We start from the raw sequence: 72,089 nt of genomic DNA on the forward strand, positions 1-72,089 counted from the left end.
CCCGAGAGATTCTGGCAGAGTGCAAAAACCAGGGTAAAGTCAAATTATAAACATTCATGAACATTTTCGCTTTCTATTTACTATCAAAACATTCACCAGTATAACATGCAAGTGGTGTCTAATCGAGGCTCTTTCTTCCCTCTTTCACACAGGAAATACGGTCCTGATCGTGGCCCATGCTTCCTCCCTGGAGGCCTGCACTCGTCAGATACAAGGTCTAAGCCCCCAAAACTCCAAAGACTTTGTCCAAGTTGTTCGGAAGGTCTGTTCGCTTCTTTACTTACGGCGCTCCAAATCCTCCCTTCCTCTTTATCCTCTTTCCACTGTTTCTAGTTTTCAGTTCTTTAACAACATGCACATCTGTCTCCTCTTTGTCTCTGTGCAGATTCCTTACTTGGGTTTTTGCGCTTGTGAAGAAATGGGAGAGACTGGGGTGTGGCAGCTGGTCGACCCCCCCCATTCTGCCTCTTACACATGGGCCTAATCACAGTTTCAACTGGAGGGAAATGCTAATGCAAGACTGAAGACTGATATATTGTTCGGCTCTCTAGCTTTTGGTAGCTCTGAACTGCTTAAAAACATATTTATTTTTAACACACACTGCTAGAGACCAATCCCAGCTACCAAAAAACAAAACAAGTCTAGCTTCCATCAAAGACTCTGCAACTGAGGCTAATGTATTTAGACGCTCTGCTCAGGAATGAAAAAGTACAGCATGTGTGGAGGTCGTAGCAAAGATGAGCTCCAGACTTGGCACCCTGGATACCCTCTGTGTTCAAGTTCTTGACCTAATATGTGGTGGTGCTTCAAGAAATCTGGGTAGTTCTTGATAGTTGCTGATAATAAATGAAGTTTTATGAAGAAGGTTTGATTTAAATTCTGCCATAGCCTCCTCTTGTGGCAGGTGGAGGTCAAGAAGACTTCTCCTGCCTACTCACACACTGTGACATGAAGAAGATGAAAGACTCATAACACAGAAATATTTTTTCATGTGTTTGGAATTAATATTTGACTTGTAGCCACAGCCCTCCTGGGAAACAGCACAAAAGAAATTTTGACAATCAGACAGAGAACTGATGTTCATTGTTTCTGGTGCTGAGGTGGGTAGTTTGTTCCTGTTATTTTCCTATTAAGGTCATATCATTATAATTAAGTGATTCCTCTTTGTTAACATTTGGTCTATGGGCCCACGTAAGTTGTTGAAATTACCAGTAAGGGTAGGTGGAAATGCAGTTTTGGCAAAAAAAAAAAAAAAAAAAGAAAGAAAGAAAGACCAAGAACAACGATCAGTGAAACACAAACTGCTCTTTGGTTGTCATTTTTGTCCAGATGCATTGTTTGAAATGTTTTATGTAGGTTTCTCACATGCTGTAAGCCTGATAACCACACTGCTTTTTGGATACTGGATGCATTTTATTTTTGGTTATGTCAGATGGTTTAAGTGCGTATTCACACTTATTGTTGTATGACAGAAAATATGAGTAATACTGTCAAAAATGAATAAAGCAAAGATGTGGAGGTAATGTAGACCTATACATATCAGCTTGTGCTATCTATTCTGTAAACAGTTGATACTAAAGAAGGTTCTTTATTTTATTAACCATTGGAAAGGTTGCTTTCTAATCTGCTTTGGCAGGAAATAAACAGGAGGGGGTGCTGCATTGCACAGCAAAATGGAAAAAAGGACGTCATGCTTTTTCTCTGTCTCAATACTCTTCTGTTGGACTTTAAATCTCCTTGTTACTTTTAAGTTACGCTAATGAGAGAAATGTTTATTCACTTTATAAAATGTACAATTTCATTTAAAATTTTACTTGCTATATGATTAATTTTGAGTTGTATTATTCTTTACATTTTAAACCACAACTTTTTCTGAGTCGCCCCCTTTATTTGTAATAATAATAATAATAATAATAATAATAATAATAATAATAATAATAATAATAATTATTATTATTATTATAAATCACAAATGAAATTGTGCCACCTTTTTGAAAACAATTACTACTAGCTGTAAAGGAACAATTTGTCCTTTATTACAAACGAAAGCTTTCATGGAATGTTGGGGAGGTTTAAAATATTTTAGGATTTATCTCTATATATGAACACACATGGTCTACAGTGGTTGTAATTTGGTGACACCAGTTTACATTGTTAATGCTAATGCTAACGCTAGTAGTCACTTATCTAAACTAGAAGCACTCGGAGAGTGCAGACCTCCGTCCACCCCTTTATTTGCAAACACAGGTATGTATATTTTTTGTTTAGCAATTAAGTAGTTTTTTAGTAGTCTGAAAGCACTTCCTATTATCAATTTTATGTTTAATTTTGAGACGTCATGTTAGCTTGCAAACTTTATGCTAGCATTAGCATTTTTAGCCCTGATGGCGTTAGTTTGCATTAAAGCCTCATGGTATGCGGATCAGACACGTAAACATGCCAATTCTGTTAATGCACTTTGTCATTTATGTCATTGTAGGTGAATATTGTGTAGCTTGAGCTTAAATAATTGACTAAATCAGACAATTTATTATGCAAATATTAATTATCATATTTATACGTATTCCTGTAGCTCTTATTGACTAAAACAAATGACACCACTAAAAGTCAACCAAACAACATTTTTAATGCTTTTGATTCAGTGATATGCTATGAGGAGTGTATGAAGTCTATTTATGTCAATATAGGCTAGCAGTCTTAATTTAATGCAGGAAATATGATGAATTCATAAGGATATGTGATTGATTGATTGATTGATTGATTGATTGATTGATGTCACCCACTGCTTTCAACATGAAGTTAAAGCTGGCTCAATCACTTGTTAAGTTCATACATATTTATTCTTTACACTGGATGAAATACAAGCTTATGATGAAAGCGCAAAAATGTAATATGGTGGAAATAGGGTGGGGCTATGGGAGGTATTTGCTGGACTCTGCCCAGCAGGGTGTTCAGTTTGATCAAAAAGAGAAAAAAAAATCCCAATAGAAATAAAAAACAAACAAACTGCTGCTTAATATTTTATTACGCAAGGTGTTAGGTTATTTTAAACCATTTCAGTAAAATATATTGTACTATAAGCTATGTAGTGTATTTCAAATTACTACTTCAGGAAAAGAAATAAAAATTGTAATAATCCCTCTGAAAAATGATAATGGCACACATGAAAATGAAAGTGTGCCTCTAGGGTTTTAACATGTAAATACATACAGTTCTCACAAATGTCTAAGTGAGGTACTAACACTAGATGGCGCTAAATGATGACAATACCATAAGGACCCCACCATAGTTGACCTCACTGGTTTCTACTCCAAGCCAACTATGAACTTTTTCATTTCTATGTACATCCATGTATATCTTCATTAGATACATTACGTAAATATCCTTTTGTTACAAGTTTGAATAATACATCTGTTATACTAACTTGTTTCTTGACTTCATATTGAATTAATCACTCATTAATTAATTGTTCATTTTTGAACGATTCAACATTTAAACCATGAAAACAAAATGCTTTTTTAATCAGCCATTAATACTATACTATACTTAACATACTTTGAAACACATTAGTAGCATGTTCAGTGGAGTGAGGTTTCATCATTTTTTGTGTTTTGTACTTTTATATGATCGGCATTACTATAAAATGTCATGTTTAATGCTGACTGGTTAAGTTGGCTTACTTTTTCTTTTCGCATCCAGCTGTAGAGGCCTGAGATCACAAACAACAAAAACCAAACCAAAGACCACCTCCCTGGCCTTCAGGTAAATGCAAATATATTTAGTAATTTATTCAAAGACATGATCATGGCCTTGTGATATCTGCTGCAGTATTCTTATTTTAAATGGCCTCACCAAAAGACATACTTACATATCTTTCATTAAATTCCTTCCCAAGTAGACACCTACAAACACATAACATAAATTCTACTTGTACATACAGACTTAATTTTTTCTGGAAATTATGTGCCCTCTTTGTTGTAGTTAAAGTAAAACATCCAACTGGTAGAAGAGTAGCTGGAGCTTTAAATACCATCACCTCCATGTAATTTCTTTTTTACTATCTGAATCTGCAGCTGTATGTTAAATATTTCAGTGTCAGAAACATGGCACCATCAGTATTGCACCGTGATTCAGATACAGTAATCACTTGTTCCTCAGCACATGTCCAAGCAGGAAACCAAGCAAACACCTTGACTTTAATTTACTGAAAGATTTAAGTGTTGTCTTGAATAGTCAGTTGGTTTTTCAAGTTAATTAACTAATTCAATGTTTAGTGTTTTCTTGCCTACCTTACCCTAATATACCCTGTTGTTTTAGTTGAAGGTTTCTTTAACTCTGGTGAGAGGTAAAATATGTCTGTGATCCTCTATAGAAAGTTTTATCACTGATGAACTCAGTGACTTGTGGCGTGGTTCATAAAATAGCAGTAGTTGCTTCAAATACCATCTTCCGCAAAGAAGAGGTTTGTTAAGTGGATGTCGTGCAAGTCTGGTGGGTTTCCTGTTGGTAATCAGGAACAAAGGTAATGTCTGCTCTTACTCAAAACCACAAAAGTGTTTCTTTGTGACCTGATAAATATTCAAATAACAAAGCGCATCGTAAATATTTTTTTGTGGTTTGGAATACGTGTGCAAGTGTTACCTGTTCATGGATGCTTTTTTTTTTTTAGCATTGCACCTATCTGTGATGTGCAGCTTTTTATTTAACTTCAGGCTGATAACTATGGTGAGCACAAAAGGGAACTGAAATCTTGGTTTCCTCCAAGACAGTACAAACAGAGTCTTAGATCTGACCTTTTCCTGCTTAGTGCTATGGCCAGTTACTAGCAAAAATAAAATTACACTGGAAACCCACATAGTAGAGGCTATGAAGAAGCAGTCATACAAGGGTTAACACAGTTCGTTGCAGTACTATTAAGCAATGGTAGAGGATGTATTGGTTGTCTTCCGCTCAATCAATGAGATATGAGATTGATGTACAGATTCTATCAATCTTCCTCCAAAATTTGTTTCATGATTATTCTCTAAATTGTAAATATTAATTATCTGTGAGTGGAGATACAATTTTACACATCTTGTTTGTGTGTAGTTTTTAGCTTTGCTGTTTGCAGCTTTAATGCATACCACTGTAACTTTGCGGTGTTTATTTAAGTGTCTGCACACATGTATGTAAACTTTAACCTAAGAGATGCTAGTGATGTTTCATATGAGTCATTTGTACTTCTTATGTAAATCTGCTGCTTATTGGAAAGGAGAGAACAAAGTGTGGAAGAAGAGACGTGTTTATCCTATGTTAAGGTGTAAATATGCAGCATGTAGAAAATGTTTGAATCCTATTTTCTGTGTTTATCTGATTAGTTAATATTGTAATGACAAAACTTTCATGCGTAAGTTCCATTTGCTTTTACGGTTTAGCGTTTTGCTGTTGAACAACAGAGCTAGTCATCCCGACCTCTAATAGGCTTTGACACAGCTGTCATGAGTTAGTGAGGCCACTTCATATTCACAAGATGGGCTAAACTAGTTTCAGAGTGCAAGAACAAGTCAAAGTGAATAATCAAATTTTTAAATTCAATTCAGTAGACTTTCTTAGCCTGAAAACCAGGTGAACAGTTTTGTCAGGTGTCAAGTATAGGGTTATTAATAAATGTGGATGCTCTATGTATATGAACTGCCTTTATTACAGCCAGAGCAGAAATATAAGGGGTTGTATCCCCTTTTATAGTGAAGTGGTGTGTAATTAGTAAACCTTCACTATACATGACATTTCAATTCAAAAGATTAAACTATAAAGTCTTCACAAAATGCACATTGTTTTAATATTTTAAAGGATTTTAGTTCTTCTTTGGCAGCAGTACGCACTAGTCTTTCTAAAATGAGGCAAGTGAGAGCTAGCAAGAGCTGTTTGAGGCCAGCTTTTGCCCAAGGGAGACATTGAGTGATGTCTCAGAGAGCCTGCCTGAGCCCTCCCCCTTACCTCTTTTTATAAAACTGAAATTTCAACACAGTCCTGTAAGGCATTCTTGCCTGCTTTGCCTGGCCTCACATAATACTAATGCACTGTATGTTTGAGTTTTGAAATGTAACATCTGAGGTATATTTTACTGTTGTTTATGATAAGCTCCTTTTTATTAGAGCGATAAGTCAAAGATATGGCATTGCCATTTTCAGTCATCTTTGCCAAGTGCACTATTTGCATTTCTACAACAGCATTGTGTAGATTTGACTATAGATTACTCAAGCACAGCTTTGACCGCATGCTTTGCTAACTTGGAACAGATAAACATGGTTTTCTGTTATGGAAGCAACACTGAGTCATTATTCTTTTGTTGTAAAACTTACAACACAGACATGTAAAACATCTGTGCTGGGTTCTCATAAGTCTTCCTTCAAGACATCGGTTAGGAATAACTGAAGGTCTGGTTGTAGTTATGGACTGCTTATCTCTAGAGCAGTTGAGAATATTAACTCAGACTGTAAAAATACTTGTGTTGTCCCGAAATGTCTGCAGCATGTCATGAAATTGGTTTCATGTTGTGGATAAAACATTTCTTTGTGTTGATTTACAGCAGGTTTCTTGTACAAAAATTGTTTGATGAAATCAGAAAAGGTTTTTGTATTGTACCTACAACGGTTCACAGAGGAAAGCTCAGCAAACAACAACTTCTGAGTTGTCTTGGTTCTCTTTTCTGTCTTGGAGCTGTTTGGGAGAGGGAGGGGAGGTGAAGGGATGAGGGGGAGGGAGTTGGAGTAAGGTTGGAGCCACTGGAAAAGGAGCTGTTTCATACTGTGCTGTCTATGCCTCTCTCTGTTTTTATTCGCCGGGAGTCAGCATGCACCTGTGTGTGTGTGTGTGTGTGTGTGTGTGTGTGTGTGAGCACTCGCTGGTCTCTCTCATTCCAACTGGTTGTTTATCATTGCTGTCATGTTAGCAGCTCAAGCAGCAGTCAGCAGGAGAGACGCAGAGCTGGACCTGTGGACTTGAAATTACAAAAACTCAGAGCAAAGGAGTTGTGTTTGGAGAGTTTTCTGCCTCCATCTTGAGACGAAAGAAATCTGGGGAACAAAGTTGCCTGGCTGGGCTGAAGAACTGACAACAAACAGCGTTGTGTGAAAAGGGGTAAGTTCCACCCAAACAGCTGACGTCTGTTTGATTTCAGCAGAAATCAGAATAAAAGTTTTCATGTTGTGCAGCCGCTGTGATATACCTCAGTAGATGATACTGTACAATACTGCAGTACTCTCTTCTGTAAGTGAACTGTTTATCTTTGTGTACATTTTCGCACATTGAAGTGTAGGGCGTGTGTTGTGTTTGTTTAATTTTATGATGCAGTGACTGGTCTGTGGTTCATTTTTGGACTAGACTCAGCTGCTCTCGTTCTCTCAGGGTATGTCTGTTTTCTTGTGTTTATTTGTTGAGACATCTCACATGTCCAGAAATAAACATACGTGTGCACGCGCACACACACACACACACACACACACACACACACACACACACACACACACACACCTTCACTCAGAGGAAGCAACAACACTGTATGGGGAATGTGCGGTGGATTATTTTTCATTCCACAGAGTTAAACAATGTTTTACTTTTAACATATATTTAAATAGCATCTCTATTTAATAAATACTAGGTTTTGTATTGTATTTGCTGGCAGACTTGCCACATTAGTCGTAGTGTCTTTGTCTTTATACTGTTTTCCACTGCTTGTGGACACTGCCGCCATTCCCGCGAAAATTCAAAAACTGGAATCATGAGCCCACAAGACATGAGAGCGGCATATCATCCGATATTTAATGATGAATGCATTAGAAAGGCTTCCATAAGTTATTGGTAGGTCTTAGTCTGCTAACTGGCAACTGACAGCAGAAGACTAAATCTTTACCGGCAAATGGACGCGATAGAACAGGGCCAAAACATGTAAATCTAATGGTCATAAAAAGAGAAGAAAGAAGAGTTGTGTGTACATCATCAAATAGGAATTTGAGATGGCCACAATCTCTCTTTTCAGTAAAATCGTTGAGCTCATTTTCTTTTATGTTATTGTACTCGTAACTTCAAACTTAATGTGAAAACTAATAGCATTTAATAAGGATAGATCTTCAGCACTGGCACCCGTCCATTGGTGTTGTACGGGTTTAAGGCCCAGTATGTATGATTTGGAGGATTTAGGAGGATCTCACTGCAGAAATGGATCATAATATTCATAAACATGTTATCAATAATCATGCAAAAATGACAATTATTTTGTTCTTCTTAGCTTAGGGAGCATGTCATTGTTCACAATGTCAGCATTGTTTCTACAGTAGCTCTAAACAGACTTCCCTTAAATATTTTTTCTGTTTTTATACTGGGTTGCATCTAGCATGAAGATGCATTACCATCACTAACTACGTTTGAGTCGTTTGTTTTTATTTTTTGTTTTGTTCTGGTTAGCTATTTCAGTGTTTCCTTCATGTTAAAATAAGTTGTATGGTTAAATGTGTAGGCATTAAAAGCTGTAACTTCAGCATATAGCTTTTTGTGGATGTTAATGTTGTGTAACAACAATTTGTTTGGTATGTTATTTTCTTGGTTAATTGATTACCTATTATAGATCTTCTTTAATATATGTCTGTAAAGTGTCTTTTTAACATTTCTGAAAATATAAATTTCTGATTCCTAGTTCCTTAACTAAAAAGCCTAGAGCGAACACACACACACTGGCTATAATGAAGGACTAGCATATTTTTGGCAGCCACCATAGGTGTGGGTGAGGTGGTGGGGTATAACTATATGTCACTAAATATTACACAGTGAAGCTTTAATATATAGCTTAAATTGCTGTCTCTTCAGTCTCTAATGTGATCTTCATGTCATCAATGCATCCTGAGGTAGCAGCATGGTTAGCAGTGGATGAATACAAGCTCATAAAACTAAAACAGTTGTTTATTAGTGAAGTGTTTGAGAGTCTGATAAAGATATGACCAATATAGCAAATGTAGTAAAGATATGACTCATGTGGTCACTTTGGAAATGTGTACATGCATCTCTATAAAGTTTATCCATTGGTCTGTTCCCCATGATGTTGAAAACATGATATCTCAGGATAGTTTGACAGAAGGTCAAACAATGTGGCGAAAATCTTCAAGGAATTGACAAAAACTGGTAGCCACAGGTCAAAGGTAAGGGTAAAAACAAAAATCTAACAAGATTTAAACTTGACTAAACTTTCACCAATTGTTTGTTTCTAATAACTAATAGAATTGAACAGATTATGATTATGTGGTACTGTACAAAGCAGTAGAGGATGTGGATTTTATGCCCATGTAGACCTCCGATGACATTCCATGCTGCAAATTTTTTTTTCCTAATCCTTTCTCCCCACATTTGACAGACTACTGCTAAACAGCTTTCTGTTGAGGTGTTAGATTTTCACAGGCGAACACTTGGATGTCATCACCTTTTGATGAACTACACCTGAATTTTTTTGTTCTTTTATTGTTATGACATCATTTCAAGCTTGAATGTGGATCTTCAAGCACTTAAAACAAGTCTCTACTGGATTATGCAAACTCCAGATATTGTATTTTCCCATGGAGGAAAAAAGTGTCAGAAGGTCTTTCTGGTTCTCCCAGGCTGAACTACACAAATGAAGTACTTGTAATATATAGTATTTTTGCAGGTGTTGTATAATTTTCAGATATCTTTGACTTTTAAATATGATGCTGTTGGGGTGCTGAGTTTCAGTCACATAAGACTGAGTAGGCAGTCCTTCAGTCCGTCCCACGTTCTCCTGATTTCTAGGACAATGGAGACATGTGTCCCAGACCACCTCCAAAAGCATCCTGAGTGAAGGGATGTAATCGTGTCCTTAGTGAGTCCTAAAGTGTATGCACACCTGGAATTAAAGCTGTCTGCATGTGATGAGATTTACCAGGATGAATGTTAATGCCAGCTCTGAGCAGGGCCACAGATGTTTGATGGGCAACGTTTTGGAGGATTATGTGGGACACAGGACTTTCTGGTACAAAGACTTAATAGAAGAAAGGTTTTTCAATGTGTTGTTGTGAAAGGGTCTAATTTAACCCAAGCTCAGATCTTTTTCTAAACAGTCCTGTGTAACATCCAATCATCTCCAACAAACTGTTCCATGTGAGGACTTCACACTTGATACTGCTTCCCCTGGTCCAACGCTCAGGTGCCAGCAAGTCCTGAAGGCTAACTAAGCTTGGTAATGTATAGAGGCCAAGCCAGGACAGGGGTGTTTTCAACAGGGCTGTGTAGATCTTCACTACATGGAAGTTTGTATTACCATGCTGTAACTTTAGTGTCTGATGGTGAATAAACAGGATAACAGCGGGCAATGGTTTCATTATAGTGACACTTAAAATGCCTGAGTGGTGAAAAATAATCAACACAAAAATACAAAATGCTCATGAATATTTTGCTTGAAAAGTAATCATACCGCTGCCTATGTGAGTTTGCAACAGTTATGACATTTGAATATATTATAATAGCATAGATCTGCATTACTGTTCTACAATAGAATCAACATCACCAGGAGCCTCATCTGAAGCTTGTGTCTCCAGTCTGTCTGACCCAGTGTCTTCTTTTCTTTGGGTGTATGTACAGTGTCTATGTAAAAAGAAGCACATACTTTGTGAGTAGGGTCATATAAACAGAGATTCAAAAAATAGGTTGAAAAAAAGAGCAGTCCCAGATTAAAAAGACCTTAATAAACAACATTATCATCCATAAACTGCAAAGAGGTCCTCTTGTCACTGCAATAATCCTTTATTATTATTAAACATTATTTATTAGATCTGCACATCTAGATCAATATATATATATATATATATATATATATATATATATATATATATATATATATATATATATATATATATATACATAGTGTGTGTGTGTGTGTGTGTGTCATTGACAATTTACTATTGTACTCAGTTTTTTGTCAGTGTTCAAAAACAGTTTTTTTTAGAACTATATGGTGCCTTTGTGCAGTATCAACAAGCAATAAAACAAAAGCAGAACTTGCCATATTGTCAATGTGCATTGTTGTTAAAAATAGCAGTAATGTTAATCCCTGTTTTCTACCATTTTACAGTAGTTTACAGAGAACGTTGCATAGTGTCCATGACTGGGAAGTCCCTGTTTCTGTAGGAGAAACTTGACACGCTTGTTAAGTTGTTTTTTGTTCTGTTCTGTCATCCTGTGCTTTATGACAGGGTTCAGCATCACCGTCAGTCAGTCAGTGTTTATGTTGCTCTAATGAACAATTCACTGTTTGTGATCACTTACTCTTTTACTTTAACGATGTAGATTATCAGAGCTTTTGTTTTAGCAAAGATACAATGTGAAAATGATGATGACTCACTGTTCACAACAAAACCTCTGTCTGAAAGAGACTCAAGTTGAGGATAAGTCACCTCTAAACACAATATTCTCAGTTCATTATGAGACTCAGCATATTCCTCGGTTCTCTCTGTGGGACACTCTGAGGGCAGCAGCTGACCACTGTAGAGTCAGCATATGCCACTACACACCGGAGTGGCTGATGAGGAGCGACTTTTAGATCTTATTGTTTCTCGAATGTTCGAAAGAAAAGCAATAGATATCTTTCTAAACTTTAGAGTTCATATTCTACCTCCAAACCCACATTTTTCTTTTAAATACGTACAGCCTCGCCTCATTGAGCCTAGATACAGACTGGTATTGTTAACATAAGGACACAGATCAGGATCCTGCTTTGACTGAATACAATAATAACTTAGAAACAAGCTCAGTATAGGTCTTGGCTAAGGTCTCAAGAAAAGTGTCAAATAAACTTGTCAAATGCTCTACAATAACAAGTATAGAAAAGGAGTTCTGGTATAAAGTCTGTGAAAATACTTTGTAATCTGTAACATTTAACTGACCTTTTGTATTGCTATTGAGACTAATGTCAGTCACTAAAAACTGATTCTGCTGAAACACATTCTACTTCCTACAAATTACTGAGCATTTTTATTTTGGGAATAGTGATCGAGTGACTGTTTTCGTGCTAAACATTTTAGATTTAAAGCACATGTGTAAAAGCATTTGTCAGAAAACTGTTTTGTGACTCATCATTCACAAAACAAAGCTGTAGAGCAGCTTTTATTACACCAGTGCTTTTTCTGCTATAACATATCAGTACACCTGCTATAAAAAGGCAGGATATCATCAATTTAGTGATTTAACAAAACTTTAGGACACAGTTGAAACCTTTCATAAATCAGACAAGAAGCACCTACACACTAATGAGTCTTAAATTCATCATCATCATCATTATGTTGTGGTAACCTGTGACTTGCATTAAAAACAAAAAAAACAACAACTCTGTTTACCTTAGATTTCCTGCACCAAAATGCCCACTTACAGGCTGAACTCAATTTAGAAGTAAATAATTCAAATAATTGTCTAGTACTACGATCCATTGAAGTGTGCAGGGTTATGTTTCACAAACTATTTCCACAGATTCCACCCAAAAACTCCTTTAAATAAATCAAATATCCTCAAGTACTTTATTATGCAGCTGCTTCATAGAGTACTTAAAATACTTAGAAGTATCATTGCTGGATGATTGCAGGAGGGTTGTTCCTTAAAGCAGCAATCAGTTCAACATCAGTTTTTGTTTTGTGAAATGTCTCTAACATTCCAATAGTGATGACAACAAACACTTAAACAGACAGCATAAAAAAAAAGCAAAAATCCACAGTATGGAACAAACCTAGCCAATTTGTTGATCTAGTTTGTGTTAAATAACACCTGACCTTCTGTACATGCCTTCCAGCCCACACCGTGCCCGTGTACTCATTATGCAGACATATACGTTACCTGGTGCATATACATGCATATCCTATGTTGCTCCTCTTCCAAACCTTCTTTCTGTTGACTCTGGTGCAAACAGTGTGAGCACATGTTTTCTGGAGGGAGGGATGTTGGGGAGATGCCTGAGGAGAGGAGAAGGATTTTTCATTTACTTTCAAAACAGATAGTAATTGTCTCTTGTTAGCATTTCCAAACATAGTCTACTGATACTCTAAGTACTTCAACACAGCACAGGATCATAAATGTTGCCACCGTGTAGACACAATGGTTTTATAGTTTATTGGTTTCTTCTTTTATTGCTTACATATGGCCTTACCCTGCATCATTATATCACAAACTATACAATACTTTGGAAAAGTCCTAGTTACTTTATTAATAGTAATTAAATAGGCAAATTTATGCAACTATTTTAATCTTGTTAATTTGTACTTTATTATTATGATTGTAACGTTATTGTAGTTATTATTTTTAAAGAATATGTCTTAAACTGAGCAATAACACATACATGTCGTAAATACATGCATCAGGGTTCCTGTGGGGTCTTAAAAAGTCTTAAAAGTCTTGAATTTACAAATCTGCATGTAATACCTTAAAAAAGTCTTTAAAAAAGTATTAAATTCAATATAGTAGGTCTTAAGTTATGTTGCCATAAGCTTGTTTGCTGTATTGTGTTTAAATGTGTCTAGGAAATGTCCAAATTGCAAAGACAGTAACGTTAGTCTCCTCAATTCCACCTGTTCCAACCCCACAATTTATATTGAAATTAGGAACCAATTATCACTAACTTTGCAGCCCCCGGTGATTAATGACTCAAGGCACTGGAGTAAATGAAGACATTTTCCTAAATTATTGGAGTCACGAATGTTTGCCACTATGGCTCTGAAGTAGGCATTAAATTTTGTTCCAAGTAGTCTTAAAAAGGTCTTAAAAAGTCTTTAACTTGTAGAAACCTATAGGACCTTAATGCATATAAACCTGCAGTCTACTGTAATGTGAGAGGTGTTGTTTGATTTCAGAGGACATTTCTTGTATAGAAAGGACAGAATAGAATGAACTCAGGTGTACAGTAACCCCTTTGCAATCATCAATATTTTTTATAACAGTAACTATAAGTTAATTACAATTTTTCAATTACAGAAACTCTGTTTAATTGTAACTGGTTACTCCCCAATACTGATATTGTACTGTGCTATTGTGTACAGTCCTTCCCGTTTTTTAGGATACATTATACTCATGACAAATGATAAACTTAATAAATGCGGTGCTGGTTGTCTTGTAGCGACTACAGAGTCATTCTATTTTATATTCTGTACCAGTGCATACCTAAAGAGTCAATGACAATCAGTTTGCTTTTCATAAACATATAATTTTAATTGTGTAATTGCTGCATGTTGTGTAAATTCTGTCAGTAATGTGATTTTCTTACAGTTTATATAGGCAGGTTAATCACACATTTGTAGGTAGCTGGTGTGAGTTTGGCAGTTTGAAAATGTACATGCTGTCCAATGATATCCTGCAGGGAAACAGATTAAAATAGCTCTCCTATTTTTTCACAGGTCTCTCCACTGATTAGGGCTGTTGGAAATACTAACGTCATTATGGTACCATATTCAGTGATCCTTCTCACAGTGCAGAGCTACGAAGATGGAAAAGTAAAAAGTATGGAACAGGCGCAGCAGAAGACATGGTCTTGAGGGATGATGGATTAACGGTAGAATATGCTTGAATCTGTACATTAAGCTGAAACAGAAACAGAGATTCATATCCTGTAGAGGTGTACCAGTAACTGTATTTATGAAAAGGTGGTGGGGGTTGTTGGGAACAGAAAGACGTGTTTCTAGCTCTGCATGCTTTACATTCTTAGCTGCTGACCTCTATGGAAAATAACAACAGCCGGGCTTGAAGGTCACACTGCCGAGGCCGGTGGCTGAGATTGACTGTTTACTGGCAAACCGTCATCCTTCTGCCTGATTCTTCAAATAACTGATGTTTCATAGCCAAGTGCTGAACTGTTCTGTAATCAAAATGTCTCTGAGGATAGATATTGGACATAATGATGCAAGTATGACAGCAGGCAATGAATGAATGATGTGGATGTCATCGTCATTTTTTCCACTTTCCAAACCTTCAGCTGTTAAAGCGAGGTGTGTTTAGGATATAGGTGTGTTTGTAGCTCCTACAGATGTTATGCATTACATTACATAAGGTAGAAAGGTACATGAAGACTGAATTGTTTTGTGTTTTTTTTCCTGTTTATTATAATTATAATTTTTTTTTCTTTCTGTATGTCTTGTGGTAATCTGTCACGTTTGTGGCAAAACATAGCAGTCAGGTCAAATCCATTTCATTCGGAAAATTAGAGACTGAGATTACTGTCACAGGCTAAAGTGAAGCTAAGGCAGCAGTTGAAAGGATGTGAGTAAGTGACATGTGGATTAGGGATGAAAAGACAGAATCATCGCAATAATCACACACCATTTCACTAAATGGTTTAGAGTAATCCCTAAACAAACCACAGGCCAAGGCATCACTGACAGTGAGAGCCTCTCCTTAGTTCACAGTGTGATAGAAGATGTATCATTTAATATGAAAACCCTGTTTTTCTCTGAGCAGTTTAGTGTTGAAGCTACTGTCATGATGAGGTACATGAGGCATTCATGCATGCCTGGTATTAAATTAGTTGTTGACTGCAATTTCATTCAGGTTATTAGTTTCAGATATACTATATTTATTTCAAATCCCATTCCTTTGTCTTCTGGTATAATCTTTTGCTTTGGTTTTTTATAGGGTTGTTTAATTGAAAATGATTACTTTTTTTTTCTTACACAAAACTGTGTTGGAGGAAACATAATACCTTTGAAGACCACTCAGAAATTGGATAAAGATGATAAATGTACCTTTATAGTATGAAATGTCTGATCTGAACAAGTGTTTACTTTATGTATCTCACAAAGTGAACCATAGATTGTCCTTAAGAGGAACAATATGTACACATGCAGTTATTTATGTGCTCTACAGATTATGATAGCTGCAATTAATGCTAAAAAATTAATCAAAATATTACTGAAATCATGGTATTGCTAAGTAAAATATTCATATTACAAAAGGTGCCATTTTTGATCAAGGTAAAATATATTATAACAGTAATAACTGAAGCCTTGTGGTGCCCCAAAACGCTTCACTCTGTGAACCTCTTACCCACAAAATCATATTCAAATCATATCATGTGCAAAAATCACATTATAATTGTTTTTTTTTTTTTTTTTATATTGAAAGTGAAATACAAAATGAATAGATTTTTTGCACATCATTTTGCCATCTTCTGTTTGAAGTGGTAGATTAATTAACAGTAATGACACATTCCAGCTAATTTCTCTTTAATTATGTAAAATCAAAAATCTGATATTTGGTCGTCTGGCAGACTTTCATTACTGTCTCTTTTTTCAGGATTAAAAGATATTGATGCATATCAAACACTCGGTGAATCGGTTGTTAGATATGATCCTACAGTCTTTTATGGCACCCTGTACTTGTGTCAGGACTGAGGGTAGAAGTGACTGGTCTGAACCTGCTCTTTTTTCCCCTCAGTTCAAGCAGCCCCTTGTAAAAGAAACGACTCCAATAAACGAACTCTCGGTGCGCCTGCCAGACCACACGCTTGCTGTCGGCTGTAAAATACGACCACGCTGCTTTCCTTTTTCCTCTTCCCACTCTGCCCTTTTGACCTCTTCTCATCTCTTTTTCTCGCACTCCATCTCCTTTATCTTTTGCTTCTTTCTCCCTTCTCTCACCTGTTCTTTCCTCCTATTTCACCCTGATTCCTCTAACTGAAACCTGTGTCTCTCGTACATCTGTGATGTCTGTGATTATACATGAAAACCTCTGTGATATGAAATTGTTTTAGTTTTTAGAAGTTTACAATACGGAAGTTATGTAAACTTTTATGTATGCTGGTAACTCAGTTGATGAATATAGATGCATTGTATTTCCCTGATTTTATTAATTTTCATATTAGACCCACATCTGCATTACAGTTCAAAATCGTACCTTTTGATATTGAGCTTTTCCACAAGTGCAGACAGAACTGTTGACTGTTGCATAATCCAGGCGTAAATGACTGTACTAATGGAGTATCATCTTTTTACGCTAGAGATGCTTGTGTTCACTTCACCAGTAATGTGCTTGTTTACTAGACAGATCTTTCTCTGCTTTGTAGGGCCTCATGGTGTCAGTCCCAGAAACTTGGTGATTGCTTCTAAGAAATCTGGCTATTGACCAGAGAACAGGACCAAAATAAACAACATACTGTGAGGGGATTAAGAGTGTTGTGATGCTTCTAAAATTACAGCCCTCAGAACATATCCAGATGTTGCCCTCCTGATCCTCCTCAGGTAACATGCATGACAGAGCAGCCATTTGCAATAGAGGAAGCAGTGCCCAGAGTAGCCCATGTAACATGCTCCTCTGTGTGAACTTCTGTAGGGGTTTCTGATGCCACGGTTTATACCTGTGAAGTGAATAGGCTGAAAAAGCAGAAGACTTTTACTCTGACTGTAAAAACACACACACACACACACGCAGGAATGGAAGTCTTAGAAATTAATCATTTTTTTCAACTTATCACATATACTTGAGAAAATATATTAGGACCAATTCGCAGCAAGTGTGTCTGAGTGGGTAATTAAATTTGTCTATTTAAATAGGTTATGGCTATAAAGAGCTTGACAGTGTACACATCACAACTTCAAAGCTTATGATGTTAGTACTAATACAGAGCCGCTTTTAAATTTCTCAAAAATAATGAGAAGAAGCTGTAAGAAGCAACATGTATATGGGTGTATATATGGGTGTGGAAACATGTATGCGGTTATTAAGTATAAATGGGTATATTTGTGTGTTTTGTAATACTTTGTAAAATCTCCTTCAATTAAATAAAAATCTATTAAAAACAAAATAATAAGAAGCAACATATCAACAAATGGTTCAGTGCACTTTTTCAATGAAAGTAAAGAAAATAACAGTCAAAAATATTGTCATAAATCATGGATAACTGTGTTCATAGAGACAGTGCTGGCCAAATACTAACAACATTGTCACTGGCTTTGATAAACCTGTAAACCTATAGCCTGTATAATAATTTGTTTGATATCTGCAGAGTATTAATGCAAAATCCTTGCTTTAGAAAGTCATTGCATCTCCAATATGTTTTGTAGGATTCCTCTGCCATATCACTAGAGCTAGTACTAAATACTGCTTTAATTGCTCTCTTGTTGCTCGCTTGATTGACCTCCTGCAAATATGACAAATTTTCAATGATTCAACAAATTGAAGGTCACTAAAAACTTTAAAATTCAATAAAGTTTAGGCTTTAAAAATGCCTTGAATATGATTTTGGAATTATGCAGCAAATGTAAATCTATAAAAAATAATATGATACCACCAGTAATCACCAATGTAAGTTTTGCAGCCTGGTCAGAATTTATCAGAGCCCACACAGCTCACAGCCACACTGTGGTGCGTGGGTTAATGTGCATCAAAAATAGCTACTTCTAGAATTAATATGTGTATTTTTAACATTACTTGAAGAGTCAAATTAGGATCTAAAGTATTTGAGTCACATGAGACGTCAGATAAACATGAAGCTTCCAGCAAATATCTTCCATCACCTAATATTGTTCCAGACACCTAAATCAGATTCCAATCTTCCTTCGTATCCTATATGCTTTTTTCCCAAGATCACTGAAATATGTCCTAAACTGCGTTCATAACGATATTTAAAGAGTCTAAAATTGAATTTGCTGAAACCCTGGATTGTGATGGAGTAGACTGATGAATAATAATGTTTGGTTTCACATTCCACAGCTGAGCAATACTGGATGTCCATACAGGAGTGGTTACCTTTTCTACAGCTGATCACACTGTTGGTTAATGAGTATTTTACAGGTGCATGCTTCAGTAAAGTCTTTGAGGAGTAGACCTTCATCACTCAAGGGTTTAATGTATGACTGAATATCAGTACAGTGACAGTGTGTTTAGTTGCCACAAAGAATTTAGTTGAAGGGTTAACACTCAGTTCTGAAATTTTATCATCAATGTGTCAAAGTCACTGCATAATGTAATTTTGCTTCATAGACCCTCAGCGATTCATGGTGCTTAAAAAATGTCTTCTAAGCAGAAGATGATGCTACAACAAGAGATGCCAGACATGAAGGAGATAGCTTTGTTTTTAGTTGTTGCAAGTTGAAGCATCATAATACCCACTAAAGAGGACTTTGTATGGCAAATCAACAGTTTAATTCAATTGCGCACACTTCAGGCAAGGATTTTTATGAAAATAAGATATTTTTCTACCAAGGAAAATATTTAACTAGTTTCAAGGCCTGAAGAAATAATGTGTATTTTTACCTCCACCAAGGAGGTTATGTTTTTGCCGGCGTTGGTTTGTCTGTCTGTCTGTCTGTCTGTCTGTCTGTCTGACTGTCTGTCTGTCCGTGTGCAAGGTAACTCAAAAAGTTATGGATGGATTTGGATGAAAATTTCAGGAAATGTTGGTAACGGCATAAGGAACAAATGATTAAATTTTGGTGGTGATTGGGGGGGCACTGATCTGCCTTGGTTTGTGCTCTCCGAGTGCTTTTCTAGTCTATCATGGTATTGTATTATGGGTAGGAAGGATTCTTTGCTTGCGTTTGCTCTGCATTACATAGAGAATTATTGTCCAATCTGTCATTATTTCTGCTCAGGGATCTACACTTGTATCTGTTTTAACTCACTGCTGTCATGTCTTGCTAGAAACCTCCAGGACGCCCGCCTTACCTTGCTGCACAGTGCCACATTGTGCCTGATCATTTACCTTGCGCTATTTGCATTTAATTGACTGCAGCTGTTTCACTCCCAGCGGCGGATAGGTGCTGAACATTTTCGATGTCCGCGTGTGCTTTCATTGTGCTCTTTTGCATTGTTGCGGATTAAAAAGAAATCTCAGTCTGTGCTTTACTGTCCTCACAGATTTGTTTAACATGTTAATGACAGTGTATCTGCATTCTGCTGTTTGTCACATGTATACAAACACTCGAGCACACAAACAGGGCCAGGCACATGCTACCTAACATGCGGTAAATGAAACAGTGAAGGGCCACCTGGTTCCTGTGTGTTTCAGAAAGCTTTACTTTTAGGGCGAGCCTCCCTACTTAGTTAAACAAAAGGGCCTCCGTGTTGGTCCTCTAGATAAACACACTTTCCTGAGAAAACACGGACACGGTTACACTTTAACCTGCCCAGGGAGGCCACAGCTACATCCTCCTGGACAGTTTAGGTCAGACTGGGCAGCAGTTCAGACCTGCAGCGAGAATCATGTGCTGCACGTGAAACCATGCTGGCCTGTCAAACAATGGAGCCTTTGACAGCCGTTACCCCCACCCTAGTCCACAGTACAGTCAGAGCACTGTCTCTCTAGGGCTTGGGTGTCACTCCCCTACTCTGTTGTGCTCCCCTGGAGCTGACCAGCTGGCTTCTAGGCTCTGGGATGGGAGAGCAGAAGCACAGAGGAGTTACAGTCAAAGTTCAGCCCAGATTAGCTAAGCAGAGAGGCCAGCAGCGACTCAGCTCAGCCAAGTCCAAGCTATTCTTGCATCAATAACTTGACAAGCCACTTGAGAAGAGGTTTAACCAGTCCTCTTTAGACTGACTTAGCCCAGATAATCTCGGTGTGGGCCTAGGCCTTGGCTTTGCTCAAGGATAGCTGTTTAGCTTTGACTTTGGCTGCATATAGTGTTTTTTACATGTGGAATTGTACATTAGACATACAGTGTAATACGAACACATTTTTTGTTAATATACACATTAAATAAATAAATAAAATATTTTAGGCCACTAATCTGAAAGAAATATAATCTGTTGTACAAGTAAGATGTTTTCTACTAGATTTAGTACAACAGCAATAACAATTTCTATATTGACATGCATACAGGTACAGGCGAGGCTACTCTAGTTTTTCAATTCAGTTGCAGTCTGCTATGTTTAGACTTACGTTCAACCAGTTATATCAAGTATTTTCTCACTATCTTTGTGCATGAGAAACACAAAGAAGAAAGGAGGTAGCATACAGTGCCATTCATTCATGTGGAGATAGATTCATTTTAGTCTTTTCTCTTAATGTATAATAAGAAGGAAGGGGTTAAACTGTAGTATAAATGCCTGAATGGCTGAAAGGTTTTCAACATGTGAAACAATGAATAAAGCATTCTTATCTCTGGTAGATGATGAACATATATGCAAGCAATGAGTGTTATCTGATGGTGTAGTTATGCAGACCCCCCCCCCTCCAGTACAGCACAGCAGCAGTCGTGTAAACAGACAGCGCTCTAGAGGAATGCTGGACTCTGTGACCTCCCGCCCCGAGTGTTGTGCTCAGTGCACTGAGTTCAGCTGAACAGCCCGCCCCATGCTGCGCCTCCCCAAAGCCCCGCCTCACCCAACTCAAGCTTGAGGCCCCTCAGGGTGGAAAAAAACACACCTCTTTCACCCAACACCACAAACTCTTCGCATATACACAAACATGAACAGGCAGACGCACATAAAGGCAAGAGTGCTCTCCTTCTTTACCGCCCATCTGTCATCTGTAGTTCTTATAGATCATAGCCATCGTCCTTTGGCAGATATTTAGGAAAACAGTTTAATGGCCGCACCCTCTGTCATTCCTGTCATTAGCTATGAAGTTACATATGTAGGAAAGAAAACTAAATTCCCTTGGACGTAATGGAAATATCAGGCTTCTTTGTACATATGTGATATTTTCTTTAGAAACTGAGAATTAGTGCAATATAGTGCTGCACATTAACTTGTTCTTAGTTACAAAAGCCTTAATTTTTTGTTATTGCTTTCTTTTTCAGTCAGCTATCATTCATTTTTATCTATAAACTATTTGCAGTGGCATTGGTGTCTTATGTTAGATTTTAATGATGCATTCAGACTTACAAAAATCCAAATCTTACAACAGTAAAATTTAAATGTCATTGTGTGTTTTCTGAAAAATTTGTGATAATCAACATTTACTAGAAAATACTGTAGGTCAGGGGAGGCATGGATAGTGTCAAGCAGACACTGCCCTCTGCTGGAGTGTGAAGAAAGAGGTAAGGCAGGTTCAATGACAGTGGATGGCCTTCAGTGAGATACACAGTTTGAGAAGTCACACAGAAAGTGAAAGAGCAGAAACAAGACAGAGGTGTCAAAATGTAGTAAAATCTTCCTGTCTTCTGCCAGTGTATGCCAGCTAGACACATCTCATGAATAAACAAATAAATCATCTGATGGAAGACAATTTTAAAACTAAATAAATTTGAGTTGTACCTGCTCACCTGTCAGGGATTATGAATCATAAATGTGGTTCATCCTTGATTGCAGTGAAGAGACAGTAAATCTGATACAGACACTGATGATTATCACCTAGCTGCACCTCATCACATTATACACAGGGGGCCTTGCACATGTGTGCTTTGCTCACGCACTAAGTTAGACATGTGGATGCGCACTAACGTGCACATGCACAGACACACATGAGCACACACAGACATACAGTTAGCCGTTGTCTGAGGAAACGAGGAGCTGTCTGGTGCCATAGCAACCAATGCGGATATCCCACCCTTCTAGAGCAAAAGAGGAAAAAACAGTGGCAATGACAGATTGACAAGAGCCTAATGAGATCCTAGAAACAGAATCTATCTATCTATCTATCTATCTATCTATCTATCTATCTATCTATCTATCTATCTATCTATCTATCTATCTATCTATCTATCTATCTATCTATCTATCTATCTATCTATCTATCTATCTATCTATCTATCCTCTGTCTGTCTGTCCGTCTGTCTGTCTGTCTAGACCTTTCTCTGTCTTTCAATCCATCTGGATGTCTGGCAGTTTGTCACAATGAGAGTAAATGGGGAAGTCTAAGCATTTAAGTGTAGAAATGGCAACATTGGTGAATTGGAGAAAAAATATAAGATGTAGAATGGCAGTCTTGAGATAACTCAGAGTGCACAGACTGTTAAGGAAGAACAGAAATCAAATGAGGCAAGAAGTAAAAGACTTGGACTACTCTCTGGGGCATGTCTGTCTGATGAACGCAGAGCCACAGCCTGAAAACACAGACACTGCCGCAGTCGACATCAGCCTGCCTCTCACTGCTGTGACTCCTGTTTGAACCGCAATATCACATGTAATACTATTATTCTGGCCCATATACCGGGTTACATAACACTCCGAGCCAAATCCTGACCTAAATCTTCAAACAGCCAGTCTTGCTCTGATTCAAATTTTAGACTCTGTACTCTCTCAGCACAGGAGAATATTCTGTGATGTGGAGCAACGAAGGGGGTTCAAGTCAGTCATCACAGCATGTTTTTTTATGTTTTTTTTTTTCCCGCTCTGCATAAGACCTGCTCAACTGTCTTTTCATCTTGTCTTCTTTAGATGCCTGCATGAACTTTTGAAATGGATGGAAAGCAGCACCATGTTTCTACCGGTGAGTTGAACATTCACTTCCTGGGCTGGCCTGCAGGTGGAAGTCACACCCACTGTTGTCTATTGTACATACAGTATTTTAACAGCAACAACAGCAGCCACTGGAAAAAAGTCTCCACTCCCATTTCACCAGTTTTATCAGTCAGAATGATGTGTAGTGTAATGAAACGGCAGATTGGTGATGAGCTCTTAACCTTGGTACTATAGAGGCTATTTTGGAAGAACTAAGTGGATTTGAGAGAGGCATGAATGTGAGTGTTTCTAAAAAGTAGTTTATTATGTATGAAAACATGAACATATGTCGCTTATGATATCATACCGTGGCATGGCCTTGAGTCAGTTATCCTCACAATTAAAAGGAACCTTTACCCATGTTAATGGCTTTTTAGAGATTAATTTAAATTTTCTGCCTTGAAATGAAAAATACTCTCATGACCTAGTTATACATTTTGAGGTTTATTTATGTTTAATATGTTATGTTGTGTTAGTTCTCAGTCGATGCAGAAAACAGAGTAGAGATGCATTTGCTCTCTCCTGCTTTATCCCCTCTGTGAAACTCAAGGGTATATCAAGGGTAGTGAGGAGGAGCCAGTTTACTCCCATATCACTGCACTGGGGCTCTGTTACCTTGGGTTACACTGACCTCTTCTTCATCCATGTCTTTAGGAGTGCATCCCTATCTAATAATCATATCCACCCACCTTCATCCCCAAACTCAGTCACTTCTGGTGTCAGTAACTGTCAAATCTGTCACAGCAAAAAATCCCCATTACCTTGTCTGACACAGTGTGGCAGTCCTGTCTTAACAGCTGTAGACTGTAGCGTCCAGCCAACTCAGGATCTCGCTATCAGTTGCTGTGTGTGTCACTGTTCATATTGAGTGTGTGTAACATGTGAATATGCTCCTGTGAGCTTAGTTGGACGGTAGTTGTCACCATGTTTATCTCCGCAGAGTTTTTCAGGTGTGTACATTTTTATGTTTCACTGATGACTAGTTTACAGTGATTGTAATATTATGTGTTTTAGGAATTTGTCTGTACTTAAAACTGCAATTGCAAATACTCAAATGAAATACCTAAAGAGTAGATAAAGTGAGAAAAGACCAAAAACAAAAGAAATCTGCTCATGTTTTTTTAAATGAGGGTGTCATCACTATCGCCAAATTCATCTGAGTTGTATATATATATATTCAGGAAGAATATTTTCATTAAAATGTTTTCAGCAGTGTGTCAGTAAATATTCGGAAAGTTTAACATTGAACTTACAACAAGGCCATTTTAATAGGATTTTCCTGCCTTTCTTCCTTTTTTCTTTCTTAGCCTTTATTTGCCTGATAAATACTTTAAATTAATTTACCCTGATCTATCAAAAAACTAGGGTGCACAATGATTGAATGTAATTCTATGTATTTTGATGCAGCTCCTGATCTACTTTCTAAGCATTTCTACTTTCTAAGCATTCTAAGCATTTCCCAAACACTGAAATAAAATACAGTATTCATTCTAAGATTTTTATCTGTGGAAAAGCCATGACTGCCATGACAAAGTCCAGGTCCTCATTATGTTGAGCAAGACATTTTAATAATGATTTTAATTGTCCTTTCACTGGAAGATCGACGTGGTTGTAGGTTTAAGGAATTTCACGTTAGTATTGCAATCTAGTGTCTCTCTTTCAAAACGTGCTAAGATTTGGGACCCATTAGACGTATTAAATCAATGTTTGGCACACACAATGGATAATATAGTTGTTTGTCCTAGTTTTGTTTATTAGTTGGTGAAGTGGGATAACCTTCAGCATTTGAAGTACATTTTTTAAGGTGTTCTTTCCATCTGGGTTTGATTCTGTAATGGGATTTTTCTGCTTGGGATGGCAGCCACATATCTTAGATTCTTACTGTGTTTTTCTGGATATGACAAGAATTTCCTCCACCTCAAGTTGTGAGTACCTGAAAGAAAGAAAGATGAATTCACTGAAAGATATTTTGTTTCACTCACTTTTCAATTTGTTACAACAGTTAGAGAAATCAGCAGACTAACTAAAACACTGTGTATTAATACCTTCATGGCTCAGAGCTTCATCTGTTTCATTACAGAATTAATATTTAATTCTATTTTTTTTTTTTTTTTGCTTTTGGGATAATCATGAGTTGTAGTTTAATAGGTCTACCATTTTCAGTCTTGAACTGTGTCATAAAACATCTTAAATGCAGTCTTTTCCTGATCATAAGTGCTGTATTATAATATAATTAACCAATTTTCTGAACTTATTAAGCTTTAAAGAGGACATTAACAGTAGAAATTTCTACCTTCAGGATTAATATCGCGCATAAGTAATAAGATGAATAGTATACGTATAATTTCATCACACTCATAATGAACAGTATTGTCATTTTTGATATTCTCAGACATTGGTTTTTATTGTACTGCATCATTATGGGGTCGGGTGTGTAACAGGGTTTTTAGTGTGATTGGTAGATGCAACTTGTGTTAGAGATGCAGTGAGGTGAGACTGCAGACCATAGTTTCTGCCTGCTGTGTGCATCTATCCCACCCTCCCAGCCTTACAGCTGTAGTTCACGTCTCACATGGTAGCAGTTACGTGCTGTCTGTTGTGTGTGTATTTTCTGTGTGTGAGTCTACATGCAGTGGAAAGGCTGAGGAATATGTGTTGACCTGGGTGGATTTGAGCCTCACACCCTCACCACTGCACATGACTATGACAAAGAGAGATATACTTGATTGTTTTCCCTTTGTGTGTATGGTGTGTGTGTGTGTGTGTGTGGTAGAGGATATGATTCAAGTTCAGTTTTGGTAGTAGTGATGTGGTTGAATGGCCAGTTTGTTTCTTATGCTCACCACAAGAGAAAGTGCAACTGAGTCATCAGACAAACACAGACACAATAGTACAGGAAACCACTGTGGTGTCTACACACCCTAGTGCTGTACCCATGCATGTACGCACACACCCACAGTTACTTGAGTGCTGAAATTAAGATTTTTTGACCATTCATAATGACGTTCCTCTGTTCTGAATCACGTCTCAAATGGAACAACACACCCAAGAACATCGTCTGATTTATTGGTTTCTGAACAAAAGTGTTTTTTCCTCAGACAGTGCTGACTCATATTTTTTGAGCTAATGACCAACAAATCAGGAGCAGTGCAGTGATATTAATCATGTTAATGTGGTGGTGGTATGATGAATAAATCTATACACGCAAGAAATATTATTTTTGTGACTTTCAGTGCAATAAGAAGGAGTAGCTTTGATTAAAACACCCAGTGGCCATACCTTTTCTTTCTCTTATCATTGGCATTGATAGTGTTTTTATGAGACAAAGTGTTCAAGTACGGTAATATAAGACAACTACTATCTAAAACTACATATAGTTGTTTGTTCCTTTAATCATAAATATACTAAAAGTTTATCACTAGTATTAAACGATCCTTTTTGGTCTGTATTATATGATTTATTATCTTGAATCTTGAAATTTTGATGTTTACGTCTAATCGATGTCTGGTTTTCATAAAGACCACTATGACAGTATAAGTACACTATAGGTAGTAATTTACTCTGATTCTTACTCTAGGTGTAAGTTCTAAGGTCCCTGTCCTTCACTAGCAGACAAACTATAATAATAAATATTCATGGATACTTGTAACATACTCCCCTGTAACATGTTGAGCTTGTTCCTGAAGTTTTTGTTTGTCTTATATACTCTGACTCAATTTTTTCGGTCTAATTACTGCCATCTCCTACATTCACATCACTGCCTGGTCTATTCCTCCTCCACAGCAGACATGTGTAACAGTCGGGTAATGTCTGGGTAATGTTTGGCATTTTCCAAACCAGAGTATTTTATTGGATGTTTATTAAAATGACTCAGTGCCACAGCTTCGGGAGTGATGTCCAAAATGAAAAAGAATAACTTGTTAGAGGTGAAAGGCGTGACCACAGTCTAAATGCTATAAGGATGCAGTGTCTGCGATGTTACCCGCATACTGTATTTCTAAAGGGTTTTACAGAGTGATCCGGGTTAGCCAATCCTCATGTGGACAGTGATGTCACAAGCACAGACAACCAGTCTGTGCTTGTCAGACGTGTCACTCAGTTGCTTTGCTTTAATGTTATTTGCTGATGCTAAGTGAGATTCATTATCTAATCAGTTGTATACTGCATCTTTATTCAGTGTTTGTTTTTTTAGCCAGCTTTGTTATTAACATGCTTACCAGCTGCTCAAAGCCTTTAATTGTTTGCTGCTCAGTTGCACAAGCTTTCTATTTGATTCAATGAGATTTTTATGCAAATCTAGACGTGGCACAAATATGCCCTCCAAAATAGTACTCGAACATACCAATCCAAATTCAATCACAGTTGAAGCATACTTTGTGCACAGATGGAATGGCCTCTCCCCTCACATGCTTGGCTTGTTGGCTGCTTTGGCTGCTTACGTCCCGCAGCAATAATCACAGCCAAATGGAGCAAACTGCTTAGTCTTCTGAATGACCTATGCCTCTCAAAAAATTTTTTTTGTGCTTCAGTAAATGACAGAGCTGAGGGTGCAAAGTATTGTTTAACTTGATATCAGCTCTTACCTCCTTTGTTGTAATTGTAAGCTACAGGTGCGTGACTAATGCAAACATAGTGTAACTACCACTGCACCTTGAAATTCCATCATCCATTAATTTTTTTTTAGTATGCAAATATTTTTGCAGTCAATGCTGAATGCTGCTTTAAACAAAAAATACTGATTGTAGTATTTTCTATTATATACTGAGCTCGGGCATTTTACACTGTAATATTTTTCGTTAAAATAGATCAAACGTTTCTGAGAGGTTTTTGTAGACTACCCCCCTTCAGCCGAAGTTGACTATTAGGCCAGCTTCGCTGTAAAGCTGGCAAGGGTCTTGTGGCCAAGCACACCATTAACTGGGGAATTAGAAACCCTGAGAAGTTGTTAATCACCACAGTCATTCACATTCCTCATAGACTCTGCTCTGCTCAGGACCTCTGTGAGCTGGGGATGGGGCATGGTCTGGGGGAAGCTGGGCCAATGCTATTGGACCCGATGGTCTTTAATTAGAGGGAGAGCTTGGCAGGGACTGATGGAGGAGAAAGGCTCTCAGGATGTGAGTCCAGGGTGAGAGGGTTCACACACAAAACACTGGCTTTTCATCACTGCATGACTCACTCAGTTTGTGTGTATAGTGTAGTGTATGTGGAGATGTGTGTGTATGTGTGAGTGTGTATAGGGCAGAGAAAGTGAGAAAATTTGTGTTTGTGTGTGCGCACATGACAGCGTGTGCATGCGTTTCTTACCTCACTGCTCAGGCATTCCAGTAGAGAAAGTGGTGTGAAGTGAAAGAGTGGCTCTCACAGTGTGGGTATTCATGGCTCTGGCCCCCGTGGGTCGGTCCGGGCTCCAGTGTTCGCAGACAAAGCCCCTACAGCAGGACCCAGACACACTCACACAGAAAGGGGAGCAACAGAAGGAGAGAGGAACGCAGGAGAGGGGGAGACAAGGTAACAAGGGGAGAGAAAATGGAGAGGGAGGGGGCAGTGGAAGTTTGTGTGGCAGCTCCCATTCCCACTGAAATGCAGGTGTGTTTGTTTATCACCAAAATCTGGGCCAGTCTGAGTTTATTATGCTGAATCTGGAGGTTTGAAAACTCAGAACACAACCCTCCTAATTATCATCTGAAGGTTCACTTGCTGTTTATATTAGAAAACCCCCAATAGTTCCTCTTGTATTGTAACTTCACATTATAAAACTGTCGCAGTGGAGCCCTTTTGCACCACTCCACCTGCCACCACCTTTATCATAATTTTTCCTCACCGCTCGCTTACTTCATAAATCTATCCCACTCCTCAGAAGGCACAGGCTCCTCCCTCTCTTTGTACATGAGCCAATCCCGTCTCTCTCTCTCTCCCAGTGTTCTGTACTCCATCTCGCTTTAAGCCAGCAGCCTGAGCTCTTAGGATTCCATGAGAGTTTCTTCCACTTGGCCGTCCCGTCACTGTTCCCCCTGCCTGGCCCCTTCTCTAGATCGGGTAGCCTGGTTCACTGTGTCCTTAAACAACCCATGTGCATGTACAGGAAAGGGGCCCCAAAGTGGGGAGGCCCATCTCTAACCCTTAGTTTTCAGAGAGACAGACTCACACTGGAAAATCTCTGTACTGCCGTCTTTTATTATTGAACTCCAGGCTGTCGTACCTGTTACAGTTGTAATCAGCAGCAATATTTGTGCCTTACTCATTTGACGTAATCAGTGTGTGTTAATTTATAAATATGTATATATAGCATAACTAGTATGTCTAACAGAAGCATCACAAATATCATTAAAATTTACCTTATTTTATGAAACTACAACCTTACTCAAGGGCACTGATATTGTTCCAATTGGATGCAGCAGGTTCTTACTGAATTTCTACCTTTTTTGCACATTTTTGCACAAGAGCAGGTGTATAGTTATGTGCAGATATTAATTTGTGATGCTATGAAGCAAGAATGGCTACAAATATCATTGAGGTTGACCATGAATATTTGTAAAGGCTCCGTGGTATTCTTCCTGAGCAGCTGAGTGTGTGGACAGGCTGCAGTATTGACTGGTTGTTTTAAAATGTTTGATGGATAAATTTGGTTTATGTAGTGAAATAAAAATGGTTTTGACTGCATAGAAGGGAAATTAATTTATGTCAACATGCAGTTTTAAGTATATCATCATTCATTTCTTGTCAAACATATCATAAATTGAACAGCATTTTTCAAATTGTGTTCAGATACATTTTGCTTTCACTCAATAGAATGTGAAGTAAACTTTCTTGTACCTCAGGGCGCTGTCTCTTTTGAGATGGATTGACGACGGATCACGGATAGATGACTGCAAGGGTGGAACCTGCTATGAGGAAATTGATGGCCTTGTCCTAAAACTGCAGAGTCACAGTGCATTTTTGTGCATCAGCCAAAAATAGAGAGGACACAGATGATGTTCATTTTGAGGTCAAACTAATGGTTATGGTAATGATGGGTTGTCTGTGGCTTATTGTCAGGTGACCATTGGTTGGTAAATGTGTGAACAGCAGAGATGCAATAATAACAACGCATCGTATGCATACTCAGATCTGCATTTACAGATTTTTCTAAACACATCCAAATTCATTCATTCAACTTGAAAACCTTAGCACACATTTGGACATTTTTTTTTTTTTTTTTTTTTTTACAAATTCACAAATCTGGTCATGCATATGCAGATCATACATGCAACTATAATTATACCCCATACCATAGAAGAATTACAATCTCATGTTGAGGTACGTGTTGAATCGACCAAATCAATAGTATGTTTTCATCCCTAAAACATTTCATATGACTTGTCTGTCCATGAACTTTCCTGCAACAGTACATTTGAAGAGAAAATGTCATATCTGCCAAAATATTGGGGGGTTTTGCATGTGGATTGTACAGTATTATCTTAGTTCTCTTGCACGAGCAGCCCTGAGACATTTATGAATAATTTCTTATAGCTCGGTTTCAAATTGAGTGTAACATGGCTAGAATGTACCAGAATGAAAAAAAGAACAGCTTTTTGATAGGATTTAATTTGCAGATGTTTTGAGGTACAGTTCAAGTCAGAGTCAGAATACATGTGTGAATGAAACTGGATATTGTTGGAATGCATTCAGTAATATAATAATAAGTCAACGCATAAAATGTATGTTTATAGTTGGATTCTTGCACCTTAAATCATTTAGCCTTGATTCCTTCTCCAGTTCAGTTTGATTATATTGAACTTAAAATATGTAGATGAAAACGATAGCTGTCTTGGTAATTTTTTTAATGTTTCACTCAGCCTTCTCACGTGAAACACATTTACTACTAGCTTAATGATAGAATACAGACTTAAAGGAAAAGTGGCAATGAAGGGAAGTAGACAGGTGGATGTGTTCCTAAACTTGTTCACCTCACGACGCAACAGTGAAAATGGGTGTGTATTGTATAAGTACATTATCATTTGCCATAATATCTACATTTATTGTCTGTTCCACCGTCAAAAAAACCGAAGGTCATATTTCCAGCCCAGGTGGGATGTGCCTCTATTTGAAAGAGGAAAATTAAGTCAAACTCGTAGCATTGTTTTGTATTTTACTCATCGAAATGACATGCATTTTGTATGTGACATTTAGTGGCCATCCTGAATCACTGACTTTTGAGGAAAAATAATAAAATAATTCTGAAACATTAAAGTAGCTCCCATTGATATTGTTTGTTAGTTTGATGTTTAGGTTCAGATTTATTGAATTACTTTGAGGTTGATGTTGAGTTCAACACACTTAATATTGAACTCAAACAATTACCTAATGTCCAAGAGTGCCAATGTTTCTTTTATCAAGAAGATAGTGTAGGGAGCTTTTTGTTGACAGAGTAAGTCGACTTTTCCTGTGCCAAACCTTGCTTTGCAAAATGAATGTATTTCTCTTTGTTTAAGCCACTTGTCTACAAGGAAATATAGGAAAAGGAAATTTTAGGTCACTAAAACAGAGGCCTTTTAGAATGCCTTCTAAAGTGAACATACATAAAACTCTCATTTGTATTTCTTTTTGGATTGAGTCCCTAAAGAGATTAGAAAACAATTGCATCCCACCCTAATTGGTTTATGCCTATTGTTACTTTGTGTTGTGACCATGCACTTCAAACATCAAATATGGGTCATACTAGTGGAGGGCTGTCAGGGTCAGCAAGGCCCTGACCTACATTTACATCCTAAATTCTAATATTTGTTCCATGAAATTGTTTTATTTTATTCCTAATAGATTATCTTCATTTCTTAGCATTTCTCTTGGCTGCACTGCTTCCTGTACGTGTATGTGGATGTAAGATATTTTGTCCAATCAGATTTCAGTCTCTATGTGTTGCCAGGGTTAATTTAATCTGCCCTGGGTCTTCAGAATCAGTAGTGAATGCTCATGTAATTTAAACTGTACAGCATCGGGACTGTTCCTTTAACCAATCGGATTTCAGTGTCACCTCGCAGGGCCAGCTAGCTGCAGCATTTATCCTTCCTCTGATTGGATAGTAAGAGTAAAGCTACGATTTGATATAGCTTTAGCAATATTCTTTCTGATTCATACCAAAAAAGCTCATTTTAATAGAATTGAATTTAACTGAATTATTAATAAATTTGAGGTAGATTTTTTTACGCCCACAATGGCTGATGGAAGAGAGGAAAATGATTTGGTCTAGGACATACGTAAAAAACATTTTCAAGGCCGGCTTTTCCAGAAAAAGTGAATCATCATGAGGAGAGGTTGGCCAACCCCTGACACTAGCTAGATGGTCGAGTGGACATTCTCTGCCCTTAAGAGAATAGAAACTTATGTCAGGAATACAACTGGACAGAGGAGACTCTCAGCCTTGGCCTCCATGGACATAAAAAGGACTTAATGATGGAACTGAAACACATGCACACACATACTTATGACAGAGTCACTGAAGTTTTCCTGTGCAAAGAAAGAAGGTTGAATGTTGTATATAAATAATAAGCATCTCTGGTGACTAGGCTATGATGTTTTTTATTAAAATGTTGTATGTTTTTGTCATGTTATTAAATGAAAACGGATTGTGAACTGCTCCAGATTATGTACATGGCACGGCTGTGGTTTTAGTGTAGAGGTTTGGAGTTGTCTTAACTGGGTTTCTTGCTTTAGTAATAATGGTATTCAACCTCAACATGGGAAATTCTCTCTCTCTCTGTGTAATGCCTTGTTATTTTGCTTTTTTTTTTTTTTTTTTAGTATTGGTGTTTTCTATAATTGTGACATCCTAGTGGTGGTATTAAGAGGTGTTTTAAGTCAAGTAAGTCCCCACTGAAGGCCCAGGTACCAAATGCACGGTCCCTTACTGGGTCATACAGTGTGTAAGTCAGTGTTTTACTTGCAGTAGATCACAGTCAGCACTTGTTTTGTGGTGAAATATATCTATAAAACAAAGGATGCACTTTAACAACCCAAACTAATGATTTTGATGCTAAGCTTCATCACTGACTAAAGCCTCTGCATCTGCTATGTCCAGTATTATCTGAAGGCCAGCAGTCCACTATAAACATTGGTTTGTCCGAGCATTTGAAGCAGTTTCTGGTTGTTTTTGTATTCTCATGTGTGCATAGAGATTTTGTAAAACAAAAGTTGTGTGGGCAGATGAGAAATAACCACAGAGACGGAAAATACAAGTTTAGAAAAATATTTGTGTGGACAGGGCATGTATCAGCTGATGGTGGACCTCTATGTGCATTATGGGACTGTAGCTGCACACAAGGCTTCATTTCATGCAGAGTATGTGTCTAGAGATGCACTGTGTTAAAATGAAACCATCATCTAAACACACTGTACTTTTCAGACATCTCACTTAATGACTCACTGGATGTTGAATACAGTATTAGTGAAGGCACAGTTGAGACACTGTCATATGGCATTATGGTCTCTTTGACTCCTGATACACTCAAATCCCCCATGACCCAGAGGCCACGACCCTGGCATCTGCCAGCAGTGGCAGAAGGAGAGGCAAGCTACAACTGTCTGAGTCACACCTAGACAGATGCTCTGTGAGATGAGGTCTCGGATGTGAACCCGCCCATACACTCACTGCCACTGACTGAAAGTCTCATAGGGCAAGATGAGTCATTAGCCATCGATCCTGACTTCTGACTGAGTTTTTGGCAACAAGCAGCATAAAATGTAGACTTCAGAGACGCCCTGTAGAGATTCTGTTTTGTCTTAAACGGCTGAGAGATCTAAGACGGTGTAAAATCTGAAAGTTTGAGAAACCACAGTGTTTACTCAGTATAGCTTGATTAGCAGTGTTGTATAGTAACAGAGTAATAATACTTCACTACTGTACTCAAGTAGGGATACCACTTTTTTCCAGACTGAGTACAAGTATTTACATTTGATTACTTGCCGATACTGAGTACCGATATGAGTACTTAATAGTACCATTGCAGTTCTTAGTTACTTTAAACATTGAGTGTTTCTCTATCAGTCCACCAGAGGGCACCGCTCTTAATTAGTCATACTTGCCAAATACCACGAAGAAGAGTAAAGTTTTTTGAGAAGAAGAAGTCAGTAATAACAAACATGGCAACAACAGAGGAGGTAATACTAATGTGAATACTAATGTTGACATTGATATTGATGAGAGTAGTTGTCATAAATATATCAGTAGTTTTTCACTAACTCACACAGTCACTCTTTGAAAAGATCCCCTACCTCCATGGTTCCCAGTGGTACTGCTTCTCTATCTGGGTATGCACAGAGCCTTATATATAAGATAATATGATCATCTTTATATGGCTCTGGGTACACATCTGCACGTTTCTGGAAAACAGACAGAATTGTATAAGGAATGTACACAGAAGACGGACAGTATGCTCCCTTCGTATCTGTCTGTGTCTTTAACGTAAACTTGCAGTCATTGTTACTTTTGTCACCGTCGTTTATTTTGAAAAATCTCCATATTGCTGACATTACTCCTCGGCCACGTACCTGCTGCACTATGAGGTGAACGTCACGCTGCCGTCAAGTGGTATCGGTGTGTTTGTATTGGATCAACTTTACGAGTATGAGTATTAGTACTAGGCCTGTAACGGTACACGTACCGTACCGAACCGAACCGTTTCGGTACGCACCTGTACGGTTCGGTACACAGCTGTACTGAAACGGCACAGTATGATGAGAAAAAGAAAAAGGAATGAAAGACGTCGTTCGATGCGGAACTTTAAATCCGCGTAAGTTTCACACGGACATATTGAAGGAGCACACATTGACCTGAAATATGAAATAGCAGTTGATATAAGGTTAAAAAAAACAACAAATATGATGTGAACCTGGAAGGAAGAGACTGAAGACCCTCCACCACCATTACAGTCCAGTTTGGATCAGTTCAGGTTCAGGTGAAAGACAACAACGAGGAAAGAGACGTTAATAAGACGGGCGTTGTTTGGCCCCTATGAACTACGGTAGTTCTAAAACACTTACACTAGCTCTGTCTGTCTGTCTGTCTATCACGCACGCTGTATAATAGAGGAATAAATAGAACGTTGAAAGTATGTAAAGTTTCACTTTCGTTTCACGACAGCGTTCGTTACGTTAGATATGGACCGCACCCCCAGGTATATAACTGCGTGCCCCCCCTACCCCCCGGCTCCGCCAAAAAAAAAATAAATAAAAAATCACCCATGCACACAGGCACACACAAATACACACAGTGTCCTAAACGCTTCTGTCAGTCTGCCCCAGGGCAACTGTGGCCACATATGTAGTTTACCACCACCAGAGGGAGAATGTGAGAGCGAATGAATAATGGATCAATAGTGTAAAGCGCTTTGGGTGTCTGGAAAAGCGCTGTATAAAATCTAATCCATTATTATTATTATTATTATTATTATTATTATTATTATTATTATTATTATTATTATTATTATTAATAATAATAATAATAATAATAATAAACAGTTTGTTCTCTGTCCTAAAATAAATAATTTGGTTCATTGTGTTGTCAGTGTTTCTCTTCAGTTTGTTTAAACAGAATACCAGTTTACCCTCTTGTTAATGTTGCACTTCATGTGGAATTTTTTTGTTATTTTTATGCAGAATGTGAACTGACAGAACTGTGATTAGATTTTTCTTGTTTGTACGAAACTACCTTTCAGGAAAAAGTGCAATACTAATGTTTAAAATACATTTAGTAATATTAATAATTTATTTTATTGTCTATTTGATTTGTAGCAGCAGAATTATATTATTCCTGTTTTTCTATATTCTATTGTCTCCAAAAATTGGGGGAAAAATGTTTAAAAATTCAGAAATGCATTAATAGACATTTTGAGGGGTTTTCTTTCTTCCCGTACCGAATCAAAAAAAAAAACGAACCGTGCCTTTGAAAACCGAAAACTTACCGAACCAAAAATTTTACTACACTATATTTCTAACTCAATTGCATACTTCTATTCCAGTACATTTTTAATGCACAGTATCATTACTCATTACAAAAAAGAAAAAAATAATTTTCTTTTTTTTTTCTAATTCTAACATTAACACTAATTAACACTAATACCTGCAGTTGCCTACTCCTGTTTAGGTTTTAGAAACCTTGTCATTTTCAGTATTTTGACTGCTTGTCTTTTACTCTACCATATTTTAAAATCCTAGATAAACTTTATAATATTCAAAATTCTGACTACCTTTAGTTATTATTAACATTTACTTGTACTTTTACTTTAATTACTTGAGTACATTTAATTGTAGATTACTTGATATACTTTAGTACATTAAATACTAGATATTTAAAGACTTCAACTTGAGGAGCATTTCAGTTGACTTGAACTTCTACCACAGTAAATTTTGGAGGGTACCTATATTTTTACTCAAGTGTGACTTTCCAGTACTTTATACAACACTGCTGATTAGGAATACCATTAAAAGGCTGGACACATCTGTATTTAGCGGTGCTCTGCGAAAAGTTTCTCTGCTGTGAAGATTTGGTCACTGTGGAAACCAAGTCCTCAGATGTACCTTTAGGAAATGTGGTCACTTACTCTGTTATTGCTGTCAGCACATCTTTGACTGGAGGGAAATGAAGGAAGGAGGCAGATGAATGCTCCTCATTCAGACACAATCACAAGTGCAGAAAAGTACTTTACTTGAGAAAAGTACTTTAATGTAATTGATACTGTATGTGACCTACAGATAGAAGAAGTATGTCTGCACAGGCATGCTCATTCTTTACATGACTTCAAAGAATAAGGACACGGGGTTGAGCGAGAGTTGAGAAACTCCTGAAAAGTGGAAAATTGCAGTGGTATAGTCATAACATGAAGCAGTTTGAAACGATTCCTGAGCCTCTAAGTGGATTTTTTTTCCTAAGAATCGGACTTGGTAAAGAGAAAAAATGATTTTGCTGGCAACGGTTATTGATAACGTGTGGAGACAGATAGCTGAACAGTTTGATTCTCACAGCAGTGGGTTTACAGCCTTTTGTGAATGTGAAATCATGTTCTCCACATGTAGAGTGATCCTAAATTTTGGATTCTATCCTTTTTTATTCAAGAATTAGCAATACACCAAGTTCTACTAATCTCACTGTGCTTGATGTAAATATATAGTGATGGATTTAATTTAAGAATTCAGGAGCAGCTGAGTTTTATTATTTGAAATACAAAACAGTGAGACTAGTCTGATGATGAGGATGATGATGATGATGATGATGATGATGATGATGATGATGATGATGATGATGATGCATGACCCACAACTACATGCTTTGATAGATTTTATAATTATATCTACTTAAAAATTGTCTAAGTTGAAAGAAGTGCTTTGGTAAACTTAGAATACATAAAATATCATGTGCTATCATTTTTTCTTTCAGTGGCGATTGTAAATGTTTAAGATTCAGCTTCAACACCTACTGTATTAGATGGCACTTCTTCAGATGTATTTTATTTCCATAAGTCAGGTTCATTTTATTTATTTGTTATGTAAATGCAAGTTGACATAAATACTGTGAGACATTATTTGACTTTACTCTGCTTTTTAGCTTTTCTTGACTTTATTGCTCTTCCAAAAAACACTTACATCCCTCTGTTTTTGAGAAAAATAATGCTAATTATTTAATATGAATGTGAGTTTGCTGAGCTTTATAAAGGTGCTTTTTGGTCAAATACAAATACTGACCCTATTATGGATTATAGTCGCATTTGTACAAAATCTCTACATAAGCATGCAACACAGCTCTTTGTATTTGCATTTTGTCTTTACTGTAATTGCTATATGACACATCCTTTGAATGAGTAAATAAATAATGGCGCTTTCAAGAATACTCATCATACTGTACAATGTTCCCTTCATTGTATTATCTGTGTGAATGAGGATTGGATTTATACATTTGTGGTCCTGTTGTGCATGCATGCGAGCTAAATTTGATGTTTGAAAGTGAAGCTGTTTGCCTCTTTCTTTCCTGTGTGTTCTGAAATCTCCTTTGCTGCAGACAGTCTGGGGTGCAGAGCCGGGGGGATGGTGTGGGGAGTCGGAGGGGGGGTGGACAGCGGACATGGCGGCAGGCCAGAATCAATTGGCAGTGTAATGAGATGGCCTGGTGCCAGGTAACCATGGAGCTACCCTCTTTGCCTGTCTACCAGCGCAGAGTTCAAAATTAAACTGAATGAATGAGAGAGAGAGGGGAGGGAGGAAGGGGAATAAGGGTCTGAAATGGCAGGAGTGGAGGATGAGAAAAAGAAAGGAATAGCAAGAGAGGAGGGAGGCTGATGAGGCACGGCGGGCAGGTTCAGAGCCCTGCTGGAGAATTTAACTTATTTGAGGGAAGGAAGATGAAGGGGATAAACCCACCCACCATGTTCTCCGTCTCCATACCTCCGTCTGCATTTTGCTACTGTTAATTCCCATATGAAACAGGCATTAATGAGAGAAAAACTCATGTTTTCCACAAAGAATAAAAAACGATTTTCTCCCTCTTGTGCTTCTTTTTTTTGGCTCTACTGGACAACTATGCATTTCTTCACCCCCTCCTCTTCCTCCTGTCATGGAAGATGTGTTAATATACCACATTTGGCTGTGTACTTAAAGTGATTAGTACAATCCAGTGTATCCTGCAGATGAATAGAAATTAAGTAATTAATACAGTAATTAGATCTTTGTCTGCTTCTTACAGCCTTACCCCTGCTATGTCATTGTGCATACTTTCCTAACTTCGAAGAAGTGCCACCCATAATGAAAAGTTTGTCTTGAAAACTATTTACTCTCTCTTGTCTAACATTGCACTGCAGCAAAACCATGCACTATACTAGTACTATAATATCAACATTTTTAATTTCATTATTTGTTTATTCTAAGCCCCCTAAATACAATCTGCATCTTTAAGTTGAACTGCAAAATTATTTATGTTTATTTAGATGAATACACACATTGGCATTAATAGATCATTTTGTGCTTTCACGCTCTGTTTTTTGCAATTAAAGATAAATAAAACGTGTATGCAAATAGTGTAACCTATTTTGGGGAAGAGCCAAGAAAATGCAGCATGTTTTCAAAAACCTTAATGGATATAGCTAATGTTAAAATTGATTCAATTATGTAAATGTTTTTGGTTAAATGTGGCACCATTTAATCATAACTAAGATGAAGGCAAATAAAGTGTGAATTTTGTCCAATTGACTGTCAAACATACAAACACTTATTTGCAAAAAAGAAAAGCCACATGTCCTCAACCTTGAGAGATATCTTTGTCCTTCAGTAACGTGTTGATGGTCAGAATAGTTGGCTTCTAATTTCCTGTTAGGGCACTTTTTCCTACTTCATTATTAATATAGTTCAAATTCAATATTTTGTTAAATAATTTAATGTTTTTAAATAGCATAATTCCCTGTTTAATTTAATTAAAATAACTACATCCCTTTGGTTTATAGTGTTTTTACAACAGAAATAAATGAGTGTTACAGTTGAAACAGAGGTTACATTCTGTGTGTTTGTGTTTATCCTGATATGACCTCTGCTTTTGGTTGTATGCCTCAGAGACTGCTTGATATATTCAGGGTCTGTGCATTAAAAATCGTGTTCAACAGTGGGCCTCATGGCCTGTGAAAAATGCTCAGGCACTCTCTGTTGAAATGGCCCAGACTTTGAGAGCTTCGAGTGCACGTCGAGAAAGACGAGACAGTGGGCCAAGATGTCTGTGGTGTGGATTAATGGGGAGGACTGGAGAAAGGGTGCCGCAGTTGTGCGTGAGCAGAATATTTGATGGGGGGAAGCAAGAGGAGGGAACAGTGAGGGACAAGCAACTGCAAGAGATGGGTGAGATGAAAGGAGAGAAAGAGATAAAAATGGACTGAAACATCAGGAAGCAAAGATGTATGAGCATGAATGAAAATGTACAGTAATAAATAAAGCTGCTGTCTCGCGTCTCCCTCTGGTGCTTTATCCCGTTCTCTTGTCTGATTGCACTGTACGGTGTAGACTTCACACATCATTCTGGTGCACTGGGTTGAACAGGAGGATAAAATCTACATGAAGGCGTTCTTCGCACACAACTTAAAAATACAGCACAGCTCAGTTTAAATCAGTGGCAAGATACAGCCTCTGTAAAGACAACACATGAACTGTAGAGAACACAAATGAGAGCGAGTGTGAAGCGTGTTGTTGCTGCACTGAAGTACATGGAAACACACTATAATGTAATTTATTTGGCACCAGATAGAAGGAATTTGATCAAGAGAGGCTCTAGTTTTACTACATGACGGCCCTGCAAAACATAGTGAATGTACACCTGTATCTATTATGACATTTTTGTTTTTCTCAACTTCATGTTTTTCGTCTTTGTCGTCTCCCTGTATAGTTCTGCCAGACAGATGGCTGAATCTAATGTCCTTATGTCTGCTTTTGGTTGCAGTGAGCAGAAACACTCTGTTGGACATAATTTACTTTACTTACGTGCTCCAATGACTTCATATACACAACAATACTTTGATGTTTTTGTGGTTGTGGATGTACAGCATGTAATCTGAAGTGATTAAGTACATTGTGTCTCATGCCTAAGCACTGTTCAGAGGAGCTCGGTTTAGATTATTAGTTCCTCAAATAAAACAACAGACAGGCTGGACTGTGGGCGGTTATCTCATGTTTTGACTGCTGTATCCAAATCATTAGAGGCAGCCATTTCCAGTGCCTGCCCCCTAGGATGCTAGAATTTGCTGGTATTTTTTTTTCTTCAAACGCTAAGAACCAAGTCTGAAAGAGAATGCCAGTACCACTGCATGCAGACACACCTACCCAGAAATCACCTGCGGTTTGCTGAAACTGTAGTTTTGCCAAATATGCAAGAAGTCTGACAAGTTAGAAGAGAAATGGATGCAGATTGTTGGTAGACACTGGAATACCACATTTGTAGACGCTATAATGTATGAATTCAAGTTTAACTTCAATCAAAATATTAAGCCTGGCTTAAAAACACAATTTGCTTGTTATATTTTATAGGTGCATCAAAAATGTCGAGAGATTAAAGAATAAAGTAATCGAAGAAGATGAATCTCCTCCTAACGCTGTAGTTCATCCAGTAATCTATCATGCATCTGTCTTCCAGGGCAGCACAGACCCTTGAGACATGCAGTAAAACCAGAAAACACACACTGAAAGTTATATTGAAGTTGAACGTTTGTTCTGGACCTGCTGCAGTGACACCTCATTTATAATGACGAACAATGTTTTAAGACCAGTACATAAGAAGAAATACACCAATAAAACACTTCACATTACTTTAAAAGGTCATTCTATGCCAGTATAGTTCTGCCTCTTAGACAGAAGGTGTGGGTGGATTTTGTTATACTGCCTGTTTTTATTAAAGATTGAATTTAGATGCAAAATGAGGGTGAAATAAAAGAAAGTGTGAGCCATCTTATTTCTCTACCACCAGAAGCAACATTGCAAAAAAATAAAATAAATCTTGTACAAATAAAATTGTTAAGGAAATTGTTGGTTTAAGTCATATCCACAGGAATTCATGTATTTATTTTTAAGTGGGTTGGATTTATAACATTCAAGGTTGTGTGCACTTGATTGAGAATAATTACACAAATTTTGAAAAGTTAGGAACATGTTACACGCTCTCACTAAAACAATCAAATACAATGATAATTTGTGTTACTCAGGCCGGACTTCTGCAGCTCCATCGTTATTGTATCTTCTGCCTTGACATTATGTTATTATGGTTAAAAATATGTGGTAATGATTTTAGTCTATTGTTGGCAGCCACCTTTCTTTTCCCCTCGTTCCCAGGCTCTGAGAGTGGCTTTAAGGGTTACCTTGTTAGAGGTTTGGGGTTATGCCCATGTCGGTCGCTGTGTTTTCTTTAACATTCTGTTTTGGAGAGGCCCTTCTCGGTGTCGGCGCTGTGACAGAGTTCTTGGCAATAGCCTGAAAGTCAAATCTGTTCATTTAGATTCAAGTGGTGACCATGGAGGAGACAGCAGCCCATTGGCATGCTGTGGCAAACTGGGGTCCTGGGTACTTGATATCCTGAACCCAACATTTCATCCCCGTTCATGACACTAAACAAACTGATATACGTGGATGAATCTATGGTGAAAGACTCGCATTTTTATTTTACAAAATGTCATTCTTTACCTTCTTGGTTTTACATAGGTCAGAAGTCAGGGTCAGCATGAGAAACTCCCTAATGAGGATTTAACATCTTGCTTAAGGTCATTTTGGCAGAGCAGCTGCTTGCTAGCATGTGGCTATACTAAGCAACTGTTCAAGATGTAAAACATAAAACGATTAGAAACTATAAAGCTGTCATAATACTTCATAATTTAAAAAAATAAAAATCCCTGCAGTGATTTTACTTCAGAATCAAGTATTTTAATCTAAAAGCAGTGGATTATAAATCTGTATATTTTGTACAAGTATTTCTTTGTATATGTTACAAGATTTGTTGCTGTATGAAAGAACAAGATAACATGTTGTACATAAGTGGATTTCCCCTATCCTTTTTTACTGGGAAAATCCAGTATTACAAAATGTTACATCCATTGCAACAGTAGAGTGCGGTAAATAATAAGGTCATTGAGTAAAATGTTGTGCCCTTTTGTGTGTTTTCATTTTCCTCATAGCCTGTGTTGTTACACTTTTTTTCGTTTTTGCTTACTTGTTTTTCATTATGTAATTTATTAGATTTGAATTATCATATTACAGGGCTTTTTTTTTATCTTTGTTTTTGACACAGAAGACACAGGAACAAAGTTTCTCTGAATATATTTGGTCCATGGAAAGAGCTTTGAGATACTCCACCAGAAATATTGTCATTTTACAACATTAATTATGCATGAATACTTAGGGATGCTGAGGTGCAACAGGAAAGACATTCCTTAAACTATAGCACCAAAGTTGGTTTGCTTTTTGCAAAATATTATATATTCTCACCACTGATTTCCTTTCCAATTTGCAAGAAATATTTCCTATATTATACTGAGTAGAGCTGGTCAATATATGATGTACCTGTATTGCACTTTGTTCCACACAGGGTATAGTAAATGATTATATCACAAATACTGAGTACATATTGTAACTATTGAGCTTTTCGGGTTCCTTCATGGTTCTCTCGCTTTCACAACCACACTTTCATTTTTAATGGACTGAATGCAGCTGTAAATACGCTGTTGTGCAGAGAGCAGTGAATCATGGGTCGATGGCAGCTTTAATGTTGCTATGGTAATCAGACTTTTCAGGTCGATTTTGTAAGGTTATTTGTTAATTATTGTGAGTCTTTCAGCACTATGAATGTTTGGTTAGTTCACTTTCACTTGCAGGAGTTTGAATATATTTTTTATCATATAATGCAGGGCTTTGGCTTACAGCTACATTTAACACTGTTCTGAAGAAAATCTAAAATATGTATCACTTATAGCTTAGTGAATACATATCGTCAAGTGATTTTTTTTTTTTTGTGTGTGTGTATTCATACCGCCTTAATAGTGATAACTAAACAGACAAGAAAGTTAACAGAGTGAAAATCATGGTAGATCACAGATTGTGAATTTGGAATTGTTTTTGTGAAGTAACTGAACTAAAAAGGGTTTGCAATTCAGAAAAATGTCAAATTACCATAGCTAACAAGTAAAATTTCAAAATCTGTGACTGTGAAAGAATAAAACACTTTAAATATTATTTTAAATAGTTGGAATGACAAACCATTAAACACCAGCAAACTGTCCTGAAGCATCCAGGAGACATTACAGATAAACGTAAAGCATAGAGCAATAGGAGATAACAACACCAAACATCAATACTAAAAAAAGACAAACAGTGTGGAGCATCATGGTGTGGGTATGTGGGAGACAGACTATAATTCATATCAGCCTTACTGGTTTACAGCCGAAGCCTTCCCCTGTATGGTGGGCCATGTAGAGTTCCTTATGCACTGACAGCACAGCTGTACGCCATGCGCCCGCTCTGAAAGACGGCTAATGGGACAAAGGGCACGAGGGAAAAGAGGGAGAGATGCTGGCTGAATCGCCCAGCCCACCCCTAAGCAGGACGGGGAGCACCACTCTGCCTCTGTGCTCTTAGCTGCTTTCCCCGGCCCTCAGCCATTTTGGAGAGAGGAAAAAGTGGCTGCTTTCTCTCTCCCTCTCTCACTACGTGGCATAGCTTTGAAAAGGCATCGGCTGCTGTGCAGCAGAGAGGACACACTTTGCAGCTCGTACTTGGGAGATAACATATTTGCAGGGAAAAAATTTTGATGCGAAACAACCTTCGTCCATCTTGACTTTTTTTACATGAAGTTTTGTTTCCCTTGCATTCAGCTGCTAAGCCTCCCTCCTCTTTGCTGTGCACTTTCGCTCATGCTGTGTCCTTTTCTTTATAACTTGCGCTCTGGTTTCTTTGCCCGCTCCTTCCCAATGTCTCTTTTTAAATTATATCTTTTCTTATCTCTCAATTTGATTTTATGCAACAGAGTTTATGACAAAGGGATATGTCCAAATTTTGGCAGCACTAAGAAGAGACAGAGCTGCAGCCAAGGATCCTGCTGGGATCCAAAAAAGCCAAGCAGAATGAAGCACCAAAAAAAAAAAAAAAAAAAAAAAAAAAAAAAAAAAAAGAAAACACCCTTTCCTTTGCTTGGTCACAAATTCCACTTTCTCTGTAGCCAGCCCTGCGCTGCGACTCCTCCTCATCCACATCTTACCGCATTCAACCTTTTGCCATTTCTCTCTTGCCGTACCTTTTTTTAAAGGCGATTTGAGGTTTTTGTATCCCGGAAAATAGGAACTGGACAACGGGTTAGGAGGGCGTAACAGGGAGAGAACGCGGGGATGTTATCTTTTTACTTTTAAATGTTATTTACAATTTTTTTGTTTTACTGTTACTGTTACTGAATCGCTTAATTTTTTTGGATGTGCTTGTAGTTTTTTTAGTCTCTTATATGTTTGTGGGTGTGCTCGGATTACCACGTGTTTGTAAGCATGTGGTTTTGGGATTGTCTGTGCGTACGGGGGTTCCTATTTATGAATATTACACTTTCTGGTCTGGTCAGTTTGTGATGATGTTTCTGTCTGTTGTTTTAGGTATCTTGATTTAACCTGAAGTATCGGCCTTCACTCCACCTCAAGCCTGACTGCATCTCATGCCAGAGGATGTTTGACCATCACATCCAATGTATGCCCTAATGGTATGTTTGCGATTTATACTTATAGTTTTATCTCTACTGTTTTTTTCTGTGTGTTTTAACTTACTAAATACAATCTGTGCCTGGTTATTTGACTATAAATAACATTTTTTGGTGCTCGCTGTTTTCTTTTATGAAGTTTATGTCAGGTAGTAGGATCATGAAGTATAAGGTAAAGGTTTTGTGTTTTGCCTGAGAGCGGTTTGATATCATTTCATAGTCTTATTTAATTATACCCGAATACTTACTCAGACATTTCGCATTTGTTGTAGAATTAGGTTTGGCATCTCTGTTGGTGATTGCAGCTGTCTTTTGTCCTTTTTTGCTATTTTGATAAGAACACAGTCTCAAAAGCGCTTTGCCACACTTATTTCGTATTTTAGTCTTTTATTGAATGATTTGTGGAGTAAAAATATTATTCCATGCAGTATCCTAACATCACATGTATTCACATAATTTATTAACAGCGAGTATTGTATTTTATATCCAAATATTTAAAACAATCATTTGTTTTCTGCCTGACTTGTCAAAAATAAATGCTGACCTTAAGAAAATGTTATTAGTAGGTTATTCCTACACCATGTTCATCTCACGGTCATGTGCTCTGGCCTGTTCAGTGTGTCATGGCTGAATTTCAACTCTCTGCTCTGCAAGGCACATAAATAAAAAATATGTTTTAAAGCCACTTACATTTTTTTTGGAACAGACAAACAAAGCAGCCTCCATCTATGATTTTGTAGAACTATAGTTAATAACAGGTGAAATCTCAAGTGCTGGACAAGAAATTGTAGTTCGAAGGAATAAGGTAGTATGTGTTTTGACTGTATAAACATCACACAAACAAAAATACATTAATGTGCAAATTGTACAAAAATTATCCACATTTTACAGTTAATACTTTGTTGATAATTGTGGCGCATTTGCTTAAAAGCCCATTTAAAGGGGGTGTTCTATTGAATGGGCAGGTTCAGACAGAATGACTTGCTTGTTTTTCATCTTTTGTGAGTTTCGTCTCTAATGTGATCCTGAAGAGCTAACGCCAGCTGCCGCAAACCCGTAGATCCGAACTTGTGGTGACTGGCTGCACAAGCTCGTATCTATAGGTATGTGTCTTCCTGGCAAACACAACACCTGTGAGAAAAAAAAAAAGATGTCTCGATGTAATTACCCTAGCAGCAGGTCTTGACTGGATTGTTCTAAAGCTGGGAATCATTACAATCCTATGTGTAACTTATCACCAGGCTCATTTGGACTGAGTTCCCCTTTCCATTAACATCCATCCTGACCCACCCTGAATCCTGCTGTATCAGGATGTTCAAAGTCATCCCACCCATCCCATCTTCATACAATGACTCCTCCCAGAGCAGCGGGGTGGGGCTAAGTTATGACACGATGCTTATTTGACAAAAAAAGTTCGCATTTTTTTAATCTCTGTTTATTATATCCTGCATTAAGCCAATGAGAGCAGTGTTGCAAATCAAATAAAACTACATTTACAGGATTGTTGCATTGTTTTCACTTTAGAAAAAAATTATTAGATGTAGAAACGAACTTTTCCATTCTATCTAAATACATTTTTTTCCCTAGTGATCTTATAATATAGATAGTGATCGAGATATTCAACCAAGAAGAATGTTGGATTCTTAACGTCAGTGGCTTCAAAACAATTGTCCTGCAGTTTCCTCCAGTGTTCCGCAGGCTGAGGTAGTAGGTTGTATAGTTCAGAGTGACACCAAAGGAGATAACTGTACAGCCTCCTAGCTTTCCCTGAGGAAACACCACACACTCTGGTCACTGTTGGATTGTTTTACCATACACAAATAAATAAATACACAAAAGGAAAAAAAAAAAAAGCACAGCGTATTCATTACTAATGAGCCTGGCTTGGGGTTTTTGGATATCTAGTTTATTAATTAATTTGCGTATTAACAGCACATAATAAAATAAAGTTCAGTTGGTTCCAGATGGTTGACTTGTGGGGATTTACTGGTTTTATGCATTCTATCATAGTAAATCAAATATGTTCTCACTTTTGATGACTCTGCAGAACGATGACGAATATTATTTTCTGATTTGTAATTAAAGATTAAAAATGAAGAAGAATTTTAGCGGCAGATCTGATTTTTTGCGGGCCGTTAAATAACACGAGGCAAATACGTTGGTGCATACGTGTTTCATTTGCGTGCAATTAAAACATACTCTGCACAGTTTGTTGAAAGTGTCATATTACGGTGCACATAACGCAAAATGAACCCAAGTGTCACAGAGCAGAGGGAGGCAAGGGGTGAAATGTGTGAGAGTTTGGGGAGAAGGCACCAACATGCTGGAGCAGCGAGGTTTGTGGGCCGTACTAATGAAAGAGATGCCACTGAAGGGAAACACCATACAGCCGCAGGGGGAGCTGCCAATTATGTACAAAGTTCAGTTTCACTTAACCAAAACAATATATTTCCTGTGTGCAGCTATGTGGTTGAGACACTGCTGTGATCAGAACAGCCAGTAACAACTTTCACTGCTCCACACCACAAAAACCACACATCTCTGAAATTATTTAGACAACTATGTAAAATACGTTGTTTTATTTGAGACATACTCAAATGACTTTCATGTGCTCTGCTCCAAACCATGTGACATTAAGCTGCCTCACACAAACCTATTTTAACTACGTTGTTTTGGAGGCTGCTTCTTTTCTATACTGTCACTCAGTAACAATGTTGTATGGTTAAACACTTCTGCATGTTAGAGGAAATGTTGTTTTTAATATTTGCAGTATTTTCACAGATCATTAAGTGATAAGGGATTTCCAACAATGGCACAGTTGTTGAAATGAATTATTTTATACTGTCATGTATTTTTGCTCCTGTTGCTGCTTATAGTTTGGTCTAATCCAGTTAATAAAATCAGACAGTGGTTGTAAGCATGTCAGGGCTATGTGGTATCCCCGTAGTGGGGTGTGCTGCTGCGTGGAGCAGGGAGTGGTATGATGATGAAAGACTGTTTCCACTTACACTTTTCGTCTGTGTCCCAAGGCCACCGGGTTCGATAGAGGTGGGGTAAGGAGCTCTGTAGGCCAGAATAAAGCAGGGGGCCCTTGGTACGGGGCAGCTACAGTCAGAAAAGGCGAGCAGCTCCTTTCAGTAGAGTCACTGTGATTGTATGTGTTTTATTTTTTCATTGGATAATTACTCTGCTTAGTCAGGCTGACTTCGGGTAAAATATAAAATGCTTCGGTCTTTGTTAGAAAGTCTGTTGTTGCCAAAGGGTAGTGTGTTACAGTATACAGCAGGAAGCAGAGAGGAGCTCTCCCTAGTGACCCCCCCAACACACACACCCCGCCCTCCTTGTGGAATCTAAGTGTAGGATTTTGTCTTCATTGAAAATTTCTATAAATAGTCCCGTTTAGCTGTCCTAATGTTAGTTCTGTGTGTGGCCGACTCACAGTCCCAGAGAGGAAGTGGAAGTAAAGAAAGGCACAGTGTAAATCTGTGATGATATGAACGGACCCTTCACTGCCTAAAGTGCATGTGATGTGATGACACAACATAGCATGTGATGTCTGTGAGCCACAGAGACGTATTTCCTTTTTAAAAAAAATACTTGAATATTTTCCAAAAAGGATCTGGAAATGTCTGGGATTGACACTTGAGTCAGAAATAAAAAGAAAAAAAATATCTGTGAACTCTCTTCTCTGGTTAACTGTTTAATAGAGGTCCGTGAAATTAAAGAGAATAAGCTCACACAGAAATCGATTTAAACCGGTATAAGGAATGAGGGTCACAGTGTGGGACCACACAGGCCATTTTTCTGCTGTCACTGATCCCAGCCTACTGCATGTTGTCCGTCAGAAGAACCCTGTTCCTGTAATTCCCTCTCCTCCCCATTTGTCTCGCTTTCCTACCATCTTGTCTCTCGTCTTTTTTTTTTTTTTTTACTCGTGCCTTTTCTGCTGCTTTACAACAGCTAATACTGATAAAATATAAGTCCACCACACCACCAGGATTCCAGTAACATTTCACTTTACCGCTCACTGAACTTGTTGCCTTTTCTCTCCCTCACCTCCCTCCTTTTTCTTCTTCTCTTGTTCCCACCCTCCTTTTTCTCCATGAAACACACGCTGTATTACCCAGTCACTCTCACAGACACAGAGGGAGAGACAGACAGGAACAGAATACCGGACTTGCCAACTGGAGAAGGATTTTGATTTTTTTTTCTTTCTCTTAAAAGAAAAGGAGCTTGAAAAGAGACATTGTAAGATAAAATTGCCTTTCTTTACCCTCTTTCTTTCTCTTCTGTGCTACGCTCTTGTTCTCTGTTGCACTTTCTCCCTCCCTCTCTACCTTTTCTTATCTCTCCTTCTCCGCATACAGCAGGCCTTTTGAGTCTAAGTGATTTCAGCTGTGAGAGGAAATGAATGGATGATATTTATTTCTCTTTCCCCGCTCTGCTACCGATGTTTCGATCCTGTCTGTAGCAGGCAGAGGGAGCAAGCAGTTCCCCTGCCCTGGGGACTTGAGCCCTGCTGTCTATGAAGCATGCAAGGCAGAGGAGGGAAGGAAAATACAGAGGCACAGACACAGACAGAAAAGGTGTGATGTAGCGAGACTAAAGCAGTGAGCAAGAGCAAGGAAGAAAATGTGAGACAGACAGAAAGACAGACAGACAAGGGAGGAAAAGATGGGTAGTAGTGTCAGATGGAGCAGAAGTGGGCAGAGGGACTACAGCAACAGGCGTTACACATTTTTTCCTATTATTCACTACCGAGGCTGATTTGGGACTCTTGTTTCTAATTCTATTTTCAGAGCTTTTTATTATCTGATAACAGAGCCTAACAGAACGTGCTGTTTATTTTTTGTTTTCATTACGTGAAGCTGGGTTTTTATGGAAAACTTTAGGAGATGCTGGTATATTAGGCGCATGTCTGCTTTATTGCTGTGTGACTGTGGCATGTGTGTGTCGCCTCGCTTTCGTCAGCAAAGGATGACTTTCTTTTCTTAACAAACCTGAGTATATTTTACAACAGCATTAATGTTCCTTCCTGCCTTTTCCTCTTCCCTCTCTCTGCTGTCTGGTCATGCTCTCCTTTCTTGTACACATGCATATACAGTAGCGACACAGGCCCTTTGATGCACTCTGATTTTCCTCATGCATGCCATTCTTACCGCTGCCGCCTTCTGAAATGCATCTTTACTTTTCTTATTTTACGACCATTGAAATATACATACAATACTCCTGTATTATCTGTGGATTATATGCCTGTTTCATTTCTTCATCCTGCGGCTTTTAGCTATACATCATGATTTCTAAATTTAGGGTCATTCATTTTTCCCATCCAAATATCCTTGCTATATTCTCAGGCATCTACTTTAACCCTTTAGCAGCTTACCTGCCCTCCCTTTCATCTCTCTCTCCCTCTGTTGCTCTGTCTGTATCTCTGTCTCCCTCTCTCTGGCTGCACATGGTAAAGTCTTGCATGTCTGAGCAGCAGACGGCTAGACAGCAGCAGCAATCTGCTACAGCCGCCTCATGTGCTAGTCCGAATGATCCATTCAGCAAAGCCTGAGCTAGCAGCACTAAAATATCTTCTCCTGCTTCTCTCTCCAGCTTTATTCCAACCTCACACGGTATCTGTCTTGCCATTTTGTCTCGCTACTACCTCTGTCTGCTCTTGTGCTAGGCTGACCGGCGCAGACACACACAGAGGACTGCGGCAGCCTCCACCACTACGGTCAGTCGGGTGAGTTTTCTTCTCTCTTCTCTTCTTTCTAGCATCTCATCTCATCACCCTCCCAACCTCCTCCTCCTCCTCCTCCTCCTCCTCATCTCACGGATAGTCAGATCTCATTCTCTCCACCTGACGAATGAGCTTTTCACCCATAAAGTCAGAGCTGCATGATTGACAACTGGGTCTCAGAGGACTGACAAGCCTGGCATGTCTGGAGATCACATAAGGGCATTCAAAGCGGTAAGGAGCTTTGGCTTTTTTTTTTTTTTTCTATGGATGGGGAAGGATTTTTTTTATGTGACTGAGACTATGGCAGTCCATTTTGGATCTGTGCTGCTATCCTTGTCGTCTGACTGGTGCGGCTGCGTGTGAGCATGTGCGTGCAGCATTTTATTTTAGCAAATTTAGCAAGATGAATCAGATATGTTTGAATGTCGAATGCCATCCCGTGCTTCTGCTGCGACAGGGAGGCCAAAATATGCTGAGGCAGAGCCCTTCTTATGAACATCATGTGATAATAAAGTGCTGTCTGTCTGGGTGTGTATAGCCATTCATTGGCGACTACAGTACAAGTGTATGCAGTACATGTGTATTCAGTTGCATGTGTGGTCAGCCTTGATGATTTACTGTACGGCATGTATCAGTATTGAACTTGTGGCCAGAACACCATCATATTTATTGACTCAAATTGTTATATATGAACTAACGCATTTGAGGTGGGGTTGTGCAGACACTGACTATGCTAGACTTAGTGGTGAAACTGAGACTTAGGGTACAGCACAGGACTGAGCCAGGGAGAGAGGAAGCTGCCATTGTCTGCTCCTGTCTCAGCCATAGCACCCGAGCAGCAGATGATCAACTGTATGTCGCATAGGAAAGACCAGACAAAAACCTGTACCTCTCTCATTCCCTGAGACCCTAACTTGTGACGTTTTGCTGTGATGTGCACGGGTTGGGTTCTTGGGAGCTGCGAGGGGCACTCACACATCTCTGTAACCTAAAAAAAAAAATACGGAATAGACTAACATGGCGGAATCACACAAAGCGCAATGAAGAAGGGATGGCTTTGCTTTTTTAGCTAGGGATGGTGACAGGGAATGTCTATTTGATCCACCCACTCAGCAAAGATACAGACGCAGGGGAATAAAAAAAAAAAAAGCGAGAATATAAGGTTTCTTTCAGAATTCGGAGGGGTTCAAACCCAGATGGAGGAACAGCGCATGGTGCGGAAGGTGAGGGAGATGGATGGAAGAATGTGGGTATGGACAACATGTGACCGGGACGTCCAGACGGGTCTGAGCGATGGGCACACACACAGTCACGCTTACAGTGTACATGGTTTTGGGCCAGTATAATGAAAGAATGAGGAACGTGTGACTAAGGGTTCATTAAAAGTATAACGTCAGGCTTGCTATCATAAATGAACAGCACAAGAACCTCACACAGTTGATGAAGTGCGTCAGTGTACACTCATTATAAAACTAAAACAGTTAAGATGAGCAGGCACATTACTAGAGAACATGTAAACTTACTGAGGTTCCAAAGTGTAGCTTACTCCATAAATGTAATAGTTTTCAGCTCTACAGTATATCAAACTGACTGTAGAAACAGATGACAAAAGACAATTCATCATCCTATTTCCTATTTTTCATCTACCACATCCACAGCTCTTTATACCTTACCTTGAGAGCAGCACAAAGTACTTATGAGAGCGTGATACTGAAAGCTCAGTACACTTGTGTTTGACCTCATGAAAATCCTCCGCCTGGTGTTTTAATTTGTTTTGATTATTGAAAATGACTGGTGAAAAAACGTGTGGTTTAATGAAGTTGTAGAATACGTGTAGATATGAGCAGCAGGGTGCCAACCCCCTTAGGTTCCATGCTGTTAAACTATGGATGAGAGAACCTGCTGTAATGTGTGCTGTGACTGGAGCATAAAGTGTAGAGGGCACTTGAGGTCTGTAGATGGTTACACTTAATGTGTCATGTCATCTTAGAGATCACAGTTCTCCTTTAATGGCAGCTTAGTGTGTTGAAATTTGTCTGGAGGAAAATGTGCGTGTTGCTATAATTGGTCAGTGATCTGTGATCACAGTAACAGCTTCATTTCCAGCTTCTCCCTCCCCTCATCCTACTGTACGTAACCCTTTGCATGTCTTCTCGTTCTTTTTCAGCCACTCTGAAGTCACTTTGTCTTTGAACAGTGATATTGTTTGATGTTTTGTCCTCATTCTTTCATTAGTTTGGCTGGGGGGGGCGGGGGGGTACGGTGATGATGAGGCTGAAATACAGGTAGCTTTGAGCTGTGCTTCTATTTTCAGCTTTAATTCGAAGGAATTTTTGGCCGCCTCAAGTGAACAGTTGAAGAAACAGCTGCCATTTTTGGTTCATTTGGTCTATGCTTAAGGAATTCAGAGATTCATTTAATAGGCATTTTTACTGTGTGGTCGAAAGATCCTAATGAGCAATGACTTCTGTAAACCTGGAATTGTCACGCATTTCACATCCTAGTAGGAGTTTCATAACCCAAACCTGGTTTTACTTTACAATGTAAGAATGCAGCCGTAATTAGGGTTGGTTCAAAATATTGCAGCTTCCAATGCTTATCAGGAGGGTTATTGTACAGCTACAGAAGAATTTTCTGTCCTTACTCACTCTCTCGATCATCGCTCTTCTCCATTACTCCATTTGTGCAGCACATGTTGATCTGCATGTTGAGACGTCTGTAGCTGTATCCTTCAATGAAAAGAACTATTATGTATTCGTTAAAGTATAGAGCTACCTGTATGTGACTGTGTTAATGTTTCTCACGTTCCTTGTGTGTACTTTGCAGAATGCACAAGTCTTTTTCTTTCTTTTTTTTTTCAAATTCAGGTGTTTAGTTACACAAATGTAAGGAGTCATGTGATGTCTCAGTTCAGTGGGGTTTCCTCCTCGGAGCAGCAGGTCTGCAGCAGTAGGTCATGGTGTCAGTGTTTGCTTTGTTCAGCAAAACACGCAGACTGGGAGAGAGAATGAAGAAATACGACAGTAAGTAAGAGGAAAAGGAGCACTCTGAATATTTGTAGAGCGATCATAGGTATGAGTCTTGTGTTTGGTTTTGAAATGTCATCCTCTGCTTTGACAAACGAACGTAATGAATTTCAAGATGAAGCAAAAGCTGAAAACCTTGAATCAGGTACATGATTCAGACTGTACTTCCATTAGTGTGAGTACTGCAAATACATTAATGCATTTAGGGCTGCAAATAACCAGTCATTTTATTATTGATTCATGTACCACTTGTTTTAACAATTTATTGATTAATCTTTTATTCTGTAGAAGATAAAAAAGGTTTATATACATGTCCTACAACAGACATGATGTTTTCAGAGTGCTTTTTGACAAACTAAGAGACTGTCCAAAACTTCCATTGAAAATAAATGGCTAAATGAGCTATTTTTGTTTTAATAAATCACTGAAACTACTAATCGGGTCGTAATGGTAGCTCTAAATGTGTTTGCATGCACATGCCACATGGTTAATGAAGACAAGACCTCCCACCGCAGCCTTACCCCCCAGCTTCTGCCAGATTTTTTTCTCCACTGTGTAAAATGGCTGTCCATTGATAGCACTGCAGAGCAGATTCACCAGCAGAGCATATTGCACATTTAGAATTATTCCTATCAACTGTGGATGTGTAATAATCTTTTAGCTGAGAAGTGACTGTACTTTTTTTCTTTGACCGTTACTCTTGGATTTAAATTTTATTTCAATAAACCCTGTAAGTTCATGTTTTACATACACATACTAATCATCTCTTCCGTGTTGTAGATGCAGTATGAGCCTACTTTCTTTTCTTTACTCTGAATGCATGAATAAACATATCTGGCTTGTTTGAGTTCAGAGCAGAGTCATGGATTGTGTTGGGTTTGCAGTTCCTCCTGTCGTTTCCAGCTCCTCTTCCGCACTGTGATCTAACTCCTGCCCTCACAGCGTCCTGACATGTCCTCTGAACGCTGCATTCGTGTTTGAATCCGGCTCGGTTTTTCTAGCTCTGCTCAGTGTTACAGTAGCTGCTGTTGCTCCAGCAGCAGAAGCAGGTGTGTCTACCTCCTGTGCCGCCCCCCTCCTTCCTGTTCCCTTATCACTGCAGTACGGCAGCTCTGTCTAAGAGGCAGCCATTCCATTGTTCTTGTGCCCCCTTCACCTATCGGTGCTCCTGTGGGTGCTGGCGCCACTCTGGCCGCCCCACCCCACGGAAGGGACTGGCACCAAATCACTGTGGTACTTGGCATCCAGGTTCCCAGAGCAGGTTATGCATACGGCTTTAAGTCTCTCCCTGGACAGAGCTTACTACACTCTCTGCTGCAGACCGCCGCCATCTTGTTACTGCTTGTGCTGCCGGTCTCACTGTGTCTGCTGCACTTAACCAAAATCATCCAACCCAGCCTCAAGCATTTGCCAGCATCTCTCTCCTGTACTGTTGTTTTATTTAATGCTAATCCTGTGTTAACGCAGCAGTATCAAAACACTTCCTGGCCCCAGAAAATGGACACACTTTGTCAACTGGTAGACACACCTGATCTTTTAGGTGTGCGTTTTCGAGTTACAGATAATGTCATGTCAAATGAGTTGTTACGTGTACTCAACAGGACGTATATCACTGTATGTTCATTTGACTTGTGAGGTTTATGTTTTTTTGCACTACAGTAAAACCTTAACCAAATACCTTACTGTTCTTTTTTTCTCTCTTCTGCCTTTTGGACGAGAAACATGAACCATAATGTCTCTGATTCTTCAAGTGTTTATTATTTTCCATGTAGCTGAGAGACTGCCAAGTGTGTGTGAAACATTGGGAACGTACAGTGCTGTATATAAGTTACAGTATGTGTGAACATGTGTGTTTTGTGGGGAAAAAAAAAAAAAAAGACTGAGCAGTGGTGAGAAAGTCCTCCTAATGCAGTTTGGCAGACATTGTGTTGTTTGACCATATGTGCATGGAATGGACTTCCAGCATAAAATGAAGCATGCTCACATTTACTCATATACTGTTTTACAGAACACATCAAACTGTGCTTAGATTGTAAAGATAAATCAGTTTCCAGACTCAGCTATAAATTATTTACAACTCTGTTTATGTTTTTTCACTTAAAAAAAAAAAATCCAAAAATAATAATGTGTTTCCCACTATGAAGGCTGTGACATTATAGAGGGTCATATAATGTAATGTGGGATTATCTCATCTGATTCAGGTATTAGTGCAATGTGATGCCAGTGACTCAATATATACCATTATCAGATGGTATTAATGTAATGTATTTCTGCTGACAAAAGATGAGGCTGCCATTATTCTACATTTTTTGTACAGTCAACAAATTCCAGGAAGAAACCTCAACTATATGCTGAGAAATATTTCTCAGTACTTTCCAATGTCCCCACCCTTTCCCTGGCACACAGCCCAAAGCGTACTGGTTCCTTCCGGAGATGTAAATAATTCCAAGAAGATCTACATAATATCCTCACACATGGGTAAATAGTGCATTTGTGCATTTAATATAGACTTATAACGAAGGTTCCTGTTCCGAGGCTAACTGAGGACACTGTGGCTGATGGTCAACCCTCAGACCACAAGGATGGCCATCTAAAGTTAAAGGAACATCCACACCAAGAATAACAGTTATAACAATAACAGTGTGAGCAATAACACAATGCATTAATTCTGTAAATGATGGCATTAAGCACACACTGCACACTTCTAGGTCCATAATGCTCTTGTACATTGGAAGGCAAACTTGTGTTTTTTCTACACTGGAAGATGTGGAACAGATATTTTATCCACAATAAAGTAGAACAAAATCTGTACTTTACCTGTGTATTTATTTTTTTGATAATTTGCAACTGCACTTGAACACATTTATCTGTACTTTATACTTCTTACATTTTCAAATTTGGCAGAATGTTGTTGGTATTATCTAGATTTGAACCTAAATGGATGGGAAAACAACACACTGAAAAGATGAAATCGTCATTTGCCCATCACTGAAAATCAGTGAAGACAAGCATAAGAAAGCAAAAACAAATGAACTTAAGACCTAAACAGCTGCTGATGACCACGAGCATGTACTGATATAAAATGTTTAATGACTTTTAAACCACATATCAATACGTTTAAATAGTAAACTTAAAATGCTGTTTCTCAGTTTTTCACTGATCCATCTGAATGTTCTGGTTCTCCGTAGTCAGTGCTGGATTTAGATACAAACTAAATGAGATACAGCTTCATGATCTGCAGGGGCTTCAATTTATTTTTTTTAAATAAAAATTTTGCAAATTAATCATCTATAATTGCATTGACTAGATAGCTGAATAATAGGTAATGTGTAATATTTAGTATCAGTGTTCCTTGTGTAAGTAGCGTATAGATAATTCATGGAATTATAGTGTATATGATTTTGTTTAATCTCACAGGTGACCTGAGACACTTTCATGATTATGTCAAGCAGAATTATCCTGGAAAACAACAAATTCAATACAAAGATCTGTATCAAATCCTCTTTCAAGACGAGATTCATTTAGTTTTCTTAATGTGGAAGCAATATTATGACTATTTCTGTCTGATGGCAACAAATTGTTCAGGAGAAAGATAATTTTTGCTGCTAAAGAGAATACAAAATTAACTGAAAGCAACTCAGAAAGAAAAAATTGTCTACGCTTAGCATCATGTGCATAGAAAACCATAAGTTGCGTTGCATATCTTTTGATGACATAACCAATGATTTTGCTTTTGCGAAAATCAAGAAAGAAAATGTTTTAAGATGTAACTTGGAGGATTCTCTAATATAAATTTTGTGATTTTACAACGCAATCTTTATTATAGAATATTATAAATAAAAGTGACAGTAGTTGTAGACTCTAGTTTTTACGTTCAGTAAATGATATATCTTTTGAAGAAGTCAATTTGGCCTCGGTTTTCTTTTTCTGATTGAAATCATTGAACTTTGAGCCTTTTTGAACATGTAGATAATCACCAAATTAAATATAGGTAAGTACTTGCTCTTAATTGAAAATGAGAGAGGATGAATCACTTGCAAAAGGTTAGATGTCAAGAAAAATTTATTTTGAAGTCACCGTAAAAGTAGTTTTAGATATTTAAGGTTTAAAAGACACAAGAGACAAGAAGAGCAGGAGAAATGGTGTCATAATGTTTGCACTTCTGTTGCTGACTGTGAAAACTGAAATTTGCAACAAATTGTACTAAGTATTAACGGTGATGTACATTATATTCAATATAAATTCTGTATTATTTGAAGCTGCAGTGGTTTAATATTCTCACACTGAATTAATATTACATGAAGCTCAGAGCTGTGAACTGAATCAGTACAAATGTCTATGAAAAGGCAGCTTCTTACTTTTGTACTTACAGCACATTTAGGAGTCTATACTTTTTCATTTTTATTAAAAAAAAAAACTTTAAAAGGTACCCTTCTGATTTACAACTTGTCAGCTGTTTTCTAGTAAAAGAGACAACTACATTAAGTGACATAAAAAGATAACATGTCATATGTGAATCCCTGTAAATCTCGTTTTAATTTGGCTGTGAATTTTCAAATCAATGATATTTTTCACCAATGTTGCAGTTGTTAAAAACTTTATATTTACAGCTTTCGTCATAGATTTAATGTCAGCAGCACAAACAACTGCATCCAGCCACACAGGTAGTTTAGCACAATAGGTTAATTTTTGCTTTTCTATCCTGAGATTTCTGCACAATAAGAAGAACACATTACCTGTAGGCAAGTGTGAAAATTCTACGTATTTTTCAGCGTATGGAAACTTTACTGTTGCTTTGTACAATGCTTTGTGTAAAGACATGGAACTGCGTTGGTGGAGGCCAGAGTTATACAGTGAAGAGTTCAGAAGGTCATCAGTTCTCTAAAACACCCGCCAAGAGCGAACTATACAAATGAAATCAGAAACACTATGCAGAAGACAAACTGTCCCTTGAGAATAAATCCATTCATCTGAGGTTGTTAGATGTATTTTTTCTTCATGAATGTTCGGACATTCTGTACCTTTGTAGTGACATCCAGTACATTAGGCCATCGGCTGCTTTTCTTCAGGGTTAAAATGTTGTTGGCTTTCATCTGACATTTCCCTTTTCAGGTCAGTGGAGATGGCCTTCTGTCCCACAAGCAGTGAGTGAAACAGCCATTCAATTACTGCTACTGTGATTGAACTGTAGCGTGAATGCAAATCACAGTCCAATTAAGTCCCTCTGCAAATGTGATTCAGTGATGATTGATGTTAGTACCCGACAACATGCACATATGCAATATGAATGTACAGCTGAAATCACAACATGTGACATTAAAAGTCAGGTTTGCACAATTCAGTGTTTCATTTCAGTATACCAGTGAGTGACGAATTAAAATGAAAACCAATGTCAAGTGTCTTAGTAGGGTCTATAAGTAAAATGCCTCAAGAATAAAATTAATGAAACTTTACCAAGTTTGAGTCACTAGTAAAGATAAATTAAGTTAAAAATGCTGGTTGGCTGTAGTTTCCAAGATACACTCTAGGGTCAAAATGTGAAATTTGATGAATCAGTGAGAGAATGGGTTTAACTCAGAAGGAATGTTTGTCTCAGAGCTACCAGATCTACTGCAGAACACAAGTCGCTTTTCCATTGACCCTCAAATTGTGTAAATATAACTTGTGCATAAAAATGTACCAAATGGAAAATGGACAATTTCGTCAAAACTCTCATTTTTTGATGAAAAGTTTCTGCAAGAGATGGTTTTTTGGGCGTAGTGCAATTGGTATATCACACAGAACTGCAATGGAAAGACCTTTTTCTGTAACTAGAGTCACACGCGCACACACACACACACACACACACACACACACACACACACATATATGTGTGTGTGTGTGTTTGTGTTTGTGTGTGTGTGTGTGTGTGTGTGTGTTATAACAATTATATACACTGAAAACATCCATTAACCAGCAGTTGTGTCATTTGTTTTCCCATTCATTTTATTAAAGTATGTAAATTTAGCACATTTCATCTCTGAGGGAAATAATTTCTAAAGAATTGTAGACTAGTGAGCTTCAGAACATCTTCAGTGCTCACTGAGATTGTTAACTGTGAACTCTATTCAGTGTTTTGGTGATAGTGGTTTTGGTTTTGGTGCTCTTGGTCCAAAATCTCTCATAGGTGCTGAATTGATTTGATATCTTATGATGGTAAAGATTACTGAATAACAGGATAGGCATGCTGTCAGAAAGACCATATGACGAACATTTGCAGTAGACTCAGATCCACCATCAGAATCACAATTTTCTCAACTCTTACACAGGCTATAACCACAACAATTTTCTGTGGTTTCTGAAGATTTAGTCTGTACATGACCCTTTTTTTGGTTATCTTAATAAAAACAGCTTTTTGCATCATTTTAGACATTATTGCAAAATTGATAATATTTTGAAGAAGTTAAGCTTAGTCGACATTTTCATGTACATAGAGCTGCATTGTTCCCATTAATTACCTAGACTGTGGTGGCTTAATTTATCCTGGCAGAGGTGAATCAATAACATTTTCACAGTAGCATAATTGTTGAGTGTATGTGCAAATCAGACTCACTACACAGTGGAGTTCAAAAGCTGAAGAAGCAATTAATGGACCCATGGTAATTCATCATTCTTTCTTCAGCAGAACTAAAGTGACGTCAGTGGTGGGCCGTGCATTTGGTACCTGGGCCTTCAGTGAGGATTTATTCGACATAATCCACCTCTTAATACCAACAATATGACGTCACAATCCAAACTATTAATACTATACAAAAAAAAAAAAAAAGGCATTACAAAGAGAGAGAGGCATTTGGTGTGTTCAAGATGAATACCATTATTACTAAAGCAAGAAACCCAGTTAAGACAACTCCAAACTATTACACTACAATCACAACTGTACATCTACATCATCTGGAGTAGTTCAGAATCAATATTTATTTAATAACATGATAAAACATTAAAAAAAAATTAAATACAAAACATCACAACCTTATCACCAGAGATGCTCATTATTTACATACCAAAATATCTACATAAATCCAACCTCCTTTTGTTGCACAGGTAAACTTCAATGACCATCAGTATGTCTGTTTTTATGGCCATGGAGGCCAAAGCTTAGAGTCTCCTCTGTCCAGGTGTATTCCTGACAGAAGTCTCTATTCTCTTAAGGGCAGAGAATGTCCGCTTGACCAGCTAGCTAGCATCGAGGTTGGCTGACCTCTCCTCATGAGATCCACCTTGAAAATGGATTTTTAATTAATAATAATGGGTTAATAATGTAAAGTGCTTTGGGTGTCTAGAAAAGCATTATATAAATCCAATCCATTATTATTATTATTATTATTATTATTATTATTATTATTATTATTATTATTATTATTATTATTATTATTATTAATTTTGTCCAAGACCAAATCATTTTCCTGCCCTCCGTCAGCCATGTGGGCATAAAAAATTCTACCTCAAATGTATTACTAGTTCAGTTCGGTTCAATTCAATTCAGTTCACAGATTTCCTTTTCTTATTTGTCAGACAGATGGAAAAAGAGTTAATTCTTTTACCAATCAGTTCAATCAGTCAGTTCAATTCAGTTCAATTCAATGCAATTCAATTCAATGAGCTTTATTGTCATGAATCAAAAAGAATATTACCAAAGCGATATCAAATAATAGTTTTGCTCTTACTATCCAATCAGAGGAAGGATAAATGCTGACGACACTGAGGGCCAGCTAGCTGTGAGGTGAAACTGAAAACTGATTGGTTAAAGAAACAGTTCTGATGCCATACAGTTACAACAGCCTTCACTACTGATTCTGAAGGCCCAGGGCAGATTAGATTAACCCTGGCAACACAGAGACTGAAATCTGATTGGACAAAATATCTTACATCCACATACACGTACAGGAAGCAGTGCAGCCAAGAGAAATGCTAAGAAGTGAAGAGGAAAGGTCTGTTGGGAATAAATTAATACAATTTCATGGAACAAATATTATAGTGTAGGCTGTAAATGTAGATCAATGTTTTTGATGTTTAGGCCTTGCTGGTTGTTACACAAACTTCAAGTTAATGCAAACTACATCCAAACACATTGTCGCTGACAGTTGAATAGAATAGAATAGAATAGAATAGAATATGCTTTCTTGTCATTGCAGAAATACTACTGTACAGTAGTATTTTAAGTATCACTACAAACAGACTGAAACAAACTCACTAGTCGAGCAAAAATGTCAAAATGTTTTGATAGAAGTGTTATATTTCAGCAGCAGAAACAGGCATACATTTATTATTTTAAGGACATAATCTATACTATCTCTGAACAGTACATTTTGTACCAAATTAGGATCGATCGATCATATAATACAGTAATTTCTTATGTTTGCATCATTTCCATTGTCATCAAATCGTTCATTGGAGGAGACTACTCCAACCAGGTTTGACCTTTAACTGATCACCAGTGTGAACATTCTCTTTGTTAATTCAGTTTGTCACACTAGTAAATGTGCAATTTCACATTTTTTTCATATGTTGGTCTAGTGTGTAACCAACCCAGTGCTTAATGAATTCTGCTTTATTTTGACAGTAAAGATGACATTGAAGGATCAAAAAGTGACTTTGCTTTGATGACCACGACTCAGTTATCCCTCAGGTAACTTTTCTGAAACCCAAAAATTCAGAAGGATAACAACAGAATAACAGCTTTTACTCATATTTACTGATGGTCAATAGTTTACCAAACTCTTGACTTACTGTCAGAATTGAGCTGAATGTCTTTGAGTATTAAGACTTTTCATTTCAACATAAACATTTACTTAGGTTTTGTGATGACCACTGAAAACTGACTATTTGTTGACCTTAATCCATGTTGGTATCAAGGTCGAAGTAAACTATCCTGTCGAATCTTTGACTTCTTGACTTATCTTTGTAGAAGTTTTGAAATATCCACATAATTCTCTTTCTTTGTGATATTGTCAGTTTCATGAAGTGTTCCATTCACAGGACTCCAAAGGTTCTGAAGGTCTCTGATCTTCCCCGTTTGGCCATAAATACCATGAATATTATGATATACAAACACTTCTTTTCTTCTTAATTTCTGGAACAGTACTCTAAGATCTGCACCTCATTTGCAAACTTTAGTCTTGTTTTGCAGTAGTAGTTTCCTCTTAGGGCTAAGTTCTCATGTTGTGTCTTTTGTACCTGTTGCACCAAAATATCTCCAGGGGAGTCAGTACATTTCTACTTTCTGAATGAGTTGACATTGTGTGTATTTCTGAGGTATTTCTGATTTTGTGCTGTTGTTTGTACAGATGAATGTGTCAAAACTCTTTCAAGTCTGTAGTTTTTACTCTCGGTTCTCGCCACAGGGTATTGTCATCAGTTTGTCTTTCCATCCGTCTGTCCGTCCATCCATATGTACAAAAACTTTGGCATGGACCAGTGGTTCTCACTCAACTGGGGGGGTGTTGAGTGAGAACCAGTCCCCAAATGTGTTTTCGGGGGGCAGTCTGTACTCAATGATAAGGTGAGGGGAGCTAACTTTCACTTTCTCACAGCTTTATCTACAGAGCTATATAACCCACCATGTCCTCCACTTACAGGTCCGTTTCGTTACTTGTAGAAGTACAGGAATGAAGGAGGGGGGCATTAGGTTGATGATGCCATTAGTGCGGCTTGCTTTCAAAAAGGTTGAGAAACCCTGGTGTGGACTGAAGGCTGAGGGTTTTCAAGTGCGGGCATGTTAAGTTTACAATTAATTATTGCAATTAACTTGATGTAAACCTTTGGTTTTCTGAGAATGCAATAAAATAGATACAAGCTAAAAGGAAAAAATATTCAGAAATTTCATATCATTAATATATATCATATTATTGGCCTAATTGCACTAACAATTAAATGAATTGTGAATGCATTTAGTCAGAAGTTCATGTTAGCTTTTTGCCTCAAGTGTAGATATTTATATTCTTAAAACAGTCTTTAATAAACATAAACAATCTGCTCCTGTATCGGCTTCAAAACAGGATCAGTAAGACCATATGACTAGACACAAAGTGGCCGTTGGGTAATTAGTATTTATTCACTAATAAAAAGAACATTTTATTGTAAAAATCAACATTCCTATCATTATTTATTGATGATATGCACGTGTATTTCACAGATTGTTGAGTAAAAAAACAGCAAATAATCAAGGAAAAACAGTTTCATAAGGGAATTATGAATAATGCAAACTCATACTGAGACCTCAGATATAAGACTGAATTTTCTTATACTTGAGATAAGTCCCTGTTAGTTTTTTTTTATTGGTTTATGTTTTCAGTCTTGTAGACTTATCAGTTTTCCATTGCCTTTAGCAATTTGTTGACAAAACATAGATTTTGCTCTGTAACAGCAGAACATCTACATTTTATGATCACAGGTGTGTAGCAGCAGTTTGTTTCTAACAAGGACATTAAATACCAGCAGCACATTTGCTCTCAGGTTGATATCAGTTGCTACTGTACGTTAATAGTGTATTTGATGGCGTTTCCAGCCGCTGTATTGTTGAAGTGACTTATGTTCACAGCAGCAGAGCAGACAAAGATTGCATGACATGGTGTAGTTTGCTCTTGGAATGTAGAAAGATTTCGGGCACTCTGTGATGAAGGCCAGATGTTTGAGTTATGCATAGGAAGTGGATTGTCTACAGTCGCTACTGGGTATGACAGTGATGCAGCCAGGCACCAATGTTGGTATCTACTGTATAATCAAATTATAAAGACACCACTTACATATTATAGCCTGCATACACACAATGTTAGAGAAGTAGTCTTCAAAGAGGAGAACATAAACAGCGGTACATGAATTAAAATAGATACTGTATATGATTAAGTATGAAAAGCTGCCTTTAAAGTGTCTGGTTAGCAACAGTTTGCATAGCAACTAGTATGTTTTTCATAAAGCAGTATTTTCTTTGCTGTAACATAATTGGAGGGGTGGATAGGAACGAACCACTGAAGAAAATGTGAAATAAAATCAAGTGAACCAAATAGCATGACTAGCCTATAAGTTAAGTATTGTATATTCAAATTCATGGTTGGATTCATGTAAAGGCTGAAAAAAACTGTTGCTTTTTATATCATATATGTTCACAAACTAGGAAAATAATAATCAACTGTAATCAGAAAGGAAAACTCTTGGAAAGGTTTTGAGTTTTGCTGGACTTGGTGCATACAGTGAGCCTTCAGGATCTATAAGCAGCGTTAGAGTAAAGTGAAATTCATCTCCCTCCACTGTACCCCCTTTCCCCCTCTTTCCTTCTCCCTTTTTTCTCCTCATCTTACAGGCAGTTGCACACATCTCCAGCCTGTCTCTATGTCTCACACACACACACACACACACGCACACACACACACACACACACACACACACACACACACACACACACACACACACTCTTTTGTTTGGAGTCAGACGGCATTGAAGGCAGATCCTGTGGCCGTTCTGAGGAGAATGTTAATACGGCCGCTCTGGTCTCTCTGGGGACGCAGAGAATGGACTCTGGCTGCTAATGCACTGTCACACTAACCTCTCCTCACACAGTAAGCAACACCAGCACAACTGCCTCGGCTAGAACTGTTACCTCTGTTCATACTGAAACTGATTCATCTACACCGTTGACTCAGTCAATCACAGTTCCATATTACAGAAATAGTTTAGCAAAGCAACACTTCACTTATGGTTCATTTGGGTTGAACGATGATCTTCAACAGGATCGATTAGGAAAATACAAACAACAGCACTTTCCAAAACTTTCTTACTCAGCTAAGATGTATTTAATTGTCCCATTTATCAGTGTATTTACGGAATTTTACAGAGCGCATTTCCCTAACCTATGGGTTTTTAGCATTAGTATCACTGGTATAGGTTGCTAAGCTAGTGAGTTTCAGTCTGTTAATAATGCTGTGTTAGCGTCTATTAATGTGCAGAATTAACCTGTTGTTTTACATTTATTGAAGATGCAATGATGAAAAATAAGTATAAGTCCATCAGTGTCCAAGCTCTGATATGTAGTGAATCTGATTTACCCAAATATTTTCAAGTTATGCTAATGTGAATGTTACTGATTCATTATAAAACTACAAGGCCACTACAGTCTATTTAATTAATACAAATACTGTGGGTCTATTTACATGTTAACACCTTTGTTTATTTCATTCAAAGATAGGCAAAAACTATAACAATTTTAGTCTAAAATTAAGCAAAAATGCAGAATTTGTAGCCATAACAATACCAAAATTCATAATACACAGCCTAAGTCTAGAAAACTTAGTCTGGTTGTAACTTGTTTGTAATTGATAAGAGGTGATAAAATTTACATCAATTTATCTAAAAAGAGTTTCATATGATGTTTTGAACATCATACCTAAGCCACACAACAAACAAAGCTTCACTGACACTGAAAGCCTCTTGGCCTCTGCATATTTGTGGACATAATAAACAACATGTCAAACCCATTTACCAAAACACAACTACAGTTTGTTGACCTGTGCATGTGACTCATCAGGGTCAAGTCTTGGACTGTGGATCTTTTCTGTGGGCCTTTTGTGTTTGCAGACACCAAGACAGTAGCCTGGCTAGCCATCCATCTTTTTCAATGAGAAATCTGTCTGGGACCATAGGGCTTGAATCCAAATATCAAGGCGGGACTAATAGGCGCCAAGTAAACCAATCACAGATAAGACGGACGTGACGCTTTTGTCAGAGAAACTTAAGAATACAGGGTGTAATCTGTATTTTAATCTTTATTTTTTAATCAAACAGCCGACAACAGTTATAAAGAGATTTGCAAACTTGGAACTGACTTTGACTCATAACAAAAAGAAGTTGGTGCGTATGACACATTGTGAAACACCCGCCCCCCAGACTTGTGATTGGTCCGGTATAAAATAGATGGGGCATATTTCACAGTGACTGGCCCAATTCCAGACTGTTTTCTCAGTATTGAATACACTGAGAACACAGGATGGCCGGCCAGGCTACCAAGACAGAGGCAGGCATTTACTGTCTGACAGAAGTTGAAGATGCTGTACCACTGGGGGTCTCTCAATCAAAACAACAACACAGACATATAGGGTGGTGATGCCATGAAGTAGTGTGGGATCATGGGAGTTGTTGTTTTCACCATCAGTGATGCAATTCAGGCAGAAATAGTGTTTACTGACAATGCAACATATTGAAGTTTAGTGACATAAGATATGGTGCCATTGACAAGTGAACAATTGAACCAGCGCCTTAACAGTGAATATAATTATGGATTTCTATGAACATAATGCAAGCAAAGTCAACAAATGCATAAAGATATATTTATCCTGGAAGAGTTTCATTTTGAAAGGTACATGTAGTTTAACAAGATCTAGTATCTCTAACAATAACATTGTGAGGTTGCTGTACTTAATGTTGTTTAATGTTGATGTCAGTATTTTTTTTTATGAAGAAATTTCAAAAATTGTGAGAAATCTGACCCCAAAAATAAATCCAGTCCTCATGGTGGCCTTAAAGTAAATGTCTGGTGATCACAAGATAGTTAGGACACATCACAAGGTCTTCACAAGGGTTTCTGTAAATCCCTCTGGTAGTTGTTAACATTTTGATGTCAGCAAGGAATCCTTCGACTATGTATTTTACTGTGGACCAAAGAAATGACTGGCACATGAACTGAATAAGACTTTATTGGAGGTGGATAAAATTTGTAGCTTCTTAAATAATAAATGACGACAGTGATACTGAGATACTTACCCCAGCTGCATTCCTGATATTTGTTAAAATGGTGAAAATGTTAAAAAAAAAAACAAGTGGGTAGAAAATTCTTCCTGTCTATTCCCAGATCTGTTCAGTTGGTTATAGGAATTAGAGTCACCTTGAATAAGCAGAGAAGACACATACCATTGAGGCTAGATTTACCGTCAAAACAACTGTTAATAACACTGCACTTTGTGATACCAGGCGAGCTACAGCCCATTAATACTGAGAAAAAGCCCCACCTTTGGTCCTGACCTGGTCTTTACAGCTCATCTACTGCATGGACACTGACATGAACCAGATATCAACACAAAGCAAAACCTGAAATCATGACATCATCGACATTTTGTTTTTTCCTACATTTATCAACCTGTGTATCACCTATAACACAACAAATTACAATCTAAACCAGGGGTGTCAAACTCATTTTAGTTCAGGGGCCACATTCAGCCTGATATGATCTCAAGTGGGCCGGAACAGTAAAATAATAACAGTGAATAAAGTAAAATTAAATCATGATAATATTTACATCTACAAAAATCTGAATAAGATGAACAACTGGAAACATCTTAAGAAAAATAAGTGCAATTTTAACAATATTCTGCCTCAGATAATCAGTTTATCATTTACACATGTGCATTACAACTTACATTACAATTACAAATACACAAAACATTTAATAACAGGCAGAATATTGGTAAAATTGCATTTACTTATATTAAGACATTTCAGGTTTTTCACATTTGTTGTAAAATAACAGTTTTTTTAATATAAACATTTTCATGTAATTTTACTTTTTTACACCAAAACAAAGATAAAATTTGCTGTGTTCATTATTTATAGGTTTAATATGATAGTATTTTACTGGTCCACTTGACCCTCTTGAGATCTAATTGGTCTGTATGTGGAATCTGAATTAAAATGATTTTGACATCCTCGATTGTTAATATCTTCATTGTAATTTTTGTATTTCACAAATTCATCCTACGGGCCACATTGGATCCTTTGGCGGGCCGGATTTGGACCCCGGGCCGCATGTTTGACACCTGTCATCTAAACTATCACACTGTGTATTAATTCAAGTCATTGCAAACAATAATTAAGTGCAGCAGTAAGTGACAGAGCTGAAACACGGTTTTCTCAAATATAGAAGCCAAGTCCCTTCTGGTTGTGCCTTAATGGGGCCGTAATTTCTGAAAAATATCATTTTACAGTTAAAGGCAAGAGAAAAGTAGGTTTTTGACCTCACTTGGACTTTTCTCTTATTTTACACATGTTTGTCAATCTAAAATATATTTTTACAAGTCAAAATATTAAGTTTGTAGTTTGCTGAACTATCATACTGTGGAAATACATAATTACATGGCTCTAATTGCACATCTAGAGGTGATGGAGGTGACACCGTTATAACTATGATCTAATCAGAGTCACTGAACCTATTTCTGTAGTTTCAATATGAGCAGATTTATGGTGTTTGTTTCCTCTTTTGATACTTCTTCATCTCCTTCATGAAGAACAAGATAAAAAAAAATACTGTGGTAGCGATGACAAATGCAGTTCATGTAGCCATTTGACTCAAAATTAGATGTTTTTTTTTTACTGTCTTTACCACAAACTATGAGTTTGGTGACTTGTAAAATTATACTTTAAGTAGACAAATTTAACAAGATCAAAAAAATGTTGTCAATCATATTTTTCTGAGGGTTGGTTTCATGGAGCACAGAGGAAGGATTCAGCTTTCAATTTTATATTGTGTGAAATGTAATAAGCTGAACTTTATCAAATTAAAAAGAACCAAAAAACACAATTTCCCAGTAGTTACTAAAGTAAAAATCTCTTAGAATGTTTTCTGAGTATGTGTCAATAAGTAGTAGTTCATGTATAAATTTGGCTCTTAGCTGTTATCTTACAGTGTTTAAGTTGAAGATTTAAAGGTAAGATGAAGGAGGAAACAGTAGAAACTAATGCCCGACCACAGATCCCCCTCAACTGTTTATTCTTTGGTGCAGGTGTTTAGCAGTCATCCACTAGCTCACCAGTCCTTCACACAACACAGTACCGATATATACTGATATACAGTCAACACCCTTTTTCCTTCTTTACTGACTTTACTGACATACATCACTATAGTTTTAAATAAGGAGAGATAATATGGCCCAAAAATTAAATCTCATTTTCAGTGCTGTGGACATTCATTCATTCATTTATTCATTTATTTTCTGAACTACTTAGTCCTCCAGAGGGTCATGGGAATACTGGAGCCTATTCCACCTGTTAAGGACGTTTCATTATTTTTAATTAATTTGATGTTTGATGAATTTGGTTGAATTAATTTTACATTAATTCAAGATAAAATTTGATTCAAAAGTAGTTTTCTTCACTTTGACTATTTGCCCTATATGACTAGACAAATATATTAGATAGATAGATAGATAGATAGATAGATAGATAGATAGATAGATAGATAGATAGATAGATAGATAGATAGATAGATAGATAGATAGATAGATAGATAGATAGATAGATAGATAGATAGATAGATAGATACTATATTAATCCTGAGGGAAATTCAAATATTCAGCTTACATAAAACAACAAGAAGACAAAACAGGCAGGTTAATAACCACAGTTAACATTAACATAAAGGTTAGTATATACTCTAAAAAACTTGCGGTACAATACTATGAACAAAACACTTCTAATTTAAAAATTTGTAAAATACTAAATGTATTAAGAGTCAATGTACAGTATTTACACATTTCAAGGAACAGTAATTTAAAGTGATTAAAAATTATCTAAAGTGATTTGATTTATATTCATGTTACAGTATATTGTATTCTATAATGTATGACCTGAATCATGGTTGTTGTCTGTGTATGTCAGCTCTGTGATGAGCTGGTGACATGTCCAGGGTGTACCCCACCCTCTCCCATTGGTCAGTATAGGTTCTGGCTCCCCTGCAGCCTCGAGGTCTAAGTGCTTTGGAATGAATATATTACAAGAAGCAATTGCATTTTGAATCAGGCAAATACTCTTGAATTTGCAATTTTAGCAATGATAATGAATGCCAAAACTTAGGAAGAAGGCTTTTCCATTTGCCCCTCCCTCTGCATTCAACCTTTTTCAAAATCATGTTCGTCTCTGTGGAGTCCTTTAAGAGGATTTTAAATGACTGAAATACCCAGATGTAGTTGCTTTGCCTGACTGAAAAAATTTGGTCATTCTTACTCATGATTATTTTATATAAGTTATTTGTAAATTAGGTATCAAATTATATATTTGTAAATTTATAATTTTATCTGTACTACTTGATTGTCTGTTTGGTTCAACATTGATTGTAACTGATGTATAATTTTTGCTGCTGCTTCTCAGTGCTCTTGCAAGAGCAGAGATTTTTAACCTAAATGAGACTTTCCTGGTCAAATAACGGTTAAATAAATAAATATAATTTATAACCAGCAAAACCACAATTAATCAATTTAATCTGGTGTCTTGATCAGCCCTAGTTTTGTTTCAGTTTTGCATAATTACAATTTTAAACAATTATACTTGGCTTCTTGTAAAAAATGATGTGCTTTTTCTTGTTTTTAGGGTAATTCAAGAGGTTTAAATCTGATTTTCCTGATCAAACCTCAAATACCATGTGCTGCTCATTTAAAATAAAAGCTCCTCTGCAACCCACATGTAAAGATGTTAATCAGCATATCTTCACTGTACATGACATATTTAGTCAATATATTAATTCTGTTACATTATACATCATTGCACATGAACTTGGAATTTAAAAAAAAAAAACATTAAATGATTGTGACAATGGGATTTATTAAAGTGTACCTGTAACTCCAAATTATTCCAATTTTATGGATAACCGTGTATAATACCTACTTTTTTGGCCTAAAATTTGTTGGTGCTGACTTAAAACTTTCACCTCTCAGTA

The 72,089-nt window shown here is 37.5% G+C and overlaps 1 protein-coding gene and 1 long non-coding RNA gene across 2 annotated transcripts in view; both read left to right on the forward strand.

Annotated features, from left to right (window-relative positions):
* ubash3ba (ubiquitin associated and SH3 domain containing Ba) overlaps positions 1–1,672 on the forward strand; it is a 24,241-nt gene extending 22,569 nt beyond the window's left edge. Inside the window, exons 12-14 of the mRNA XM_030154374.1 lie at positions 1–33; positions 153–262; positions 386–1,672. The exon at positions 1–33 is cut by the window's left edge and continues 74 nt beyond it. Coding sequence (XP_030010234.1) covers positions 1–33; positions 153–262; positions 386–484 — 242 coding nt within the window. The 3' untranslated portion in view covers positions 485–1,672. The remainder of the gene's footprint in view (positions 34–152; positions 263–385) is intronic.
* Positions 1,673–23,188: 21,516 nt separating this feature from the next.
* LOC115433173 (uncharacterized) lies at positions 23,189–45,704 on the forward strand. The gene is made up of 3 exons (XR_003937321.1): positions 23,189–23,235; positions 23,326–23,377; positions 45,504–45,704. It is a non-coding gene; the product is annotated as an uncharacterized LOC115433173 (long non-coding RNA).
* Positions 45,705–72,089: the final 26,385 nt, after the last annotated feature.

Source organism: Sphaeramia orbicularis, chromosome 14, assembly GCF_902148855.1.
Source record: "Sphaeramia orbicularis chromosome 14, fSphaOr1.1, whole genome shotgun sequence".
NCBI classification, from domain to species: domain Eukaryota; kingdom Metazoa; phylum Chordata; class Actinopteri; order Kurtiformes; family Apogonidae; genus Sphaeramia; species Sphaeramia orbicularis.